This window comes from Dasypus novemcinctus, chromosome 12 (assembly GCF_030445035.2).
Source record: "Dasypus novemcinctus isolate mDasNov1 chromosome 12, mDasNov1.1.hap2, whole genome shotgun sequence".
In the NCBI taxonomy this organism is placed as follows: Eukaryota; Metazoa; Chordata; class Mammalia; order Cingulata; family Dasypodidae; genus Dasypus; species Dasypus novemcinctus.
Window position 1 is genome coordinate 68,023,805 of NC_080684.1, and position 72,089 is coordinate 68,095,893.

Here is a 72,089-nt window from a genome sequence, read left to right on the forward strand (position 1 = left end):
CTGTTGCAACTTATGAAAATCATGTTGGGAAACAAATTTTGAAAAACATTGCCTTAAAGATATCTGTTTAACCCAATATCCTGTCAACACTGACAAGAGCTTTTCAACACCAGATTGAATGCTTCTTTCTGATGCATTCTAGTTCTCTTCTTTTACAAAAGCCATAAACATTTTGAATTTATGAATGGTTTCCCACTTCCAAAATGTGTTTACTGTTCATATTCTATATAAACAAAAATAACTTAAAAATAGATCATTAAATTATGACTAGCTTCATAAAATTAAACTTTCAGTTCCTTGTGTTTCCTATAATTTTCACCATGAGTGATATTTGTCATTTTCCCAATATTTTTATGAGACTTACTCAGGAACAAAAGTACTTTACTAGCTGAAGTAAAGTTACACTCTTGTTTATCCAAAGATGACTTAAATTTTAAAAATTTAAAAATTTAAATAAATAAAAATTTTAAAAAACATGATTTTAATAGAAAAGTTGCTTCCCGACACTTAATATCTGTGGCTAGCCACTGGTGAGTGAATCAAGCAGAAAACATCAACACTGACTACCATTATATGGTAAAGTGGCACTGTATTTGATGATGTAATCACTTATTTAGATTAAAACTACAAAGATCTCCATTCTTTTCCAAAGCTATAAACTGATCAAAAAAAAAAAATCCAGTCCCACTTTCCCCTTTCTATATTTAGTATGATGATCAATTACACTAAAGAAAATCAAATGGATTTTCCAAGAGAGATATTTTTACAATAGTAAAAATATAGTATTGATGAAAAGATGCAGCAAAAAATGTTTCCATTTTTTTTTCCTTCTTAGAAGTAAAGATTATTTGGCAAAAATTTAATGCTACATTGAATTTTGTAATATTTGGTGTGGAAGTTTGATATTATTTATGAATTCCAAAAAGAAATATAGACTATGTTTGTAAACTGATCTGTTCCTCTGGCATGATATCCTTTGATTGGATTAGATTCAGCTGAGATGTCTGATTAAATTATGTTTTTAAAAAACCATGTTAATCACAGCTTTGATCGAAACATGTCATTAGAGTGTTACTCAACATCGAGTTCCAGCCTCCTTGGGCTGATCAAACAGACTCACACAGAAGTAGACACAGAGAAGCAGACATGCAGTAAGAGAAAGTGCTACCATAGACAATGGCCCTGGGAAGAGAGATGAGCCTAATAGACTACAGCTGACCTTGTGGAGAGACCAGAGTAGCTGACCCCAAAAGAAACAAGCCCTAGGGAGAGTGATGAGCCTTATCCAGCCTGCAGCTGAGATCAGAAGAAGCTGGAATCATGGAGAGTTAAGAAGAATGAGGAAGGCTGAAACTTCAGAGACATCACCTTCCATCTTGCATCAACACGTGGCAGCAGATTTTGGGTGAGAAAGTACCTCTTACAGTACCTTGAGTTGGACTCCTTAGGGTCTTGTAACTGTAAGTGTCTACCCCAAATAAATATCCTTTATAAAAGGCAACAGATTTGAGGTACTTTGCAGTAGCACCCCTGTGGTTGACTACTATACTTGGCATACAATAATAGTTATTAGATGATTTCTGTTGGAATTTACATGGTCCTCTGAAATGTTGACAACTTCATATGTGTGTCTGTGTGTCTGTGTGTGTGTTTGCATGTAAAGTTCATGAGAGAAGGGTTATGTCTTTTATTTCTTTTGTATCTCCACATGTGTAATTGAGTTCATAATATGTAGTAGAAAGTAAATAAATGATGAAGACACAAATTTCATTGTAAGTAATAAATTAATTAAGATCTATAATCACATATTCAAAATGATATTAATAAACTCTTTATGGCACAGTTCTATACCTAAATTATTTCATTTTCATTGTTTACTGACCCTTGTAATTCTTAACTACACCCCAGATGTGTAATAGAATTTTTTGATCTCCTATGCAGATTCCCTTTTCTAGTCCATCATAGAACCATCCTCTAGTTGCTGTGAGTCCTGCAGCTTATGTCTTACAACTGAGATGTTCTCAAAAGAGTTGTCCTTGGCTGAAGAAAACCTTCTTTTCAGGAAACACCTGAGAAGCTAACCCTGTTATCATCCTCATTTAATGATTAATATAGATACAAAATCTCATCACCCTAACCTCAAGGTATACAGCACTGTGATGTAATTTACTCTTCTGGAATATCCCCCTTCCTCTTTGTGTATCAGACCAAGGCTAGACTACATCCTTACTTTGCTCATCCCCCTTTCTACCCACATCTCTCAATCCTTTAGAGGATATTCATGAAGAATATTCACTTAATTAATAATGTATACCTGGATCTTACTCAGGCATTTCTTGTAGGGAACTGACCTAAGGATTGATCCCTAGGAAGTAAACTCAGTGGATGGTATTCTGGAGTTGAACATATGGTGGTAAACTGAAACAAGGATCACATCTCTAGGTGGGGAATTGATAGCCACTGGCATGCTCTAACACTGCAATTGTTTAGGCAATCTGAAGGCTAAACTATAGATGCAAAGTCATGCACTTGGCTGTATGATATCTCTGGCACTGAAAAAGCATGGTTGTTGTCATTATAAGAATTGAGAAATTGGAAAGGTATCTGAGCAGCATTTATACTTGGACAAGATGAAACATCCATCCAAATAATTCAAATAAAAATGGATTCAGAGATACCCTTAGCAACATATGAAATAAAAACATCACTTAATATCATTGGAGGACTGATCATGCTAAGAAACAGACACAGAACCAGATCCAAAAAATAACAATTTAGAAGGCCAATTTATCTTCTGGCAAATTCACATGAAATTTGGGGTCCAGTTATGAAAACCTTAAGGTTTGAGATGGAATGTCTTAGGTAGGTGAACTGGAGAACCTTGAGGCCCCAAATCCCCCTAAACTTTCTGATCCTGGAAAAGCAGCATATAGGCTCTTCTTAGAGGATAATATTCATTCCCTTACTTTAAGACAATGCAGAAGCCTCAAATGAGGCAGATGCTTTACAAGACAATGCTTGCCCTATTCAAGATCTACTCCACAACCCTTTCTGGTCAATGGATCAAAGCACAACATGACCCAACTAGGACAGTGCTAAGCCTAAGCCTGCTAATGGAAGGAAGATAGTACATGACAATAGAGCTGTCTTACCGACCTATCATATAGCAACAAGGACTGGGAGAGTATAACTGGGAATGGATACCCAAAGAGCTGTATCAAGAGGGGGCAGAATATCAAGGTGGAAAAAGAAGAGTTTTCAAAAATGGGGAATGTTCATGAGATTTCAGCCTTTTCTGTGGACCAAGAAGCCAATCATAAACTATGCTGGGATGGTTCTTGGACTCTTGAAAAACAGATTATTCATATTAAATAAAGAAAATTCCAGAAGTGCCATGGCAGATGTGGAGGAAGGTGGTCATGCCTGAAGCTGGGATGCTAGAATAAACCTACCAGAAAAGATTATAAACTCTGCCAGCTTTCTATATTCTTCAGGAGCCCAGTGACTCAATATTTACAAGTTAATAAAGAATGCACTGATGAAGGGGCACCACCATTGGTAAAATGCTCAATCATAACTCTCCTGTTTTAGGTTTGGGTTCATGTTAGGATCTGCCATTTATTACTGAAATTCTCCAGTAACAATAGGGATGATTAAGTCTGTGGATAGCAGAGATTAGGTAAAACAGGTCAAAATTGTAGCTTGCAGTGCATACCTCACAGGGATAGATGGAGATAGCTCAGAGAAGTAGTGTTTTAGGGACAAAGGTGATAGGTAACAGAGTTATTGCTACATAATATAACAAATAGAATATATTAGTATAAATTTTCACAAAGTAATATAATAATATTAATTAAAACCATATAAAAATAGAGATGCATAAGGATAGACATTTATGACCACTTTCCCAATTTCAGAAAATAAGGTAGTTTCCAGACCTAAAACCTATTAAAGGAGAGATCTGGACTCATGATAAATAACTCTGCAACACTATGGCAAATATATACTGTAGTGATCTTCTAATCCTTCCTCAGAGGGACCTATGGCCTTTTAATCAGGTATAATGAGGAAAAGGCAGTTCCCAGCTCTCCTAAGGGTTGTTGAATCAAGGTACATGTTTACATTGATACCTAGGAAAACAAAACAAAATGTCATTATCATCTCTGAGATAGAATAGAGGGAGTGAGGGGATTGGATAATGAATAAATTTCTAGCCCAGATCTCTCTCTAAGTCCACTAAATCCATTGACTTACCCCATAGTCATTTTCCTAGTTCCAGAACACTTATACTGATGGTGTGATCATTTGAATATGAGCTAATGTAGTAAAAAATAAATAAATGAAAAGCCAAGAGGATGCATCTGCCCACACTCCAAAAGCTAAGACAGCAAAATCAAAACCAATGTTACAGGGACAGGACTTCTGGAATGATGGAATGACAGAGTAAGCTCAGTGGGAGCTCTCTCCAACAAAACAATAATTTATTTAGTGAAAAATATAAAACAAATAAACAAAAAACATCAAAGTCTCAGGAAAGTGTTCTAAGGACATGTGGCAAATGGATAAGCATTCATTCAAGCCGATCTATTAAATTGTGGTAAACACAGTGAAAACCTGTGATATTTGAGCTGCTACCAATTCTATTACCCAGAAATGGTATGGGAGTGCTAACCCAGGTGTGCATAATCAAGAGGATGGAAAATACCCTCAGGCTATGGTTTCACCCCAAGAGGAGTAAATTGCTAGAGAAGTTCTATTCTAGACAGGTGTGATTGGCCAAGAAGACCAAGCCCCTACTTGAGTAGAATCTCTACACAGGGAGTGGCAACCCAAGAGTAGCAGGAGCCTGCAGTTGCCCCAAGTCTCTCCATGAAACAATATCAATTTCATCCAGGGAGGTTATAGGTTTCATGCTCAGAGGGCAAACTAAGAATAACAAGTTTGCCACCTCCCCTTGTAGAGTGGGTGTGTCATTATTGGAAAAATGAGTTCCTATCCCCACCTTCAGTGCAGTGGCATGGGGATTCAAATCATAAGGAAAGGAGGACATTGAGAACAAGAGCTCAGAAGCTCTGCTTCAAGGGATTGATTTTCTTTGAAACAAGAGAGTTCTTCACAAACGAGACTTTAGTGAAAAACAGTTAAGATGAGGTTGGTAGCTCTAATATACAGGCAAAATATAGAGCAACAAAGAGGAGCCCTCCTGGAATCATAGATAACCCAGGGGTTGGGAAACCTAAGCGTTTAACTAACTGCAGCCATTCAGATGTGGAGCAGACGTGAAAACACTTCCCAAACCACACATAGATCCATCAATACTGAACTGAAACCTCACTGGTCAAAGGTGCCTAAGCATACTCCCTGAACAAACAATGGCATCATGCATTGGTCATTTGGAAATTACTCTTTTGTTGAATTATGTATATCTACTGAATATTGACATATTTCAATATACAATAACAAAAATCATGTTTGCTAGTGTATTGATATCATCAAAAATGCCTTAAAGTATGGGGAAGCTGTCAAATTCATGGTGTCAGAAATATGATCTTTCTCATTTTCATTTGAAAGTTCTAAATTTATCACTGATAGCAAGTACTATCAGGTGTTTTCTTTGAAGCAGAAGACTCATTCATTTTAAAGTAAATATCAGCAAATACCCAAGTCTGTTTAATCATAGTTTGTCATTCATTCTTTCAAGCAAAAATGATGCGACGTGAAAAGACGAGCAGTTTTTACAATTGCACCAGTGATTTTTTCTCAAGAAAACAGCTATGTATTAGTTTGCAGCAGAGCACTCCATACATTCTTCACATTCTGTAACACAAAGTATTAAGAAGAAAGGTATGTATTCAAGGATAAAATTTAACAAAACTAGTAATTTTTACTTTTTTATCCAGTGTGTGACAGTGAAGAATACAAGGACTTAGCACAGTTTAGTGACATTTTCTTGATTTCTGCTAAGGAGTCAGCAGCTTTGCCCACTATTGCTTTTTTACCATCACCACAATGAACAAAGTCAATGAAGTGAACACAGTAAAAAAGGCAAAACACAACTTAGCATTTTTATGAAATTAGTTTTGAATTACTGAACCCTCAGAGTTTGTAGAGACCCCCAGAGCTTCAGCAGACAACACTCCAAGCAATGCTGATTGAGCCAAAGGTGTATGTCCCTAACATGAATTGTAAAATACTGTTGCCTTTATTGATTTTCAAATATCAACCATTCCTAGAGCCCTTTGTAGAGAAGGAAACATAGCTGGATTTTTATACATGAGGGGCTCTATACACTATCATGGGCTCTTTTGACTTTCATGATCACAGATCATTGGACCAAAAGGCAACCTGACTAAGGAGTAACAGTTCATAGATGCATCACCCAAATACAAGGTAAACTTATATGAGGGATGAACCAAAAGGTAAAAAGGTTAAAATAAAAAAAGGAAAAAAGATGAACCAAAGGTAATTAACTGGAAAAATCATATTCTCTCAAATAGGAATTTGAATTTGAGAAATCAGAAGCTAAGAAATAAACAGAGAGAAGGTTGGGGTTTGTTTTGTTTTGTTTTGGCTTTTTTTAAAAGTCAACTTTGCTCTTTAATTCAATTCACAGAACTGCTGAAAAAGTAGACACTTATTATCTAAAAGTAGGGGGGGAAATGTTGGTTTAGAAGGTATTTCTATTATACTAGTATATTACACACCTTGGGGGCAGTAACAGGTCCACAAAGCTCTTCTTGACCACAGATACTTTAAGCCTAACACAGAAGTGGTCTACCACATTGGATCTGGTTCTTGCTTGATCTGAGCGCTTCCATCAGTCTCCTTTATTTCTTCTTGCTGGAACTTCCAACTGGTTTGGCTCTGCTGATTCTTGTATCACTACTAGGCCTTCTGACCAGCCAATTTAGTAAGGTAGTAGAGCCACAAGTCAGCAGAAGCCATCAGCCATGAGCAAGCACAAGTCACAAGTTTTTAGGGAGCGAAGGGAATGATAGTCCATTGGCAGTATCAAGTGTAGGTGAGCAGAAGCACACGTGTGGAGTTGCCCTAACAAATAAAGTAGCTGGCTGTTAGGATCACAAAGACTGGTATATGCTGCAAGTTATAAATGCTATGAGAAGCCTTCTGGACCCTGAATTACCATCCAGGCTCCAAATGACTTTGTGAGATCATACTGACAATGTAGTTGATCTGTTTGTCTTTTTACCTCCATATATCTCATCCTACACACATCCATCATTACTTGAAGGAACCCAAGTATTTCTTTCCTCACAACCAAAAAAGTACATTAATAACAACTAAAATCTTGATCAAAAATAAAACAAAACAACAAAAACATTTCTGGACTCTCATCAAGAATACATATGAAAATTTAATTTTGTGATCTAACAAAGCATTGATTAACTAATGGATAGCACATTCAGAGATGACCTACAATTCCAGAGCTATGTACAGTGTGTCATCTCAGAGCAAACAAACATTGTAATAGACTCGTAATACTGCTGGAGCTAATGATTTAAGTCACTGACATTCCTAGTTCTAAAAATAGACTCTTATTTGCAAACATAGTGCTTCACATAATAGTTATAAAGAACAGGAAAAAGTAAATTTTCATCATATTATATGCTAATATCAGAACGTTCATTTTGCTGGATAAAATACTATAAAGGAAAGTATAGTAACAAAGTTATGCAGCTTAATATAAAATTTAACCATGCACCAAACTAGTTCAATTTCTTTTTTAGAAATTAATTTTAATAATAAATCATATTATGACAGAAAAGAAAATGAAAATCCTCTTTATTAATTCTAATATTTTACTGAGGTATAACATACATAGAGAAAAATGCACATATCATAAATGCATGTGTAGATATTTATTCACAGAGTGGTGACACTCATACTCATTAGTACCCAGGACATTATCAGGACCCATTCTCATTATCACCCAGAAATTGCTTCATGCTCTCGAAGTCATTACTTCCTCCAAAGGTGACAACTGCCTGCACTTTCAGCATCTTAGATTGGTTTTGCTTCTCTTTGAATCTTACAAATAGAATTATGCAATATGTTCTGCTCTGGGTTTGCCTTTTCTTTTATTTTAAAACAAATCAATTTTATTAATACATATTAAAAAGCATACAACTCATCTAAAGTGTACGATCAATGGTATTTGGTATAATCACATAGTTGTGTATTCATCACCTCAATTATTACAGATTTTCATTATTTCCACAATAATAATAAATAAATAAATTTTACTAAGACAAAATAAGGAAGGTTGAAATAAATAGTAAACAAATACAAACAAGAATAAATGTTAATTTATTAATCAGCTAAGATTTCAATTTAAGGATAATAAGAATAAGAAAATAAATCAAAAGAAATTTCAATAGTTTATTTAAAAATATACAACAGATAATATTTGTATGCACCAAATAACATAGAAACTAATAAATCCAGCAAAAAATTAAAATCACCAAGATCTTGATAATAATATGACTGAACTAAGAGCAGCAAAACATTTCTTCCTGAATTATACATATATAATACGGCCAAAAGTAAAAGAAATAAATCTGTAGAAGAATTGGATAGTGTGACAGTTTGATATTGTTTATGAATTCCAAAAATAGATATTGGATTATGTTTATAAACTGGTCTGTTCCTTGGGCATATTAGATTATATTGGATTCAGAGGTTTCACTTTTACTTGATTAAATAATGATTGAGGCTTTGATTGGGCCACATCAGTAGAACATTGCATCCCCACACCCTTACTCCATGGGAACTTACAGAGATACTGCACCACAGAGAACAGAGTTTGGAGTTTTTGAGCTGGAGCCTGGGAAGTAAACACAGAGAGAAGCAGATATGGTAGAAGCCCTGGGAAGAGAGATGAGCCATTTGCCTGATTATCTACAGCTGACCTTGTGGAGCAAGCAGAAGAGCAGGAAGCAAGCCCTAGGAAGAGAGGAACTCAGGAAGCCTGGACCCATGCAGGCATCAGCAACCATCTTACTCCAACACGTGGCAATAGACTTTGGTGAGGGAAGTGACTTGCACCTTATGGCCTGGTAACTGTAAGCTTGTACCCTAAATAAATACCCTTTATAAAAATCAACAGATTTCTGGTATTTTGCATTAGGAATCTTTTGGGTAACTAATATAGAACTTGGTACCAAGGAGTGGGGAAGTGCTTTTGCAATTACCAAAATGCTGGAATGGTTTTATAAATTGGTAAGGGGTATTTTTTGGAGGAATTGTGAGATGCTTGATAGAAAAGGCCTATATTGCTTTGCAGAGACTATTGATAGGAAAATGAATGCTAAAGAGACTTTTTATGATAACTTAGAAGTAAATGATGAAACTATTATTAGAAGCTGGAGGAAAGGCAATCCATGTTTTAAAGTTACAGAGAATTTAGCAAGATTGACTCCTGATATTATATGGAAGGCAAAATTTGAAAATGGTATGTCTGAACATTTAGCTGAAGAACTTTCCAAAGGAAATTCAAAGAATGCATCTTGGCTTCTCCTTGTAGCATGTAGCAAAATGCTAGATGAGAGAGATAAGCTGAAAACTGAACTGCTGGGCACAAAGAAAACAGAAACTGATTCCAGTGCTTCCAAGTCTCTGTAAATCAAGCATCCAGATGATAGTGCCCCATTTGAGGACTTACCTAAGATTGGAACTTGTAAATCAGGATTGAAAATGCAGTTATCTAGGAAAGACTTGTGGAAAATCTTACTGTCTGATGGCTTGGACCCCTGCTTCCTGCATGATAAACCAATAAACTTTTTGAGAGATTTGTATAAACAAAAACAGTGTCAGTTTGGACAAATAAGGACATCAGTGGGAGAGATGGAAGGGGAAACACCTTTAAGAGGAAAACCATAGAAGCTGGGATCTTGAATTAAGATGCCACCTTGTACCAAGAGAGGAAACCCACCCATGTGTACAGAGAGGGTGGGTTTGCCCTGGCAGTTGAAGAGGATGGATGTTCCCACTTTGTGTTCAGGGAGAATTTTGCTGCCCCAGGGTACAGAGAGGGTAGAACACATTCCTCAAGAGTTAGAGTTGTTAAGGTCAGCACCCCATAGGTCTGAGGGGGGCATGCCTGTCCCCCATGGATAGGGAAAGGCCAGGTTGCCAACTCATTGCTCTGGGAGGTTTGGAACTATATGCCAAAGGTTAGGGAGGATGTTTTCTTCACTTCAGTGTACAAGGGGAGTTAAGACCCTAACCCAAAGATTAGGAAAAGTGTGACAATCACCTCAATGCTCTTTGAGGATAGATCTGGATCTTGGTCACCACCCAGATGATTGATGAAGGTGGAACCAATAAAATGGCCATTAGGCAAGATTATGGAAAGGTTGATTCCCTATGTGACTGGAGGGAGAAGAAACCATCATCTTAAGAATGACTCCCAGACTTTTACATCTAATGAAGTATATCCTGAGGGTTTACTGAACTGTAGAGGACCCATGACTTATGTTTCCCTCTCAATTTCTCCTTATGATACTGAAGATATTTATCCTTTGTCTGTTCATTTGTGTATTGGAAGCAGATAAATAGATTTGTAAGTTTCAGATGGGAATTTGCCCCAGGACAAACTATATTTCTTTAAACTGGTTATGATATGATTTTGTACTTAATATTGTTACTGAAATTAGTTTTTTTGAAAATTGTAATGTCTTTTTGAAATTCAGAGGTGAAATGTGGCAGTTTGATATTGTTTATGAGTTCCAAAAATCAATATTGGTTTATGTTTGTAAACCAGTCTGTCCCTCCATGCATATTAGATTATATTGGATTCAGAGGTTTCACTTTTACTTGATTAAATAATAATTAGCACTTTGATTGGGCCACATCAGTAGCATGTTGTATCCCACCCCCTTTGGGGGTAGAGACTTACAGAAAAACCATACCACAGAGAAGAGAGTCTGGAGTTTTTGAGCTGGGGCCCTGGAAGTAAACACAAAGAGAAGCAAATACAGCAGAAGCCCCTGGAAGACAGATGAGTCATTCACCTGATAATCTACAGCTGGCCTTGTGAAAAAAGCAGAGCAGCTGAGCCCAGTGAGTAGCAAACCCCAGGAAAAGAGGAACCCAGAAGTCAGAACCCTTACAGGTATCAGCAGCCATCTTGATCTTACACGTGGCAATAGACTTTGATGATGGATAACTGCAAGCTTCTACCCCAAATAAATACCCTTTATGAAAACCAACCAGTTTCTGGTATTTTGCATCAGCACCCCTTTAGCTGGCTAATAGAGCAGGTATAATAAAAATTATAGGAACCATCTATCTTTCTATCTTCCTAGCAATTTGTGATTTCTTAAATAAAGATTTTTTTTTGTTAAGATTGGTAATATTCATTTGAGTTTAGATTTTTCACTGAAGTTAGATAGTCAAAGCAGCATTAACTCTCTCTTTTGCTGGTCTTGAAGAAGAAAGCTGCCATGAATTGTACAACTGCAAGGCAACAATACTGCCAACAATGTGAGGGAGCTTAGACATGGATAGCTACTTAGTCAAGCCTCCAGATGAGAGTACAGCCCAGCAAATACCTTGATTTCAACCTCATGAGACTCTGAGCAGAGAAGACAGCTAAGCCATGCCTGGACTTCTTACTTACAAAAATTATAAGTTAATAGATAGGTATTGTTTTGTTTCGTTGCTTTGTTTCTTGTTTTTGTTTTTTAATCAGTAAAAAGAATTGATTTGGAAAATGGGGAAAGCACAGAGCTTGCTAAGAAATGAGAGAGAAAGATGGAAATACACACCAATATTTGGCACTGGCTCCTCTAGGCAGAGAGAGTAATAGGTATTGTTTTAAGCCACTAAAATTGTGGTAAATCCTTTTGCAGCAACAGAAAATTAATGTACCAGCAAACAAAAAGATACTCTATGTTAATAGTGAGAAAAATGAAAACTAAAGAAACAAGTTATTTCTTTTGTGGTGGTTTGTTTGCAAACAAAACTGCAAATCTTTGAAACTGCCCCCAAGGTGGAGTCTTAGTGACTCACTGCTAATAAATACAGGGAGGCAGGTGTGATACTGAGTGACATTTGGGGCTTATTTAGAAAAGGCAGCGCAGCATCATCCTGGTTCTTTCTCTCCTGGAATACTTGCCTTTGAAATCCAGTCACCATATTACTAGGAAGCCAAACAGCCCTTGGAAAAGCCACACGTACATGTTCTGGCCCCTGCCCCAGCTGAAATCTCAGCCAATAACCACCATCAACTTGCCAGAATGTGGATGAGGGACAACTTTGAATCACTCCAATTGAAGCTGAATGAGGCAGAGATCAGCTATCCCCAGAGAGTCCCGAGCAAACATGGTCATTATTTTAAGCCACGTTCTTGAGCAAATGCTGTTGTTATTCTAAGCCAGTAAGTTTAGGGGTGGTTTGTTTCACAGAAAAGGCAAAAAGACATCTTTGTGTTCATTTGACTGGCAAAAAATTTCAAAGAACATCTATGATATATTAGTCAGCCAAAAGGGTGCTGATGCAAAATACCAGAAATTGGTTGGTTTTTATAAAGGGTATTTATTTGGGGTAGGAGCTTACAGATTCCAGGCCACAAAGTATAAGTTACCTCCCTCACCAAAGTCCACTTTCATGTGTTGGAGCAAGATGGCTGCTGACATCTGTGAGGGTTCAGACCTCCTCAGTTCCTCTGGGCTCAGGTCCTCTGCCTTCTCCACAAGGTCAGCTATAGACCATGAGGCTTTTGAGGCTTTGTCTCTCTCCATAGGGTCAGCTTTAGACTATCAGGTGAACGGCTCTGTCTCTCTCCCTGGGGCTCCAACCTCAGCATCAAAATTCCAATATTAAAAGCCCTCAACTCTGTCCTTTGCCATGCCTTTTATCTGTGAGTTTCCACCCTTTGCCCTACTGGCACAAGAGGTTTACATAATTACTTAATCGAGTAAGTCTATGAATCTAATATATTCTAATATGTCCAGAGGAAAAGATCAGTGTGCAAACATAATCCAATATTTCTTTTTGGAATTCATCAATAACATTAAACTGCTACATATAGCTAGCTGGGATGTTGGGAGAAAGCTAAAAATGGTTCTAGGTACGTACTCTGGTTAACCTGGACAATTGCGGCACACAAACCCTGCTTCACATGGCTAACTTCAAGTACCAGCAAATGATACTATCTCTTCAGATGGCCTCGAGGTATCCAGGTGCTGGGCAGCTTTCCCAAACAAGTGTAAGCATTTAACAATGAAAATTATACCCTGCCTGGTGCAAACTAGAATATTTATCTCTCCATTGATAAGGTTACATTACAATAGTTTGTTGGTTCCCTTTCCTGGATTTATAACACCTGTGAGTGTCCAGCAAACTGCCTGGCAGGTATCTATATAGATGATAATGAGTTTCAAAGATCTGGGCCTATTCTACTAGTAGCACTCTGGTTTAGAGTTGTCCTAAGTGTTCCTGTGTGATATTATAGAAATTTTCTTGATGTCTAGTGCATGACTTGAAGTGAGCACAAAGGGACATACCTTGCATGATACATAGTGACAAGAGTCTCACCTCACACAATATTTACTCAGTCAGTGCTAGTGACTGTTAATGAAGCATGTTCAGGAGTAGATGGAACAAAAAACACAAACAAAATGAAAAACAAGTATTTGTTAGTGTCCATTAATAGGGGAATAGTTGAATAAATTATTATACATCAATAATATGGAAACATTTAAAAGACTTTTTTGTTTTTTTTTCTGTTATTTTTTAAAATTAAAGTCAATAGATCACAAGGAACATTACATTAAAAAAAATAAAAAAACAAAAAACATAAGAGGTTCCCATGTAACCCACTCTCCACTCCCCCACCTCATCATTTTTGTAAATTGTATTTTTTTGGAGATATACACATCACCAAAAAATGTTACATTAAAAAATATAAGAGGTTCCAATATACCTCCTACTCCCCTGCCCCACTCCTCTCACACCATAAAACAAAGCCTTTTAAAAGAATTAGACTCATAGAAACTGGCTTGGTGAGAATTCTATTTGTTAAAAGCATTATGATTCCAAATGATCTTGAAAAGCAAAAATTTTAAAAACCATATATACATATATTTTATTTTTATGAAGTTGAAAAATATGAAAGGATTCAGATGAGATTATTCATATGGAGAGTGGAGGAGCAAAGAAAACAAAAGTTGATTACTTCTTTAAAATAAAAGTAAGAAGATGTGAGAACCAATGTATGCCAATCTAAGTAGGTATCAGGTATTTCAAAAGGTCAGAGTTTATAACCTCAAAAATATAAATCAAACAATGGGATACTTCAGCCTGTCCTTAAGTATTTCATTATTTAACAGATCATGATGGAAAGAATTCCACCTTATTATTTTTATTGATTTTTTTTTATTTCTGACACCTTACATTGTTTGTATACAAAACAACCCATAGACTGAAAGTCTGAGTAATATCATATTTACTTCAAAGTCCAGAAATCTTCATTACTCTATAGCTGTTGCAATATCAGAAGAGCAATGTCCTGTTCAAACAATTATCTGATTACTTTAGAGTTTCAAGCCCCATTAGAAGCTACTGGAGAAACAGAGGGATATATTTCATGTGAATCACTTGTATATTCCTTTGCATCCAAAAGTACTAGGAAATGACTAGAAAGAAAAAAGAACAAAAGGAGGAATAGCTGACATATTGAGAGGAGGGCTCTTGAGTTCAATTGCTGGACTCCAAAGTCTGCTCTCCCAGTAATAGCTGTGTGACCTTGGGCTAGTCTCTGTAAAATAGAGGTAATAATAGCACCTATTTCATAGTACCATGTTGAGGATTAAATATGGTCATATTTATAATGTTTTTAGAAATATATCTGGCATATTGTAAGAGTTCAATAAATGTCAGTTGATATTATTATTTTAGTTCTAAAAGGAGTAAATAACTAGTTCTTATAATTTCTGTGTGATTCCTTACTCCATCAATAATGACATGTAGCAAATACTACAGATGCTTTATCCATATTCCCTGGTACTTACCACTTCCAAGGACTCCAGCAAGATACTGGTGGCTTTTTCCATGGAATTAGCTCTTGGCCAATGACTGATGAGTTGAGGTTGAAATATCTTGGTTCCCTTGCAGTTCAGAGAGTTAATTTTGCAGTGTGTTTCACATATTTTTTTCCTTATTAGAAAAGGTGTGGGTTTAGAGAACAATCGTGCATAAAATACAGGATTCCCAGATACCACCTTATTGCTGAAATGTTACATTGATGCAAAACATTTGGTACAATTGATAGCACTTTTTAAAACAATAATTGTACTAGTAATTAGAGTCCAGTGTTTAATTTAGGTTTACTGTTTGTATAGTGTAGTTCCATAGATTTTTTAAAAAACTTTACTCTGTTACCATATAGACAATCTAACATTTCCCCTTTTAATACATTCAGATATGTATTTCAGTGCTGTTAATTAAGTTCACAATGTTGTGTTACTATCATTTTTAGTACTGTGGCAAACCCAGATGAGCTGAGCAGCATAGAAACCCAAACGGCACTCAGGGAGGTAGAGAAATAGTTTTATTACATGCAGGCCCAGAAGAGAACCAGTCTCCAAATTCTGAGCCCTGTCTTACAGTTTTTACAGGTTTATATAGGGTCTTATGTAGAATTAGCATGGTTCTCACTTATTGGCTAATGTGTTGCTAGGCTGGTGGACAAATTTTCTACTGTAATATGCAAGTGGGGCTACAGCAGCAGAAAGCAAGAGGGGTTTGTTAGGTAGTCTTTTGCAAGGTCATCCTCTTGCGGGCTGATTTACAGAAGCAGGAGCAGGAGTGGTTCGTTAGATAGTCTCCTGCAATGTCAGGCTCTCATGGGCTGATTTACAGAAGCTGGGGGTGGGAGTGGTTTGTTAGTCTCCTGCAAGGCAATACTTCCTTATTTCTCAACATTCCCCCCTTTGAAGCACTTAAAATTTTTATAGGGCATCATTCATGCTAAGTGACTTATATTCTCTTAGGGCCAGAATTATTGCTGTTGCTTTCTGGGTTACTGTTGTTTCCATGAACCTAATAAGGGCATTGACTATGCAGGGGCCAAATGTGACTAACATGAGTTAAGTGATCAGAGGACCTGCTAGGGGCAAGAGTCAAAAGGACCATTGTCCTAGATTCCAGCTCCATGACTCCTCTAGTTCCCTTTTTCTTTTCTGGATCCAGTCTCTCAGCTCTTTTACTTTGGTATAAACTATTACTGATTGGTTGACATAGTAACAGCATTCCTCCCTGAGTAAAATGCATGTTCCTCCTTTTTCTGCTGTCAATAGGTCTAGGGTAGTCCTGTTTTGCAGGACTACTGTGGCTAGTGAGTTGACTTGGCTCTGGAGGGACACTAGGGAGTCAGCAACTCATTCTATGGCCTAGTTTAGTTCTTGGGAGAGTTTGTAATAAGAGTCAAAGGAAGAACCCAATACTCCCAGTCCAATTCCTACTCCCATGACTATACCTGCTGCTATTAGGGCAGTGGTAAGCAGAGCTCGTGTGGCCTGCTCTTGGTACAGGTTTAGGGCTTGCTCTAGCTCATTCTCATTATATACTAATACTTCTGGTGTTAAGAACACCATGATGCAACTCCCTGTCCAATTGGCTTCTAAGCATCTATATATAGTGCCTCCACATAGGAAGAACAATCCTGGAAGGATACACCAGGTCAGGTTGTTTGCTATGGTTTTTTTGACAGTATATATGTTTGCAGGGATGGTCCTGACTCATTCCAATGTTAGATTGGAGTTTTTATCCAGATAGTAGTTTATATTGTTTTTATTGCCTTCTGAGAGAACTAGTCAGACATTGAGGGCCATGGGGCCAATAGGGATGATTTCATTTTTAATTTTAGTTAAGGTTTGGTTGGGAGTCCACCCTGGAGGAGACAGGGTGCCTATAAATGTTTTCCTCAAGAGAGGCAGGTACAACCAACATGTTGGCATCTGGGCAAGTGTTAAGGAAGAGGGTATAAGTGGTGTTGACTAGCTGCTCCACCTGCTCAATGGGGGCTATGAGCTGAGTAAGTTGGTGGAATTCTGAGAGGTTTACCCACTGACATTTGGGGCCTTTGGCTAGTCAGATGAGTTTGGTATGTACCTGTTCTAAGACTTTTTCCAGGGCTTGGTCCTGCAGTCCTCCCCCATTGGACATGCCTACTCATGGGAGACAGGTCCAGCATACAGTCTTTCAGGTTACCCTAGGTTTTGCAGTTGTTCCAATGTTTTATTGTGCCCACCCAGAATTTTTGCCCATTTTCTGAATATAGGGTAGCAGTTCAGTTATTATAACATTTTGCTGGCACATAGGTGTAATTGTTAAAGGCAGGGACAGGAGACCATTGTTCCTGGAGCTGCTTTAGTCTCTGTATAGCAGTGGATACAATGGCCTTGTAGCACCCAGTACAGTGGGGGTAGGGGCTGGCAGTGGCCCCAAGCCAAGTGAAGAAAAACAACTTAAGGTAACAAAGCATCGTACAAGACACAAGTACATTATTAAGATTAGTATCCTTTCAACTACACTCCAGTCTCTGGGATCTATAACTGCTAGTTCAGTCCCAAACAGTAAACTGAGCAGTCCAAAGAGGAGCAGGAACCACAGGGATCAGGAGTCCATCTAGTCAGGTGATGGCAATTCTTGGTGGCTCCAGGCAATTCAGATTTTCAGGGGATCATCAGGTACAGGGTGGGTTATCCAGTCATCTTGTTTTTCATTGGAGTGTGCCCTTTTAACTCTGGTATGGTGAATCCAAGGGGCTATACCTGAAACTTTGAGAGGAGTGGGGATTACAAAGATAACAGTATGTGGGCCCATCCAGGTAGACTGGAGATGTTCCTTCTTCCAACCTTTTACCCAAACTAGATCTCCAGGTAAGTGTGGGTGTACTGGGTGGCCTAATGAGATGGAATCCTGAAACAGGATACTTTTTTGTATTTGGGCTAGGATTTTTCCCAACTTCTGAGGGTGGAACTTTGGCTAATTTCTCCTAGGAGTCTGAGATTTCCCTTGTAGGTCCAAATAATTGAGGGTGGTCAACCAAACAAGATTTCAAAAGGTGAATAGCCCGAGGGTCCAGGGGTACATCTGACTCTAAGGAGGGCTAACGGGAGCAGATACATCCGCAGGAGGTCAGTTTCTTGTCAGAACTTAGCTAAGGTGGATTTGAGGGTTCGATTCATACATTCCACATTCCCTGAGCTCTGGGACCTATATGCTGTTTGGAGCTTCTACATTATTCCTAGCATTTTTGCTGGCTCTTGGACAATGGCTGCAATGAAACCCAGGCCATTGTTGCTGCCTATGGATAAGGATATCCTGTGCCAGGGAATTATTTCTTGGAGCAGAGCTTTAGTTACTTCTCTTGCTTTTTAGTATGGGTGGGAAAGGCTTCGACCCAGGCTGAGAAGGTGCACATTATTACTAGTAAGTACCTATAACCTCTACTTGGTTTTATTTTTATAAAGTCCATTGTTAAATTCTCAAAAGGGACAATTCCTGTGTGTTGGATGCCAACCAGGGCCTGGGGACTCTGGGATGAGTTGTTTTTAGCACAGGTCTTTCATTGACTACTAATGGTAGTGCAAAGTGAAGTCATCTGGGCAATGTAGTAATATTTCCTGAGCAGGGCTCCTAAAACAGTCTTTCCCAGGTGGGTGAGCTGGTGGTACTGTTGAACAAGGGTGTTGGCAGCCCTCTTTGGGGTGAAAATTCAGCCATCCAGGAATAACCAGTTTCCCTCTGGGGTCTGGTACTTGCCTTCTCTCTTTGCCCACTCCTATTCCTCCCAGGTATAATTTAGTTTTTCAATGTGTTGCCTTAAAAGGGACAGGTGAGGCAGCAGTGGCAGGGCCTACAGCTTGAGGGCTCTCTTGACTGCCTGTCAAGCTGCTTCACCAGCTAGTGTATTTCCTTTAGTAACTGCATCCATCCCCTTCTGATGTCCCCAACAGTGGAGGTGACCCTGCTTGGTTTCCAGGCTGCTTCCAGTAATTGAAGGATTTTCTCTTTATTTATTATTTATTTTCCCCCTGCAGTTAGGAGTCCCATCTCCTTATAAATTGCTCCATGGATATGTACAGTAGCAAATGCATATTTAGAATCAGTGTAAATGTTTATTGTTTACCAGACAGTCAGTTGTAGGGGTTGAATTAGCCCCCAGAGTTCTGCTCACTGTGCAGACCACCCTTTAGGAAGGGGAGCAGCTTCCACTACTTGTTCAGCCATGGTGACTGCATACCCAGCAAGCCTCTCTTCATCTCTGATAAAACTGCTGTTGTCTGCGAATAGAGTTTGATCTGGGCAAGGAAGTAGCCTGGCTTGGAGATTGGGGTAACTGGCATACACCTCTACTGTTACTTCTGCGCAGTCATGTTCAGGAGTTCCTCTTTCAGTCAGCAGGAAAGTGGCAGGATTCAGGGTGTGCACAGCTTCTACTGTTATAATGGGGTTTTCACAAAGCAGGCCTTGGTAATGAGTAAGCCTGGAATTGGATAGCCAATGGTGACCATGTGAGTTCATTAAAGTGGTGACAGCATGTGGTACCATGACATGAATAGCTTGCACAAAAGTGAGCTTGTCAGCTTTTTTGACAAGGGTTACTTTGCTGCTAAAGCCCTCAGGCAGGGAGGCTGCTCCACATTTACAGGATCTAAGGGTTTTGATAGATAAGCAATAGGTCTTTGCCAGGGGCCAACTGTTTGAATGAAGACTCCTAGTGCCACCTTGTTTTTCTCACACAAAAACAGGTTAAAGTCCCAAGATACATCCAGAAGTCCTAGGGCAACGGCCCACCTGAGATGTTTCATAATTTCTTCAAAGGCTTTCTGTTGGGTTATACTCCAGATGAGGGATTCTTTTCTAGGCCCATGAGGACTTTGTAAAGTGGTTTAGCCATAGCCTCAAAAGGGGGATCCAGATGTTACAGAATCCTGCCACCCGCAGAAATTCATGGAACTTTCTTTTAGTTGTAGGTGTTGGGATAGTGCAAATTACCTTCTTTCATTCCAGTCCAAGTGTTCAGTGTCCTTTTGAGATGATGAACCCTAGATACTTAATTTGTTGCTGGCAAACCTGAGCCTTTTTCCAAGACACTTAATAGCCAGTTTGCATTAGAGGTTGTAGAAGGGCCTGAGTTCCCTCCCAGCAATTTTCTTCTGTGCGGTCACCCCTCGGGCTGAAGTGTGGTTTGCTGGCCTGGCAGGGGAGCGGCCGCGGTAGGCCTAATTCCGCTGCCCCCATAATAGGGTGGTTGGTCGGGCCCACCGCCACCCCTGAAGGAAGCTCGGCATGGGCGCAGAGTGCCCTCGGGTCTCCCCTTCTCAGCAGCCATGCTTCCGCGGCCACCCCTCCTCCCAGATGGCGCCACCCGATGCCTTGTGGGGCGGCACCCTTCTTCTTCCTTCTCCCTGCGCAGGCGCAGGGCAGAAAATTCCAGTCTGCCCTTTTCCCCTCCCCCGACAGCAGCAACAGCCAGGTGTGGGCGGAAAAATCCAGCCCGCCCTTTTCCCCTCCCCCGACAGCAGCAACAGCCAGGTGTGGGCGGAAAAATCCAGCCCGCCCTTTTCCCTTCCCCCGACAGCAGCAACAGCCAGGCGTGGGCGGGAAACTCAAGTCTGCCCTCCACCCCAGCAACAGCAGCCACCAATCCCTAAACCCTGCCCCTTCCCCCAGCAACAGCGACAGCCAATCCCTAACCACCACCCCTCCCCCGTCCAGTACCGCCCACTGACCTTTCGCCGGCAACCAATCAGAACAGGGCATGGCTTCGACCAATCAGCCTTCCCCAGCCCCTATAAAACTGTTGCCTCTCCCTCAGTAAAGTGGACTTGCGTGTTTACCTTGTCTCCGCGGTAGTTCTTCTGCCGTGCGCCCTCCAGTCCTGAGAGCCCCCGACAAGGGCCTGGCCTCCCTTGTCCCCAGTTCGTCGCCTGCTTCTCCGGGCGACCCCTTCGTCGCCTGCTTCTCCGGGCGACCCCTTCGTCGCCGGCTTCGCCGGGCGACCCCTTCGTCACCGGCTTCGCCGGGCGACCCCGTCAGCCGAACCGCGCAACCCCTTGTGAGACCGATCCCTCGTCTGCTGCCGGACCGACCCCTCGTCCCAAGTGGGACCGACCCCTCGTCCCAAGCGGGACCGACCCCTCGTCCAGAACTGGACCGACCCCTCGTCCGCAGCCAGACCCCACCTCTACCGACCGAGCAAGCCGCCGCACTTCTGTCTTGCTAGCCAGCATGAGGTCATCTACATACTGAAGGAGAGTACATTTTAAGTTTTCCTGTGGGTAGGAAGCCAGGTCTACCACCAGGGCTTCTCCAAAAAGGGTGGGGGAGTTTTTGAAGCCCTATGGGAGCCAAGTCCAAGGTAATTGAGTCTTTTGTTGAGTCCTGGGATTCTTCCATTCAAAAGCAAATAGAGGCTGGCTCTGGGCAGCTGCCAACAGGCAGGAAAAAAGCATCCTTTAAGTCCAGGCAAGTAAACCAGGTGGCCCCAGGTGGTAATTGCCCCACTAAAGTGTATGGGTTTGAAATAACAGGGTGCAGGGCTATGGTGGCGTTGTTTATGGCCTACAAGTCTTGGATAGGTTGATATCCCATCCCTTCAGGTTTCTTTACTGGCAGCAGCACAGTGTTCCAGGGTGACTGGCATTCAACTAAGATCCCTTCTTTTCTTAGGCAGTTTACATGTTCAACTATACCCAATTGCACTTCAAGGGGCATCAAGTATTGCCTTTTTTGGATTGGGGTGGCCCCAGGCTTTGTGGGGTTTTTTTACTTTATTTTTTTAATATTACATTAAAAAAATATGAGGTCACCATATACCCCCCATCCCCCTCACCCCACTCCTCCCTTCATAACAACAATCTCCCCCATCATCCTGAGACATTCATTGCAATTGGTGAATACATCTCTGAGCACCACTGTACCTCATGGTCAATGGTCCACATCATAGCCCACACTCTCCCACAGTCCACCCAGTTGGCCATGGGAGGACTGTATGATGAGAGGGGCATGGCTCCAGGCCATTCCCTGTGAATTTCTTTCAGCCCATACCTCAGGGTACAGTTCTAATAGCCTCTCCAGATTTTGACTTTAAGTTTCTTCTTTGTGCAGTCCCCAGTCCTCTCTGGGGAATGGTGACAAGGAGGGTGAGACCAGTCTCAAGGTTTAAACTTGTTGACCCCTCAGGTCTAAAGGTGATCTGGGCTCCCGGTTTAGTTAGAAGGTCCTTGCCCAGCAGGGGAACTGGGCATTCAGGTAGATACAGAAATTCATGGGTTACTTCATGGACACCCAACCGTCAGGTTCTGGACTGGCAGAAAAGCCACTAGCTGGACTGGTTTCCAGTTGCCCCTATGATGCTGGCCTCTTTCCACTAAAGAGGGCAACTGGTGTGATTACTACTGAATATTCAGCTCTAGTATCTAACATGAAAGTCATTTGTAGGCCCCCAATGTTTACTTTGATCATGGGCTCATGGAGCCAAGTTCTAGTGAGCCCAGTCACCCCTATTCAGAGTCAAGTCCCATTAGCCCAATCAGGTGGTTGTGGGGTTTGGGCTGGTATTGTCCTGTGGGAGCATTTCCCTCATTAGTGAAACCTTTTTGTAGACATTTGTTCTTCCAGTGTCCAGTTTCTTTACAATAGGCACATTGATCTCTTGCCAGGGGTGCTTTCTTGTAGGTGTTCTCCCCTTGTCGGGGTGGCCCTCCTCAATTGGTCAGGTCTGGATTCCCTAAGGCTGCTGCTAACAGGGAGACTTGCTAGTTCATTCATTTTTTCCCTTCCTTTTCAGCAGTTTCATCCTAATTGATGAATACTTTGTGATTTCAAGGAGTTGGGAGATATTCACCCCTGCAAATCTGTCTAGCTTCTGAAGTTTCTGTCTGATGTCTGGAGTTGCCTGAGCAACAAAAGCTGTGTTGACCATCCTCCAGCTTTCTGGGGCCTCTGGGTCAAAGGGGGTGTAGATCCTGAAGGCCTCACAGAGTTGCTCATAGAAATCTCCCAGAGGTTCTTCAGGCTTTTGAGTGATGGAGGCCATTTTGGACATGTTTGTGGGCTGTCTCACCCTTTCCCATACCCCTCTGAGGAGGACTTCTTGATTCCTATCTGTGTTAAAGTCCCAGGCCAGTTGAGCTTCCAGTGTTGCCTCTTAGGCCCATTCCTCTGGCTGCAAGATACCTGTGGGGCCGATCCTCACAACCACTTTCTGGCTTCCATGAAGATCCAGTGACTCTCTTCTGTACTGAACAGGATTAGAAGGAATTGGCAGTGGTCATCCCAAGTGGGGCTGTGGTTTTGGAAAATGGACTTCATGAGGTCAATAAGAGCTTGAGGCTTTTCTGAATATGAAGGGATGTAGTGCTTCCTGTTTAAGAGATCTGTAGTCATGAAAGGCTGATAAAAAAGCATTGGCCTCCCGGGTTGGACCGTCCTGTCTTCACTGATCTGGACTGGACTGTTTGTTTCACAGAGGGGTATCTGAAGTGCAGGCTGCACAGACCAAAGTCTTCTCATCAAAGGGGTCTCAGGATCCTCCTCAGGGGGGCTGATGGGCTTGGGGAGACTGAAGGTGGAAGAGTGTCTGGGAGAGCTGATTGTGGAGGCACCAGGGCAGGGAGATGTCCTGGAATGGCTGGAACATATGGCGGGGGTAATGGGTCTTTCTCTGGACGTCCTTGTGGAATAATAGGTTTTCGAGGTCCAGCCATTTGAGTTACTAGGACCCTATTCTGACCCTCCCTTCTGACATAGAATCAAACTCAAGGGGGCAGGGTTTGGGCAATTTCTAACCAGAAATGGATGTAGGGAAACTGATCAGGGTGGCTGGGGGTGCCAGTGACTACATGCTAAACTGCACAAAACTTGGTCACATCTAGGGTCCCTTCTGAGGGCCAGTCAACACCAAATGTGGGCCACTCCAACTTGCACAAGGTCCAGAGAGTTCCGGGAGACATACAGATACCATAATCCCTGGAAAAGCATTTCTTGAAGTTTTTAACATACAATCTAAGACTGTGAGTTTGGATTGTGACGATCCCATCCCCGAACTGGTGTCACAGGACAAACAAAGGAGAGGTCCCTCTCACAAGGCCACTCAGATGCCTGCCTGTCCACATCTTTAGCAAGGACTTAGGCTCATCTTAGCTAAGGTGTCTGTGTAGAGTCCAGATTAGCCATTATGCCATGTGACATAGCACCATAGTGAAGGTTGGGGCCCATTCGGACTCTGTAGCACATGCTGTGGAGCCTCAAACTGGATGAGCAGAGGCAAGCCTCTGCTGTCACCATTCATTCAATCACTCAGAGGTTACACAGTCCCACCCAAGGGACTACCCTATCCTGGAATCTTGAATCTTAAGATTTTGGGAGATGATCAGACTCCCCTTCTGTCTTGAGATGGGCCTGACTGGGACTCAGAATCCCAGGATCTTACCTTTCTGGCATCTTTTTATGTTGTTCAATCCACCTCTCCACCAACTCAGGCCAGGCTGGAGGACACAGCCCACAGGGATCCTTTTCCTGAAGGAGGTCCCATCAAGGAGATAGGTGGCAGTGCCTCACTCATGTGGAGATCTCTGCCGGCCGTGCCCACACCAATCCCAAACTGGAGGCTCAAAGGCCCTGCTGGGTTGGGTTTCCCAGTCAGGGAACCAACTGTTGAGGCAAACCCAGATGATCTGAGTGGCAGAGAAACCCAAACAACACTCAGAGAGGCAGAGGAACAGTTTTATTATGTACGGGCCCATGGGAGAATCAATCTCCAAATTCTGAGCCCCATCTTACAGTTTTTACAGGTTTATATGGGGTCTTATGTAGAATTAGTATGGCTCTCACTTATTAGCTAATGCATTTCTGGGCTGGTGGGCAAATTTTCTACTGTAATATCCAAGTGGGGTTCCAGAAGCAGAAGGCAGGAGGGGTTCATTAGGTAGTCTTTTGCAAGGTCATACTCTCGCAGGCTGATTTACAGAAGCAGGGGGCAAGAATGGTTCATTAGATATTCTCCTGCAAGTTTATACTTTCTTATTTCTCAACACTAGCAGGCCTTTTCTGCGCTATTCAGGTACTGTTATGTATCCTTTATTGGCTGCTGTACTTTCTCTCTCATGTCCACACTTCCCTACAGAGAGTGAACTTAAATCCTTGTCTCAAAGCAGTTTCTGGGGAAACCTGAACTGAGACAAATGTCTAGTTCAGAAAGAAAGTAATACCCTGGGGTTTTGAGATATGGAAAAATATATTCATAAGTTCCTGAATTAACAAATAGCATGATCTTTATTTAAGAAGTGCTGTAAAATATTATGGAAAAATGAATTAAATGAATAATGGTTAAAAGCCCAGATTCCAGAACCAAATGGTCTCAGCCTCAACTTTATCTCTCACTCAACCTTGGTGAGTTGACTTAACCTCTGTGCCTCAATAGCATCATATGTAAAATGAATACCATATTCTCACCCTTACAGGGTTCCTATAAAGAGGACTGGGATAATATATAAAGAATGCAGAACAGTGCCTGGCCCATAGTAAGTAAATTTTATGTTGACTGTTATCAATAAAACTGAATTGATATGGAGAAGCTAGATTACCATTATTATAAAGCAAAGCAAAGTCCTAAACTCTCTTTCTCTCTCCCTTTCTCTTCTACTGCTTTTTCTGCTCCCAGCTCTCAGCCTTATGCTTCTAATGCCATCATGCTTCCTAGAGGACAGATTACTTCTCTGATCCCAAACCATTCCTGCCACTATGGCCTGCCCCAGCTACTCTCAACAAAAAGCAACTCAGCCCTACTCTTTAGATCCAGAATACCAGGAGAATGTTAGTGTGCAAACCCAACCCTAAAATGTGATTCAAAATTGAGCTTAGACAAAATTCCAAATTATTACCTATCAGAGATTTTATGTGCAAAGCTATAAACTCTAAAATTCCAAATACTGAATATCTATTTTATGTCTTCATGGACATTAAGTAAGTTTCTAACAAAATTATTCTTGCTTAAGTGGAATTTTCTTCTCATTTGAACTTGAGATGGCATCTGGTGTTCATAAAAACAGGATATATTAACTTAAAATTGGAGATAATTAGTAGGCCACAAATGCTTGTCCAAATACTGCTAATTTTTGCAGATGCACAAAACTGTGTGATGTTATGATACAGAAACTTGTGGAGGCTGGTAGCTTCTGGGAGCTAATCCTGATTATCTGCTTTGATCTGCATAGTCTTTGTACTTGCATTCAAGTGTTCACCCTACTCTCCTCATTATCAAAATCTATTTTCACCTTCCTTCCATCCTAGATGAGACATGCTGTTTCATCATCATGCATTTTTTTCAAATTTTTACTTCTGCTTCAGTTCTTACTATCCTCTTCTCAAGTTCAGACATTTTAAATTTAATTTCCTTTTCCTTGCCTTACTACAATAATGACCTAAACTTAAAGTAAAGCATACCAAATGCATAACTGCTGTCTAATTGGGGGAAAATGTCCTAGACCACAGGAATTGAGAGGGGTAGGAAATGGTGCACATAAAATTGAAGTTATATTCCATTAAAATTACTTAGAGATTGCTGGAAGATGGAATTGGACTAACAGATAGAGCTCAGTGCTTTTACAGAAACAGGGGAGAAATTGCCAAAAGGTGTCTAAGGGACCTACTTTGGGAGTCAGCAGACTAGGACAGTGCTACCCAACTCCCAGGAGGGTGAGGGACAGACAGACAAAGATGCCAAAAAACAAACAAACAAAAAAACAAATGTGAGTTACCAATTCCACATGGTGACTGGAAACAGCTCCCCTCCTCCAAACCCAAAATATTAAACTGGGGTAAATCTCTGGCTCACTGAAGTGGATTGACAGGTGAACAAACATCTTCCTCCCTGTCAGCTGTTTCAAGGGAAAAGGAAGGGGAGTCAGTGGGCTTTTTTTCAGTGAATTCAGCCAGCAGAGCCTGCTTTGAATCTCCACTCTGGAGATTTCCAAGAATACAGGAAAGTCAAGACTGAAACACCTCTGTTAGCCAGTCTAGAACTGTTCTCAGTTCTCTCTGTATCCTTACCTCTGGGAGAAAATCTGTGCCCCAATACTGAGTCCCTGGTGTGATTTTGATAACTTAAGCCTGTCAATTTTAAAGTCTTAGGATAAGTTGAACTAAATATCAAAGGAGAGCTGTAGAAAATAAAACAACAACAATAAGAAAGAGAGATAAGTTGACCATTAAAGTAAATTCAGATTCCTAGACAACATCAAAAATTTGCAAGCCTCACTAGCAAACAGGAAGACATGGTTAAGGCAAAGGAACTAACCCAAAATCCTGAAGAGATACAGAATGTAAAACAATTAATCAGTGATAAACACACAGCTCTCCTAAATCACTTCAAAGGATTTAAATAAAATATGACTAAAAAACTAAAGGATAATAAGAAGGCACTGGGGGAGCATAAAGAACAATTTGAAACTCTGCAAAGAAAAGTAACAGACCCTATGGGAATGAAAGACACAATGGATGAGATTAAAAATACATTAGAGGTATATAACAGCATATTTGAATAGCTCAAAGATAGAATTAGTGATTTCAAAGACAGAGCATCTGAATTGGAAAAGGCAGGAGAACAGAAGGATAAGAGAATAGATAAAATGGAAGAGAATCTGAGAGAATTAAATGACAATGAAAAACGCACAAACATTCACATTATTGGTGTACCAGAAGTAGAAGAGAATGGAAAAGGAGCAGAAAGAATATTTGAGGAACTAATGACTAAAAACTTCCCAACCGTTATGAAGGACAAAATATCAATATCCGAGAAGGGCAAACGGAATAATCTGAATAGACCTCACTCCAAGACAACTACTATTCAGAATGACAAATATCAGAGATAGAGGATTCTGAAAGCACCAAGAGAAAAGCAAAGCATCACATACAAGGGAAACTTGATAAGATTAAGTGCTGACCTCACATCAGAAACCATGGACGAGAGAAGAAAATGGTATGATGAATTTAAAGTACTGAAAAAGAAAAAAAAAATGCCAGCAAAGAATTCTATATCCTGTAAAACTGTCCTTCAAAAATGAGGGTGAGCTCAAAGTTTTCACATACAAACAAAAACTGTTAGACTATGTCAACAAAAGACCAGATTTGTAAGAGATACTAAAGGGAATGCTGCAGCCTGAAAGGAAAAAACAAAGGCGAGAGACTTGGAAAAAAATTTAGAAAATAATATTATAAGGAAAGGTATACTAAAGGGTAAGAAGACAGACAATAGGATGATATCACAACAGAGAGACAAAGCACAAAACGGATGAGATAAGTAATGCCTTTACAGTAAAACATTGAATGTTAATGGATTTAATTCCCCAATCAAAAGACATAGACTGATAAAATGGATTAAAAAAAAAAATAAGAGCCACCTACATGTTTCTACAAAAGACCCACCTCAGATATAAGGACAACTGAATAAAAGTGAAAGGTTGGAAAAAGGTATTCCATGTGAATAGCAATCAAAAAAGTATTGGAGTAGTGATATTAATATCAGACAAAATAGATTTCAAATGAAAAACTATTATAAGGGATGAAGAAGGTCACTAGATATTAATAAAAGTTGCAATTCACCAAGAAGAAATAACTATACTAAATATTCATACACCTAACCTGAGTGTCCCAAGATACATAAGGAATACACTGACAAAATCAAAGGGAGAAATAGATGTCTCTACACTAGTAATTGTAGATGTCAATACACCACTTTCCAATTGGATAGAACATCTGGACAGAGGGTAAATAAAGAAACAGAGAACTTAAATTATATGATAAATGAGTTAGATTTAATAGATATCTATAAAGCATTGCACCCCAAAACAGCAGAATATACTTTCTTTTCAAGTGCTCGTGGATCCTTCTCCAAGATAGACCATATGTTGGGTCACAAGACAAGTCTCAATAAATTTAGAAAGTTTTAAATTATTAAAAAAAACACTTTTTCTGAACATACTACAATGAAGATAGAAAACAATAATGCACAGAAAAAGGGAAATTTTCAAAAATACATGGAGAAATTGCAAGAGAATTGAACAAATATCTTGAGATAAATGAAAATGAGAATGCATCATATCAAAACCTATGGGACACTGCAAAGGCAGTGCTGAAAAAGAAACTTACAGCCCTCAATGCTTGTATTTAAAAAGAAGAAAGAACTAAAATTAAAGATCTAACTACACACCTGGAGGAACTAGAAAAAGAATGGCAAGCTAATCCCAAACCAAGCCAAAGTAAAGAAATAGTAAAGATCAAAGCAGAAATAAATGAAATCAAGAACAAAAAATCAATAGAATTAGCAAAATCAAAAGTTGGTTATTTGAGAAAATCAGCAAACCCTAAGTTTAACTGGCAAAGGAAAAAATAAAGAAGATGCAAATAAAATCAGAAACGAGAAGGAAGGGGTATATTACCACTGACCCTGCAGAAATAAGAGAGATCATAAGAGGATACTATGAACAACTGTATGCCAAAAAACTAGGCAATGTAGAGGAGATGGACAAATTCCTAGAAACACACAAACTACCTACACTGACCCTAGAAGAAATAGAAGACCTCAGTAAACCAATCACAAATGAAGAGATTGAAACCATCATCAAATAACTTCCAAAGGAGATAAGTGGCAGACTTGGCCCAGTGGTTAATGCACCTGTCTACCATATGGGAGGTCCGCGGTTCAAACCCTGGGCCTCCTTGACCCATGTGGAACTGGCCCATGCGCAGTGCTGATGTGCGCAAGGAGTGCCCTGCCACGCAGGGGTGTCCCCCACGTAGGGGAGCCCCATGTGCAAGGAGTGTGCCCCTAAGGAGAGCCGCCCAACACAAAACAAAGTGCAGCCTGCCCAGGAATGGTGCTGCACACACAGAGAGCTGACACATCAAGATGATGCAACAAAAATAAACACAGATTCCCGTGCTGCTGACAACAACAGAAGACGCAGCAAATAGACACAGAGAACAGACAACCGGAGTGGGGGGGGGGGAGGGGAGATACGGTCACCCCTCGGGCTGAAGTGTGGTTTGCTGACCTGGCGGGGGGCGGTGGCCACGGTAGGCCTATTCCAAACCACTGCCCCTATAATAGGGTGGTTGGTCAGGCCCACCGCCACCCCTGAAGGAAGCTCGGCATGGGCGCAGAGTGCCCTCGGGTCTCCCCTTCTCGGCAGCCATGATTCCGCGGCCGCCCCTCCTCCCAGATGGCGCCACACGATACCTTGTGGGGCAGCACCCTTCTTCTTCTTTCTCCCTGCACAGGCACAGGGTGGAAGATTCCAGTCTGCCTTTTCCCCTCCCCCCGACAGCAGCAACAGCCAGGCGTGGGCGGGAAATTCAAGTCTGCCCTCTACCCCAGCAACAGCAGCCACCAATCCCTAAACCCTGCCACTTCCCCCAGCAACAGCAACAGCCAATCCCTAATCACCACCCCTCCCCCATCCAGTACCTCCCACTGACCTTTCTCTGGCAACCAATCAGAGCAGGGCATGGCTTCGACCAATCAGCCTTCCCCAGCCCCTATAAAACTGTTGCCTCTCCCTCAATAAAGTAGGACTTGTGTGTTTACCTTGTCTCCGCGGTAGTTCTTCTGCCGTGTGCCCTCCAGTCCTGAGAGCCCCCGACAAGGGCCTGGCCTCCCTGGTCCCCAGTTCGTCGCCTGCTTCTCCGGGTGACCCCCTCGTCGCCGGCTTCACCAGGCGACCCTGTCAGCCGAACCGTGCAACCCCTGTGAGACCGACCCCTCATCTGCTGCCGGACCGACCCCTCGTCCCAAGTGGGACCGACCCCTCGTCCCAAGCGGGACCGACCCCTCGTCCCAAGCTGGACCGACCCCTCGTCCACAGCCAGACCCCACCTCTACCGACCGAGCAAACCGTAGCAGCTGGCGCCCAACGTGGGGCCGTGCAACCCCACCATAGCCTCACTCCATAACCTGGCAGCCCCCCCCCCTCTCTTCTCACCATGGGGCTTCTCTCGTGCAACATTGCTGTTACCTGAGCCTTGGCTACCTCATATGATCCACGGCGGTCTGGGAGAATCACTGGATGGCTTTCTCCTTCCATGTCGGGGGATTATACCGACCCACTATGATTAAGAGGAGCCTTGGATTTCTCGGGAGTGCATGATTGCACGTCTGAAGTAACCCTACCACAGCCCTACGCCCTCCTCTCTTCTCACCCCTATCTTTTTGCTCTGCATTGCTGCTCCTGAACCTTGGTGACCTCATACGATCCACGGCGGTCTGGGAGAATCGCTGGATGGCTTTCTCCTTCCATGTCGGGGGCTTATACCGACCCGCTATGATTAAGAGGCGCCAATAAAACTCTCAGGAGCGCGTGCCTGAGCACCTCCACCCCTGCCTTCACCTCTGCCTCCTCCCCTCTGCGCCAGCTCCCCTTTGCCTTGCTTCACTGCTCATCGCTCCACCTTCCCCTCATCGGGGCCTTCTTTTGGCCCGCGACCACCGTCGGAGTCCCATCGGCTCCGACCCCTCGTCTCACCGCGCACCTCGGCTCCCATCACCGCGCTCTCAAGGTAAGGGCCCCTTTTCTTATTGGCTCCAAAAGGCCATTAGCAATGGGTAACATCCTTTCTGCTAAGCAAGCCCCGCAAGTTCGGGCCCTCGCCGGTCTCCTAGACACTCACTGGTGTAAGATCTCTTTGAAACAGCTCCAAGTATATTGGGACCTTCTTCTCCCCTTTAATCCATGGCTTATCATGTGTCAGCTTTGGGACCTGGACACCTATACTCGCCTTATAGATAGGGTCACTTCTGCTATGGAGCAGGAGGGTAAAAGATTCCCTCCTGGCTTATTATCGGCACTTTTTACCATCCACTCCTGCCTTCAAGGCGCCCCTACCATCGACTCCTTCCAACCGCGCCACCGCCGCCGCCGTGATTGTCAGGACGGCAACTTCAACCGGGATCCTGATTGGGATCCTGATGCCGGCTCCGACTCCAACTCTGAGTCACTTGTCGAGCGCCTTAATAACGCGCTCAAAAATTGTCCCCCTAAACAGTGTAATCTTGCAGTGCCGAGCGTCGGTGAAGATGGCGAACTTCCGCCTTCTTCGCCATCCGAAAAGGGGAGGCACTCTCAAGATGGCGGACTTCCGCCTTCTTCCTCGCTCGAAAAGGGGAGGTCCCTTTACCCCTCCCTCCCCCCGACGACTTCCTGCCTAGGTGGGCCGGAAGCTCCCTCCCTGCCATCTTACCCCTCCGCGCAGGGCAGCCTGCGGCCATCTTGTGGCACCGTTTGGGCACCAGGAGCTTCCGCCCCGCCACCTTCTCAAAGCGGTCCATGGCCATCTTTTAGCCCACGGCCATTTTGTGGCCTGCCGCCATTTTGTAGTACCGCCGGGGACGGCCCGCAGCCATTTTGTAGCACCGCATGGGCAATGGCTCCTCTCGCACCCTCCGTGCCAGCGGCCTCCCCCGGCTCCGCCTCCCCCGGGCAGCCCCCTCCATCCGATCCGTGGCAAGCTGCCACACGCATGGCCCCCTCTGGCCTATTTTTGGACCCATATTCCTCCCCCGCCAGGGCACCTCCGCCTACCTCCCCGCCACCTCTGCAGCGGATGTCCCGCAGGGAACAGCGCCAAATGCGAGTGATCCAGCACCAACTGAGCCAGCTCACCCTCTACCCCAAGAGACAACCATCCAACCCTGAAGTCTGTTCACTGCTCGCACTCTACCATCAGTGCAGACGCCGCAACCCTCACCATGCTGGCGAGCCAATTAACATAGTCTTTCTCCTTAGCTATCAGTGACTCGCCACTGCCGAGGACACCCCCCCACTTCATCTTCTCAGCCTCCTCCTGCCCGACCTCTTCCTGCTCACTCTTCCCACAGGTGCCCCAAGTCTTCTGTAACCACGGCCCCCCATGCCACCATCACTCTCAAGCAGCTCCAGCCCCACTAAACGGCCCGCAACCCGCTTTCCCTGGCCCATGGCCTTCTTTTTAGCATCTAATAACTTTCTAGCATCCAATAACATTTCTGCTTTTGCCTCCCCATACTTCTGCGGAGCTTCCTCCTGTCTCGACCTCACTCCTCTTCTCAGCCATCCAAAGCGTCCTTTCTCGTCCCCCGCCCCCTTCCTTTTTTGCTTGAACCCCCATTGCGTTGCAGATTGGGCCGCCCCATGTCGGCCCTCCCCATTGACATCGGCCTCTCTCGTGCCCATGGAGACCTTGGCCTTCTTGTCCTCGCCTACGTCTCCACCACTCCCGACGCTGCCACCACCACCATTGCTGGTGCCCTGACGCGACTTGTCCTCACAGCTGTGATCCTCCAGACCATCACACAGTCTGCCTCTACCACTCTTCGCCGCCAAGAAGAGATCAACTACCTGTAACGCGCTGTCATCCTGGACTTTTAATAGCAGATGGACCTTATAGCCGCTGAGATCAATGAGAATTGGACATTGGCCACCCTTGCTTGCAACGGCAAGATACCACCTCCCAAATTGTACATTTATATCCCTGGCATACTCACCTCCCTCTTCAGCCCCGCTTCCCTCATTGCTTGCTGCCTCTTGGGCCTCGGCTATTTGCTACTGCTGCCATCCTGGCCCTTATTTGAAAAGAAGGGGGAAATGCAGTCACCCCTCGGGCTGAAGTGTGGTTTGCTGACCTGGCGGGGGGGCGGCGGCCGCGGTAGGCCTATTCCAAACCACTGCCCCCATAATAGGGTGGTTGGTTGGGCCCACCGCCACCCCTGAAGGAAGCTCGGCATGGGCGCAGAGTGCCCTCGGGTCTCCCCTTCTCGGCAGCCATGCTTCCGCGGCCGCCCCTCCTCCTGGATGGTGCCACACGATGCCTTGTGGGGCAGCACCCTTCTTCTTCTTTCTCCCTGTGCAGGCGCAGGGCAGAAGATTCCAGTCTACCTTTTCCCCTCCCCCCAACAGCAGCAACAGCCAGGCATGGGCGGGAAACTCAAGTCTGCCCTCTATCCCAGCAACAGCAGCCACCAATCCCTAAACCCTGCCACTTCCCCCAGCAACAGCAACAGCCAATCCCTAATCACCACCCCTCCCCCATCCAGTACCTCCCACTGACCTTTCTCCGGCAACCAATCAGAGCAGGGAGTGGCTTCGACCAATCAGCCTTCCCCAGCCCCTATAAAACTGTTGCCTCTCCCTCAATAAAGTAGGACTTGTGTGTTTACCTTGTCTCCGCGGTAGTTCTTCTGCCATGCGCCCTCCAGTCCTGAGAGCCCCCGACAAGGGCCTGGCCTCCCTTGTCCCCAGTTTGTCGCCTGCTTCTCCAGGTGACCCCCTCATCACCGGCTTCGCCGGGCGACCCCGTCAGCCGAACCGCGCAACCCCTGTGAGACCGACCCCTCGTCTGCTGCCGGACCGACCCCTCGTCCCAAGTGGGACCGACCCCTCATCCCAAGCAGGACCGACCCCTCGTCCCAAGCTGGACCAACCCCTCGTCCGCAGCCAGACCCCACCTCTACCGACCGAGCAAACCGTAGCAGGGAGAGAAATAAATAAATAAATAAATCTTTTTAAAAAAATGAAAGGAGATAAGTTGCTATGCGGGTCTGAAGATGGAATGCTAAGGGGATTGGAGTCTTTCTTTTTAGAGTAATGAAATTGTTCTAAAATTTTTGAGATGATGAATGTACAATATTGTGATTATTCTAAAAGCCATTGATTATACACTTTGGCTAGAATAGCCAAAAACAGAAGCTAGGTTTAAGGGGAAAGCATAGAGAAATTTAGAGGTGAGGAAATTTCTTGTTTGTTTTTTGTTTATTATTATGATTAAAATAATGAAAATGTTCAAATAATGATTGAAGTGATGAATGTACAAATATGTGATTATAACAAATGCCATTGATTATAATCCTTGGATAAATTGTAGGCTTTATTAATATGTATCAATAAAAATGATTTTAAAAAAGCAGCAACAAACGAAAAACCTCCCAAAGATGAAAAAGCCCAGGACTAAATGGCTTCACAGGTGAAATTTACCAATCATTTACAGATGATCTAATACCAATCTTGCTCAAGTTCTTCCAAATAATACCAAAACCAGATAAAGACACTATGAAAAAAGCAAGTTACAGACCAATATCTCTAATGAATATAGATGCAAAAATCCTCAACAGAACACTTGCAAACAGAATCCAAAAGCATATTAAAAGAATTATACACCGTGATCAAGTGGATTTTATCCCAAGTATGCAAGGGTGGGTCAAAACAAGAAAATTAATAAGTGTAAAAAACCACATTGATAAATTGAAGAAGAAAAATTATATGAGCCTCTCCATTGATGCAGAAAAAGCATTTGACAAAATATAGTAACTTTTCTTGATAAAAACATTCCAAAAGATAAGAATAGAAGGAAGCATTCACAATATGGTAACGTGCATATATGAAAACCTGGAGCTAGCATTGTACTCAATAGTGAAAGACTGGAAGCTTTCCCAATGACATCAAGAGCAAGACAAAGATGCCTACTGTCACCATTGTTATTCAATATTGTGTTTGAGGTTCTAACTAGAGCAAATAGGCAAGATAAAGAAGTAAAATGCAACCAAATAGGAAAGGAAAAAGTAAAACTTTCTCTATTTCACTGATGATATGATCCTCTGTCTAGAATTTCCTGAAAAATTCGCAATGAAGCTACTAGAACTAATAGGTGAGTTCAGCAAATTGGTGGGATACAAGATTAATATGCAAAAATCAATAGCATTTCTATATATTACTGATGTGCAGTCTGAGGAGGAAATCAGAAAAAAAATTCCATTTATAATAGCAACTAAAACATTCAAATATTTAGGAATAAACTTAACCAAGGAAAACTACAAAACATTGCTAAAAGAAACTGAGGAAGGAAAGTGGATGTGGCTCAAGCAGTTGGGCACCCACCTACCACATGTGAGGTCCTGGGTTCAGTTTCTGGTGCCTCTTAAAGAAGATGAGCAAGACAGCAAGCTGACACAAAGAGAAGACACAACAAGGAGACACAATATGAGACACAACAAGCAGGGAGCAGATGTGTCTCAAGCAATTGGGCACCTCCCTCCCATATGGAAGTTCACAGATTTGATTCCTGGTGCTTCCTATAAAGAAGAAAAAGAGACACAGAAAGCATGCAATGAAGATACACAGAAAGTGGACAGTGAGCAAAAATAAGGGGGGGGGGGGGGATAAATAAAATAGATCCTAAAAAGAAATGGAAGAAGACAAATGAATGGAAGGACATTCCATGTTCATGGATTAGAAGACTAAATATTGTTAAGATGTCTGTTCTACCCAAACCAATTTACAGATTCAATGCAATCCCAATAAAATTCCAAACAGCCTTTTTTTGCAGAAGTGGAAAAACCAACTGTCAAATTTATTTGGAAGGGTAAGGGGTTCCAAATAGCCAAAAAGCTCTTTAAAAAGAAGAGCGAAATTGGAGTATTCTCACTTCCTGACTTTAAAGCCCATTACTTAGCTACAGTCATTAAAAAAAAAACTGAATTTTACTGGCAGAAAGACATACACATTGACCAATGGAACCAAATTGAGAACTCAGAAATAGACCCTCAGATCAACAGTCAATTGAAGGAAATATGACCCATCCATATGCTGTCTACAAGAGACACATCTTAGACCCAGAGACGCATGGAGATTGAAAGTGAATGGCTGGAAAACAATCATACAAGCTAACAATAACCAAAAAAAGGCAGGAGTAGCTATATTAATATCAGACAAAATAGACTTTAAATGTGAAACAATTGTGAGAGACAAAGAAGGATACTACATTTTAGTGAAAGGGAAAATCTGTCAAGAAGATCGAACAATCATAAATATTTATGCCCCTAACAAGGGTGCCTCTAAATACGTGAGGCAAACGCTGGAAAAACTAAGTGAAACAATAGATACATCTACAATTATAGTGGGGGATTTTAATACACCACTATCAACTCTGGACAGAACATCTCAAAAGAGAATCACCAAAGAAACAAAACATCTGAACAGTATATTAGAGGAGCTGGATCTAATAGACATATATAGATCGCTACACCCAAACACAGCAGGATATACATTTTTCTCAAGTGCACATGGATCATTCTCCAAGATAGATCATATGCTAGGCCACAAAGAAAGGCTGAACGAATTCAGAAAGATTGAAATCATACAAAACAATATCTCTGACCACAGTGGAGTCAAGCTGAAAATTTGCAAGGGACAGAAGCTCAGATTTCACACCACAATTTGGAAATTAAACAGCACACTCTTAGAAAAACAGTGGGTCAAAGAGGAAATCTCAAAAGAAATCAACAACTACCTTGAATCAAATGATAATGATAACACAACATACCAAAATTTATGGGATGCAGCAAAAGCAGTACTGAGAGGAAAATTTATAGCCATAAATTCATATATCAGAAAAGAAGAAAGAGCAAAAATTGAAGAGCTAAAAGCACATAAAAGGAATTAGAAAAACAACAACAAAGTAACCCAACAGGAAGAAAAAGGAAGGAAATAACAAAGATAAGAGCAGAACTAAATGAAATAGAAAATAAGAAAGCACTTGAAAAGATAAACAAGACCAAGAGCTGGTTTTTTGAGAAGATCAACAAAATTGACAAACCTTTAGCGAGACTAACAAAGAAAAAAAAGAGAGAAGATGCAAATACACAAAATAAGAAATGAGAAAGGCAATATCACCACTGACCCCACAGAAATAAAGACTATCATAAGAGGATACTTTGAAAAACTATATTCCAACAAAAATGACAATCTAGAGGAAAAGGACAAATTCCTAGAAACACATAAGCAGCCCATATTGACAAAAGAAGAAATTGATGATCTTAACAAACCAATCACAAGCAGAGAGATAGAATCAGTTATTAAAAATCTCCCAACTAAGAAGAGCCCAGGGCCAGATGGCTTCACAGGTGAATTCTACAAAACATTCCGGAAAGAACTGACACCAATCCTGCTGAAACTATTCCAAAAAATCAAAACAGAAAGAACATTACCCAACGCCTTCTATGATGCCAACATTACCTTAGTACCAAAGCCAAACAAAGACATCACAAGAAAGGAAAATTACAGACCAATTTCTCTAATGAACCTAGACGCAAAAATACTTAACAAAATACTTGCTAATCATATTCAACAACACATTAAACGAATTATACACCACGACCAAGTGGGATTCATCCCAGGTATGCAAGGATGGTTCAACATAAGAAAATCAATCAACGTAATATACCATATAAACAGATTGAAGGAAAAAAATCACATGATTATATCTATAGATGCAGAAAAAGCATTTGACAAAATACAGCACCCTTTCTTGATAAAAACACTCCAAAAGATTGGAATACAAGGAAATTTTTTGAACATGATAAAGAGTATATATCAAAAAACCTAAAGCCAACATTGTTTACAATGGAGAAATCCTAGACTCCTTCCCTCTAAACTCAGGAACAAGACAAGGATGCCCACTGTCTCCACTCCTATTTAACATTGTCTTAGAAGTACTTGCTCGAGCACTGAGGCAAGAACCAGAAATAAAAGGCATTCAAATTGGAAAGGAAGAAGTCAAAATTTCATTATTTGCAGATGACATGATCCTATACATAGAAAACCCTGAGAGATCTACAACATAGCTTCTAGAACTCATAAATGAGTTTAGTAAAGTTGCAGGTTATAAGATCAATGCGCAAAAATCAGTAGCATTTCTGTACACCAATAATGAGCAAGATCAGGAGGAAATCAAGAAACAAATACCATTCACAATAGTAAATTAAAAAATCAAATACTTGGGAATAAATTTAACTAAAGAGATAAAGAACTTATACACCGAGAACTATACAAGATTGTTCAAGAAAATCAAAGAAGACCTAAATAAATGGAAGACTATTCCTTGTTCATGGATAGGAAGACTGAACATTATTAAGATGTCTATCCTACCAAAACTGATCTACACATTCAATGCAATCCCAATAAAAATCAACACAGCCTTCTTTAAGGAACTAGAAAAACTAATTATGAAATTTATTTGGAAAGGAAAGAGACCCCGAATAGCCAAAGACATACTGAAAAAGAAAAATGAAATTGGAGGAATCACACTACCTGACTTCAAAACATACTACAAAGCTATGGTGGTGAAAACAGCATGGTATTGGCATAAGGAGAGACACACAGACCAATGGAATCGAATTGAAAGCTCTGATATAGAACCTCACATATACGGCCACATAATATTCGATAAAGCCACCAAACCCTCTCAACTGGGAGAGAATGGCCTATTCAACAAATGGTGTCTGGAGAACTGGATAGCCATATGTAGAAGAATGAAAGAGGATTACCATTTCACACCTTATACAAAGATCAACTCAAGATGGATCAAAGACCTAAATATAAGAGCCAAGACCATAAAAACCTTAGAAAGCAGTGTAAGGAAACATCTACAGGACCTTGTAATAGGAAATGGATTTATGAATATCTCACCAAAAGCATGAGCAGCAAAAGAACAAATAGATAAATGGGACTTCCTCAAAATTAAAGCCTTCTGCACCTCAAAGGAGTTTGTCAAGAAAGTAAAAAAGGAGCCCACACAGTGGGAGAAAATATTTGGCAACCATATATCTGATAAGAGACTTATAACTTGCATATATAAAGAACTCCTATATCTTGAAAATAAAAAGATAAACAACCCATTTAAAAAATGGGAAAAAGACTTAAACAGACACTTCTCCAAAGAAGAAATACAAATGGCAAAAAAGCACATGAAAAAATGTTCCAAATCTCTAGCTATCAGGGAAATGCAAATCAAAACCACAATGAGATACCATCTTACACTCATAAGATTGGCAGCTATGAAAAAAACAGAAGAATACAAGTGCTGGAGAGGATGTGAAGAAAGGGGAACACACTCCACTGCTGGTGGGAATGCAGAAGGATCCAACCATTCTGGAGGACAGTATGGTGGTTTCTCAAAAAACTAGCCATAGATTTGCCATATGACCCAGCAATACCACTGCTGGGTATATACCCAGCAGAACTGAAAACAAGGACACAAACCGATATAAATACACCAATGTTCATAGCAGCATTGTTCACTATCGCCAAAAGTTGGAATCAACCCAAATGCCCATCAACAGATGAGTGGATCAATAAAATGTGGTATATACACACAATGGAATACTACTTGGCTGTAAGAACAAACACACTACAAACAGATGTGATAACATGGATGAATCTTGAGAACTTTATGTTGAGTGAAGCAACCCAGACATTGAAGGACAAATACTACATGACCTCAATGATATGAAATAATCAAGCTGCCCTAGATAGCAAGAGACTGAACGATAGGCTTACAAGAAATCAGAGGGTGGAGGAAGGATGTGAGCCAATGTCTGCAGGGGTGGAATTTAAGACGAGATGGTGGTAAGTATGAACACAAAGAAGAGATAAAAGGGGGGCAAGGGGTTGCCTCTGGTTGGGGCTTTGCGGGTTTGAGGGTGGCTGGGGAGGGGTGGATGGGTAACATTGCCCAAAAGTGGGGGGAGGGAGGGGTAGCATACGAACACAGGAGAGGGTCAGGTGTTGGTGGAGAGTAAAATGCCAAGAAAATCATATCAAAATATAATAAAGAGGGTTACCTGTTTAGAACGCTTGGAGGGGAGGGTCTGATGCAGGACGGGCTCCTGGGCAATGTCTAAATGCTCATTCTGCCAGAGTGGGTGACACCATGGGGTAGAAACCCAAGTAGTGAGAGTGGGGGTGGACCCACATCCTGGGGAGGACTAATGCCATCAAATAGAGGGAACTGTATCCCTCGAGAGAAAGGGTGGCTCCCAGGGCATTGGGGCAGTTGAGCAAGTTAGGCCCTGAACACTATTCCATCTATCTCTGGAAGTGGCTCCTTGGGAAACGGAGGTTGGCTGTCACTGTGGGCACCAAGGTGGAAGGGAAAATGGACTAAATGTGTGGAACCAAGGTAAATGGGGGGTAAGAGAGGAGTTTCGTGAGAGTACACAAGGATGGATATAAAACATGTAATATTACACCATAACATATAGGAGATGACAGACTGATAATGTAAACCATAATGTAAAACATAGGATAACTAAGAATGTAAAAAACTGTGTATCCTAAAGTATGCACCACAATGTAAGCACAGATGTCACCTTGTTAGAAAGCTATTGTCTTAGACGCTGTACATCACGTTAAGTAAATATGATGTGAATAGGTGTAAGGGTATCGCTGTGGAAGGGAAAAGGTTTTGTGGTGGATGTATGGGAGTGCTGTATATTATATATATGCATTGCTGTGGTCTAGGGCTCCTGTGAAGAGAAGCTCAATAATTAGGGGAAAAAAAAAAAAAAGAAAAAGATAGGATGTAGAATTTTTTCCAAGTCAACACGTATTCTTTATCTAACCTTTAAACCCATCGCTATATGCCATTCCCTAGTAAGGGACCCTGACATTATATTGGGCTTCAAATTTCAGGGAGTTCTGGATCACAGAGTGTTTCAACAATGGCAGTGGAAGGATACTGGTATAGGATACCATTGGCAGGTGATATATGGCTGACAGGGAGCTGTACAGAACATATGTCCAGGGTGCATGGTACTGTTTGGATATACTCATAGTGGCAACAATTAAAAACCACAGCAGGGGGGGTACTGGGTTCCTGGCCAGTGGTGCTCTGTCGTGGTACCTAGGGGAGCAGCAACAGTCTCCCAGGTGCAGCGGCGGGGACCAGGAGGGAGTGAGGGTTCAACAGTGAGCCCCTGACGCTAATGACTATGCTTGTGAGCTGATAAGCCTAAAATAAGAACAAGGCCTAGAGCAGCATTGTGCCTGGGAATTTCCTCCTGTCAGCCTTCATGTTACTCAAATGTGGCCAGTCTCGAAGCCAAACTCAGCATGTAAATGCAATGCCTTCCCCACAGCATGGGACATGACACCTGGGGATGAGCCTCCCTGGCACCGAGGGACCACTATCAACTACCAACTGATGATGCAACTGGAAAATGACCTTATACGGAAGGTTCAATGCGGATCAGCAGAATATCCCTGTCTACATAAAATAACATGACTTTAAAATGCTATTTGACCTAATGTAAGGGGGAAATGGAAAGGAGAAATGAGTTTATATGGCTACGAGTCTCTAAAAAAGAGTCTGGAGGCTGGCAGAAGGATTGCCCTTATGCACAACTGAACAGAGTCTGAGAGACAGATAAAGCAGATACAACCCCCAGATATTGGTTCCTTTGAGGGCTAAAGAGACTCATAGGAGTTATGGTCATGGCCGATGGGGTTAACTACCACGTCAGATGGCCCCTCTTTGGAAACGGTGTTTATGTGTGATGAATCTGGACTCAGATGGGATCTCTCTTCATAAGACTTTCATGCTAATGTGCTGGAGGTGCAGTTAGTGTTGGGGTTTTAGATATATTTAGGGGATTTGAATCTCTGGACTGACAATGTGATAGCCAGGTCCTGAGCCTCAACAGACTCCAGCACCTACAATCTGATTTATTGGACTTACCACACTCAGCTAAGATGGAGTTGAAGAAGGACAACCACTACACCATGGAGCCTAGAGTGATTACAACTGAAAGTGGGAGGATTGCATCCAGCATCCATGTGGAATCTGAGCCTCCTCTTGACAGAGAGGTGCAATGGACACAACCAATCCAATGTCCACATAGAAGAGGTGGCATTGGATTGGGAAAAGTGGACATGGTGGCTGATGGGTATGGGGAAATACAGGAAGAGATGAGAGGTGGAGGCGTCTTTGGGACATGGAGCTGCCCTGGATGGTGCTTCAGGGGCAATCACCAGACATTGTAAATCCTCACAGGGCCCACTGGATGGAATGGGGGGAGTATGGGCCATGATGTGAACCATTGACCATGAGGTGCAGAGGTGCCCAAAGTTGTACTTACCAAATGCAATGGATGTGTCATGATGATGGGAACAAGTGTTGCTGGCGGGGGGAGAGGTGGGGTGGGGGGGTGGGGTTGAATGGGACCTCATATATATATTTTTAATGTAATATTATTACAAAGTCAATAAAAAATATATATATATATAAATAAATAAATAAATAAAGCATCCGCAGGTGGCAAAAGCAAAGACAGCAGCAGCCCAGCCGTGGACCGTGGTGAAGCGGGGCTCCTTGAGCGGGTTGGGGTGACCGGGGAGGTGGGCGAGGAGGAGGGGTGCAGGCGGCGAGCGGGCAGCCGGGCGGCGGGAGTGCTGGTCTGTTCAAGCCGGCCTTAGAGCCTCTGCTTGACTTGCTGTACTTAGACCACTTATAGTTAATGCCATTACTGATAAGGTTGTTCAGCTTTACCATTTTATTATTTGATTTCCGGGTATCCCCTCTATTGCTTGTTCTTCTGTTTACTCTTTCCTACCTTCTTTTGGCTTTTCTGAATATTTTTTAGTATTCCATATTAGTTTATCTACTGATATTTTAACTATAACTCTTCATATGTCTTGTCATATGGCTATTTTAGATATAACAATTTCACATAAATAGAATCATATAATATGTGAAAAAAAACAATTGATTTTTTGATGGATTTATGCTTTATTAATATATATTAATAAAATTGATTTGTTAAAAAAAAATCTGTACAACTAATAAAAAGGTTATAATTGACCAGCCCTGTTCCAAAAGCAAGGAGTATCTTCAACTACTAGCAAAATAATTCTATTCCTCTGCTACATAATATCTCTGTCCCTTCTCAGTCTTAAATAGAGTGGAAATTGTCCCAAATTCCTCAAGACTGAGGAATGAACAAAAATAAAGCAGATTAAAGCACATTTCTTGTTATTGTAGCTATTATGTTGTTTTAGCTGAGTAACTTGAAACATTGATATAAAAATAAAATTTTAAATAAAAAATATGTTAAAACACCAAAATACATATGTCAAAAACTCATTTAATTCAGTTGTTGCACAGCCACTACTGTTAATGTAGGTCAGACCAACATGAGCTCTCACCAAGATGACTACTCTTAAGAGACCAAGTTCACAGTGGTTTTCAAGCAGGTGGAGACCCACATTCACTTTTTTAAATCTTTTTTTAAAGGCACATAAATCACACAAAATGTTACATTTAAAAAATAAGAGGTTCCCATGTACCCCACTTCCCACACCCTCTGCTCCTCCCACATCAACAACTTCTTTCATTAGTGTGGTATATTCATTGCATTTCATGAGTACATTTTGAAGCATTGCTACACAGCATGGATTATAGTTATGCTGTAGTTTACACTCTCTCCCAGTCCATTCAGTGGGTTATGGCAGGATATATAATGTGCTGCATCTGTCCCTGCTATATAATTAAGGAAAACTCCAAGTCCTGAAAATGCCCCTATATCACGCCTTTTTTTTTCCCTCTCCCTGCCTTCAGCAACTCCCATGAATACTGTCTCCACATCAATGACATAATTTCTTCCATTGCTAGAGTCACAATAATTCTATAGTAGAATACCAGTAAGTCCACTCTAACCAATGTTTTATTCCTCCATCCTGTGGACCCCGGGATGGTGATATTCATTCCACCTCTAAATCAAGAGGGGCATAGATCCCACATGGCTGATGGATGGAATTCTCCTGCTTGCAGCTGAGAATTCCCTGGTGTGGTGGTTGACCATCTTCACCTCTCTGTTAGCTGACCTGGGTAAGTCCGATGAACTGGAAAGTAGGTGTTGCAACTCTGCTAAGGCTCGGGGCCCAACTGGCACATGGCCAGTCCAGAGATTCAAGTCTCCTGAGTATACACCAACCTCAGCGCCAACCACAGGTTCAGTACAAGTGCAGTCAAGTGATTTTTGACAAGATGGTCAAGCCCTCCCAGATGGTCCAGAACAGTCTGTTCAAGAAACGGTGCTGGGAGAACTGCATAGCCATATCCAAAAGAAAGAAAGAAGGCCCCTATCTCAAGTCTTATTAAAAAAATTAACTCAAAATGAATCAAGGACCTAAACATAAATGTGACAACCACAAAACTCATAGAAGAAAATGTGGGAAAAAATCTTCAAGATCTTGTGGTAGGCAATAGTTTCTTAAACCTTACATCCAAAGCACCAGCAACAAAAGAGAAAATAGATAAATGAGACCTCCTCAAAATTAAACACTTTTGCACCTCAAAGGACTTTGTCAAAAGTGTGAAAAGTTAGCTTACTCAATGGGAGAAAATATTTGGAAATCATATATCCAATAAGGGTTTAATATCCATGATATACAAAGAGATTATACAACTCAACAATAAAAAGACAAACTACCTAACTAAAAAAATGGGCAAAAGATGATTGTCCAAAGAAGAAATACAAATGACAAAGAAACACATGAAAAAATGTTCAACATCACTAGTGATCAGGGAAATGCAAATCAAAACTACAATGAGATATCATTTCACACCTATTAGACTGGCCACTATTAAAAAGTCAGAAAACTGTAAAAGTTGGAGAAGATGTGGAGAAATAGGAATACTTATTCACTGTTGGTGTGAATGTAGAATGACACAGCCATTGTGAAGGACTGTTTGGCAGTTCCCAATATACATTTGCCATGGGACCCGGCAATACAATTTCTAGGTATATATCCAGAAGAACAGAGAGCAGAGACATGAACAGACATCTGCTCACTGATGTTTATAGTGGCATTATTCATGATTGCCAAAAATTGGAAACAACCCAGGTATCCGTTAACTGATGAATGAATAAACAAATTGTGGTGTATGCCTGCAATGGGATATTATGCAACAGTAAGAAGAAATGAAGTTATGACGCATATGGCACCATGGATGAACCTGGAGGACATTATGTTGAGTGAAGCAAGCCAGACACGAAAGAACAAATACTGCATGATTACACAATCATGAACTAAATATATTTGTAAACTCATGGAGTTAATAATTAGAATATAGGTAATGAGAAAATAGAAGAAGGGTAGAGAATGGAAAGCTGAGGATTAATCTGTGCAGTATTGGTGAAAAAGATTTTTTGGTAAACCTTGGAAATGAATAGAAATGGTGAAAGCATATCATGGTGTTTGTAACTGGCATTGCTGTTGTTTGGGTATGACAGTGGTTGAAAGGGAAAGTCTAAGGTCATATATATTACTAGAAGGAAAGCTAAAAAGTGTCACATGGGACTGTATAAGAGAGTAAAGCTTCATGTAAAACATGAATTTGGATGATATTGCATATATAAGATTGTTTTTACAAAAAATAAATAAAAATATCCTAGAGAGAAGAAGAAAGAATAACAGCTATGTATGGCAGGGGAAACACAGAGAGATTGAGAGGTGATGAGTTTTGTTTGCCTGTTTTTTGTTTATTATTATTATTATTACTGGAGTACTGAAAGTGCTCTAAGAATGATTGAAGTGATGAATGCACAAATATGTGATTATACCAAATATCATTGATTGTACACTTTGGATGGATTTATGCTTTATTAATATGTATCAACAAAATTATTTGTTAAAAAATATGTTTATGAGATGCTTGCTTCCTGACTACTTGATTAATAAGAATTAAGCTGGAATGAGTTCTTACAGAATGAAAATTGACAAACTCATTTTTTAAAAGTTAATAAAGACAAGGCAGTTTAAGTATAATAACAATGAAATAATAATTGTACACATGTCTCACCTAAAGATAATTGGAATCCATATATTTGAGGATACTTTTACACATGAAAAACATTAAAGTGAGTGAAAAGTTATTTAGGAGTTATGTATAAAATAGTTATATATATATAATAGTTATGAAATGCTCAAGGTCAAAAGCCATGTTGCAAACAATTTCGTATTTGTAAGATCTAGCATATTGACTGGCACATAATAGGAGCTCAATACCTGTTATCCCTCTTGTTGACTGAATAAATTCATGGGATGCCAAAATGAGAAGTCACAGAGAGTTCCATGTTACCTAAGTGGTATTTGAAATATAATCATGGGCCCAGGATGGGACATATAAAAATTTCCCGTTAGCTGGCAAGCACCACTAAAGAAAAAGAGCAGCTAATTGGACTGCAGTGGACCAGAGCTGCTTTACCCAAGGGAAAGATAATGACTCCTCTTATGCCAACACACACATACACACATAAGCAAAAGTCCCAGCATGAATAAACCTTGATTCGAAGAGAGAGAAAAATAATTTATTAGTTGAAATAGGTTATAGTAAGACAATTTGTTAAGGGCTTAATTATCTGCACCCCCAGAAGAATGTGTAATGTTATGGTAGAGGAAGAAATCATAAAACTTAGCAGCAGGGGTTCATCTTCTCAAGTATTAAATAGGTAATTAATCTTAACTGCAAAAGCCAATTAAGCTTCACTCAGTAGAGTGACGATTGTTAGGCTCATAGAGCAAAACTACAAGCCAAAGGAAAATTGGAAAATGCAGGAAAATGAAACAAGTGGCACTTACATGTACCTACCTGTGTTCCTTTGAAAAATACATTAACCTTCATAATTTTCTGCATTAACCCTGTATTGTTTTAGAGAAATCTATGTTTCATCCAAGATAATTTTTTTAAATTTAGAAACTACTCTAGATTTCCCATTATGTGGCTTTTTGTTTTTCAACAGTTACAATAGGCATGCTACATTCCTATAGGTGATAAAAAGTGTGCATTTGAGCATTCTATATGTTATAGAATGTAATGTCACAACAGATCTATAAATTCCAAGCTGTGGGAGGGCATAGTTAGTAAGACTGTTTACACTTATGTGAAAGGTACATGAGTTCTAAAATAAAGTTTTTGTGGGAAAAATAGTTTCAACCTTTTATCATACATAAAATATTAATAAGTCAAGTTTGAAAAGTATTTTAACTGATTTTTTAATTTGGTCTAAGAAAGGATAACATACGCACAGCCAAAAATCCATAAATCTTGGAAACAGACTTGTGTTAAAACTCCAGTTCCACTTTCTTGATTCATGTTTAACTATACTGAAGCTTGGGTTCCTTGAGTGTGTATGATTGGATAAAAGGAATTAATGTGAAACTGATCCCTGATTCCACCACCACTTCTGCCTTAAGAGAAACCTGTGCTTGACAGATTACAGCTCTCTTCTTACCAGAACACACATGCAGCAATGTCTGACAGCGGACAGGAATTATATATAGAACTGTCATATATATATATATTCTATATATAGAGAGAATACTATATATAGTATTATATTTGTATCAAGGAGTGATGTTTTTCAACTAGTATTTTAGAAAGACCAGTGGTTTCAATTAAAAAAAAGTAAGAGCAATAATTATAGTGAAATAATAATAGAAGTAAATAAAGTAATATATAGTAATATATTACTATAAGTAATACTTATAGTAGAAGCTGCTGTTTCAGTAAACAGACATTTATAGTAAACAGTTATAACAAAAGTAATTACTACTTAATGTAGCCTTACTATGTCCCAAACTCTGAAACATGCACATATATATATTATACAAATATACATTCTATATAGCACCATATTATAGATATTATATTATTTCCTATGTTTAATATTAATAGTCATAAGAGTAATAGCTATTATTATTATAGTTCTTATATTTTGCCAGACATCATGGTCTATGCTTTTCTCACATTAACTTGTTTAATTTTCACAACTCTATGAGGTAGGCACTATTACTATATTTTGCCTGACAAAACAAACTCTCCTGGGAGACTATGGGGGCAAGAGTTGGTAAGAGGTGGAAGAATCATCAAAGTAGGCTAAAAAGGAGCAACCAATGAGAGTGTGTTATCTTAGAAACCCAGAGAATGAAAACTTCAGAGAAAGTGGAAATAGTCAAATAACAGGTCAATTAATGAGGGCAAAGAAGAGACTTTTAAACTTGCAGCAATGAGATTGATGTCCTTAGGAAAGGCAATTTCATGGAATGTTAGGTACAGTAGTCCTATTTTACTGGGCTGAGAAGAGAACAGGGAGAGAAGAAACGCAGAGACTAGGACTATCTCGTTTTCTACTGCATCTCCATAACTTAATAAGTGCCTGTTGTGTGTAGACATTGGTAAAACTGGAATGATAATAACTTTCAGGAAAGGAGATTGTAAGACTCACAAGAGCATGTTGATCATTTTAGGTGCTCAGTATATTTGAACTCAGCAATGTTTTTACTTAAATTGAAGTCAACCATGACAGCTAAAAAAAAAAAGAGAATCACTGAGGCAACATGTATTTTGTTTCTTGCCATGTGAGATTATATTATTGTTTCTCATGAATGTGAGTTCTAACATCCAATCTAAAACTGGTGTGCCACTTCTGACTTTCTCTTTATGTATTAATTTTAGTATTTCTTCTAATTCTATTGATTGCATATGGGAAAGGAGTCCAGGATCAACAGCCACGAGTTTTCAAAGAGAAAGCTATACCTGATGATGCCTTGATTTGAACATTTTCATGGCCTCAGAACTATAAACTTTCAAGCAAATAAATCCCCAATGTAAAGGCCCATTTCTGGTATATTGCATGTTGGCATGTAACTGGATTTTTTGACTATGCTGCAGAAATGAATTTCAAGACCATATTGGGTAAGTTAAGCCATTAATTTATTAAGGTAGGGAGGGAAGAGAAATGATACAAAATAACAGATCATGGGTACCAGGTAGAGAGGAAGGGGCTGAAAACTGATACAGCAGGCTCATTTACAGACTACAATTTCCCATTATAGATTATAAATGTCCAGGTTTTATTTGCATGGCCATTGTAGCAGGGGAAAGATGGCATGAGCAGGGTGTAGGAGGCAAGAACAGGCACACAGACCAATTCCAGTACAGGCACCAGGACAGGGTGAAGGCAAGAGATTGCAAAAAAGAGTTCAGCCTTTGCGCTTGCTCTTTATACTATTAATTATTCTGCACCTTTGCTAATGACATTGGACTCCTCCCAGCTGTTTGCTGTTTTGATTGATCACCCCACCCATCAATCCCCCAGGAGGACCAAATAATAACACCCCTGGAGAATATCTACGGCTTCTCCTGGCTTCTGAGGAAATCTTGTTCTGATTGGATATCTTATGAGAGTCTTCCAGCAACCATCCTGAGGTTATTGACGTCCACATGGACTTCTTGCCAGGTTCCAGATCCTTCTATTGATTCCCCATCTTACTAGCCTGCTTCAGGCTGCCTGGTAAACTAAAATGTTTGTATAAACAATTGATTTCTTACTATTTTTTCTGATTTTGGGACTTGGCCAATGGAACATTTCTACCCAAATTTCCAGACTCCATGCTCCCTAAAATGAGACAAGAATTTCATACGTTGGTTCTCTGTTACAGTATATTGGCTAAAAATATATAATATATTGCATATAAAAATTATTTCAATAGCATGAAAAATAGAAGAAAGAAAAAATATTGGTTAATAAACAGTATGTTTTCAATTTGTCAAATCTAAATTGTCTTATGCTCTATTTAACATTGTCTTATACCCTATTTTAGTAAAAAAATTATCCCTTCAGTTACTACCAGGAGAAGAAATACCACTGCCTTCACATAACTATGCCTGAAATTTATGTAGTTAATATTTTTGTTTAGTTTGGTTTTAGGGTGTTTTTTAATAGACAGATTATAAATCTTCAAAGCAATTCATATCTTTGGAAACTCAGATTAGCATTAGCCTTTTGAGCAGAGAGATAAACTTACATGTCATCATTTATAAAGTAAGTATAGTATATCTATTGTTTGGCTATCAGATGATGTCCATCAATCACCAAATACATTGCTACACTTGGGTGGATAGTTCTATTTTCAGACTGTATTGTTTAAATAATATTTTTATTTTAGATTTAAAGTGTGAAATGTAGCCTCCAAGGATAGAATCCAACCATGCTAGGACAGTATTCTGTCAAGATTACTCAAGCTCATCTATCACATGAAGCACTGGAATTTCACTGAAATACTCAATGGGGACTCTTCAGTTAAAATATCAGAGTATACTTAGTCCTAGTATTCCCAAAATTTTATAAAGAGAATAAATATTGAACCCATACTGTAGAATGAGAAAAACATATAAGTTACTCTATTGTTAACTTAAGCATAAACATTAAAGAAATTCATAAGAAAAAATTCTATCTATCCCTTCACATTTATGATCTTCCTTATTGAGAAAAAGTGAAATTTACTGAAAAAAACAGAAAAAGGGAATTATTTTTCTTTCAGAGTAGCAGGTTTTATAGTAGAAAAAGAAAGGTTTGAGAGTCAAATGGGCTTTCTAAAAGTAAGTTGTTTAATATTGAAATAATAAGTTCACCATCCTAAGTCTGAATTTCTTCATCAATAAATATATAATAATGTAGCAGGTTGATATGGTTATGAATTCCAAAAATAAATATTGGGTTATGTTTGTAATCTGGTCTGTACCTGGGCATGATTAAGTTATGATTAGGGCTTTGAATGGGCCATGTCATTAGGGCACTGAGTCCCCACCCTTTGGTGAGTGGGGCTCACAGATAAAAGGCATGGCAAAGGACAGAGTTGAGGGTTTTTGATGTTGGAGTTTTCATGTTGGAGTTTGATGCTGAAATCATAAACTGGAACCCTGGGAAGTAAGCTCATAGATGAAAGAGAAGTGAGCCCCAGGAAGAGAGGAATGCTGAGTCCAGGAAGAAGCAAACCCTGGGAAGAAAGGAATCTTGAACCCAGAGAGAAGCAAGACCCAGGCAGAAAAGAACCTAGGAAGCCTGAACCCTTGCAACCATTGGCAGCCATCTTGATCCAACACATGAAAATAGACTTTGGTGAAGGAAGTGACTTATGTTTTATGACCTGGTATCTGTAAGCTCCTACCCCAAATAAATACCCTTTATAAAAACCAACCAATTTCTGGTAGTTTGCAGCAGCACCCCTTTGGCTGATTAATACAAATAATATTTTTAATTATTGAAAGTCTGATGTGAAAATTCAATGAATAAAATATCAATTGTTTAGCAAAGAACCCATCACAAAGTTGGCCATCAATACAATAGCTCTTTTCATTGTGAACCCTTCTGGCTGCCAATTTTTCTTTTATTCCTCAATTTAGGCAGATTCTCTTCTGTGTCTCATCCTATTTTTATCCATTGACAGACTGAGCTAGATTATCACTCTTTTTTGAATAGCTTTGATGCAAGGAATAATGACACACTCATATTCCTTACCTCAATTAAAAACATGTGTTGGTGTTATTGACTTTGTTTTGTTTTAAAAAGAAACACCTAAATAAGACAAGAGACTGGCACCTCACCCATATGCCAGGCCTCATTGGAATCAAGAAAAAACTGTCCTGCCAGATATTATGGAAGAAAAAGGAACAAGTATTATGAGGTCACAGGAAAATGGAATATAGTTCAAGATATAGAGGGTCACTCACAACCAACATGGTTCTAGAGATTGGGGTCTATTTTTGTCCCTTAGTAGCTGTTAGTAAATAATTTATGTACTAGCAATCTTGCCATTATGGCGACTTAGGTCCAATCAATACCTATTTCTACTTCCCCTATTGCTTCAAATAAACAATGTTCTCTCTATTTTAAAAGTCTTTTCAAAGTGGTTTGTCAGAACGTTAAATATGGAACTGTCATATAACTGGCAATTCTACCACCTCTATGTATTTACCCAAAATAATTGAAAACAGGGTCACAAACAGATATTTGCACACCAGTGTTCATGGCAGCATTATTCACAATAGCCAAAGGGTGGAGGCAACTCAAATGTCCCTCTACAGATGAAAGGATAAACAAAATTTGTTATATATGTATAATAGAATAATATTATTCAATCTTAAAAAGGAATAAAGTTCTGATAAATGCTACATGGATGAAATTTGAAGACATGTTGATCGAAATAAAATACAGAAAGATAAATATTGTATGATCTCACTTATATGGAATACCTAGAATAAGAAAGTACATAGAGACAGAAATAAGGTTGCAGGTTACCATGGGCTGGAAAAGAATGGAGAGTTCTTGGTTAATGGATACAGAGTTTCTGTTTGGGGTGATAAAAAAGGCTTAGTAGTGGATAGTAATGATTGTAGCATAATATTGTGAACATAATTAATAGATTGAATTGTATTCATGAAAGGGGTTAAAACGGAAAATTCTTTGATATATATGCATTACCACAATAAACATTTTTAAAAGGCACCCATTCAAACATTCTTCTTACTCATGGCTATTTCTGCTTCTTGGCATCTGCAGATTGGCATTGACCTTAATGTTTCTGCCCCAATTACTAACTAATGGACTCACTTTGTATCTCAAGTTCAAATTACTGAGTAAGGTCCATTAGTCACATTGGCCCCTACTGAAAAATCCTCTCATTCCAGAGTACTCCATGGGCCGATACCTAGTCTATAAATTGGGTGTTTTGAACTAAATATTCCCATTTTATCTAATCAGCCCTTGCCATGATTGTGGGTCAAGCAAGTCACAAAGAACATGACTGCATGTGCCAAAGCCTAGACCACTTCCTTCTGCAAGAGCTGTGGATGTAGCAGTTGCTCTCAGAAGGCTTTAGATATTCTTAGATTTAGCTTATTCATTTCAAATACAGAAAAATTTCAGTTTCTACACTTATTTTTCCTCAAAGTTAAGTTTAACTTCTTTATTATCAACATCACAAGTAGTCAGCTTACTAATAATTATTTAGTATAAAGGCATAGCATATTTCTACTGATACAGCCTCACATTTCATTTCATACTGCATCTGGGGTAAAATTTATAATATAATGTTGAAAGTATTTGTTTCTGTATCTCATGAGGCTGTAAGAACTTCAAGGAAAGGACCATTCCTTAATCATCCATAGTTCCCTAAGAACATTCAATAAATGTTTGGGGTCTATTATATTTCTCTTAGTATGTGCTTTTAATTGCAATGTAGGGTAAGATTTAAATTCTATTCTTCTCTCGGGAAGTGTAACTTCTAGATGAGTTCAAGCTTTATTGTTTGTCGCCTTCAGAACACAAATACCACAGTGGTGAGACCTCCAATTTTTTAATGCTCTATTCTCAGTGCTTAGAACAAGGACTGGCACCTATTAGGCCTTCAATAAATACTTTTGGAATGAAGGGAGAGACAAAAAAATAAAAAACCACATAGGCACTCTTTTAAAAGTAGTAAGCATCTTCTCGGTCTCCATTTGCTCACAGAGTTAATTTCCAGTCATTTCATGTCTATCGCCATAAAAGTTTACCTTGTATATCATATCACAATACATTGATGAAGCCAGGTAAGAAAGTGCTTATAAATTTGATCACCTTTATTATAGTTTTATTTTAAGTAGTAAGTATTCATTATCCCAATGAGTCTTATCTATGATAATGAGTACCATTTCCCCTGAAAGTCATTGGATTAATATATTTTGGTTAAATGAAATATAATCTATTGCCAATTGATAAATATAAGTGTAATATATGCATTCTTAATGGTAAAGTACTATGAACCTTGCTCTTTCAGAAGGTAATGTATATAATTTAGAAATTCCTATTACATTTTTTCATGATGATGTATTCTATAATATCTAAAAATAAGAATAATACCTAGTGCTATTCTTGGAGAAGATAATGAAAGTCTGCACTATTTAACCCTAAATATATCAGAAATAATCTTCAGGAAGAAAAAATACACCCAGGAGGATATATACCAATATCCAAAAGAAACAGGGAACAGAAATATATTTAAGAGAGAAAAATGAGAGAAAACTTTGACTATCACACATAAAAGACCACCACTCAATGATAATAATTCCTTGCAACTTTATACCAATCACATGTTTTTTTATCAACAGGAGCAGCAAAACTTTCCAATTGGTTACCCTTCTGTATGATGAGAGTATCATAAAATGAGAGTTCATTCTGGGGACAAAAGGCCTTTGTTACTGGCCCAGGTCAGAATTGTAAGATCTGTGTGATCAAACTTCCTGATCTCCAAAATGAACCCATCTCTCACTGCACATCGTGTTTCAGAGAAGTAATTGAAGTCAAAAAGTAAAAACTGGCGGCAGACTTGGCCCAGTGGTTAGGGCATCCGTCTACCACATGGGAGGTCCACGTTCCAAACCCCGGGCCTCCTTAACCCGTGCGCAGCTGGCCCATGCCCAGTGCTGATGCGTGCAAGGAGTGCCCTGCCACGCAGAGGCGTCCCCCGTGTAGGGGAGCCCCACGCGCAAGGAGTGCGACCCGTAAGGAGAGCCACCCAGCAGGAAAGAAAGTGCAGCCTGCCCAGGAATGGTACAGCACACACGGAGAGCTGACACAACAAGATGACGCAACAAAGAGAAACACAGATTCCCGTGCCGCTGACGACAACAGAAGGGGACAAAGAAGACGCAGCAAATAGACACAGAGAACAGACAGCCGGGGCGGGGGCGGGGGGGGGGGGGGAGGGAAGGGAGAGAAATAAATAAATAAATAAATCTTAAAAAAAAAAAAGTAAAAACTGTCCATTGAAGTTCTCTGTTTGGGTGTACTATAGGCAATCATCATTTTCTCTGTCAAATCTTTTCACATCCTACATGTGCAACAATACTGAACAAATGCATTTCCAAGAAAATGTGATTTAGGGGAATTCCAGGCCAAATATTAGGTAGGCACCTTTTTTCCTTCCAGGCTCTTAATTAATTGTCTTGTTTGCTCTTATTTTTATTCTAAGAATGAGAACTTCAAAACAACAAGAAACAAACATGATTCAGGTGATTATTAGATACTACTTATGAATATTATTTTTTTAAGTAATCAGTGAGGCCACCTACTATCTTATGAGGGTAGGCAGGAAAATGCTTGTCCAGAGAAAGTTCAATAGTCATAACGTTGTCATCATGTTTCTTCTCTTTCTACCCAAGATGATTTAGAGTGAGAAAATTCAATTATATTAGTCTATGCTCTTATGTAAGTATGAAAACAAGTCAGCATATAATATCTTTGATTATATACAGAAGAAGATATAAATACTGTAACACATATCATGTCCTCCTTCCTTCCACCTGTTGGAAATTCTATGACTTATCTCTTGAGAGTGGAACAGCCCAATCCATATGGTATCATCCTCTCCTAGTTGAAATGTATTAAGTCCATGTGTTATGGTAGTAAGAAAGCACTGTTACAGTGTTTGGGCAAGACCGTTGGCAGGTTCTCTGTCATGTGTCGTTGTGACTTGGAACAGGCTACTCTCTCTGCCTAGAATAACTTGCCCCTTCCTGCTCCTTTTCTTTCTCCATCTGGTTACCTCCTAGTTAAGGGAAATGCTCTTCTTAATTTTTATTTGACTATTTTTAGATCTCTAAATAATCTCATTAGATCTCTACAGGATGTCTATAGGGGGTTTGCAGTTACACATGCCAGAAAAACATGTCCTTAAACTTAACCCATTCTTGTGGGTGTGGAGTCATGCAAATAGGGCTTTTTGATGAGGATACTCCCATTAAAGCATGACCCAAATAAATCTGGATGGGTTTGAATCCTAATATTGAATGTCTTATAATAAAGTCCATGGAAATAGAGAGCCACAGGGAGGAGCCAGAAGTCAATGAAAACCAGCGAAGCTAGAAGAGGGCAATATGTGCATTGCCATGAGGCAGAAAAGTCAAGGACCCACGATTAGCAGCAGCCAGCCCCAGAATGCCAGTCTTCTGGAAAAAAGCATCACCCCTATTAGGACTTTTTTTCTAAATTTTTATTATTTTTGAAGTTACATAGCTCACAAAAAATTTTACATTTAAAAATGTAAGAGGTTCCCATATACCCCACATCCCACCTCCCCACTCCTCCCACATCAACATCTTTTTTCATCATTGTGGCACATTCATTGCATTTGGTGAATACATTTTGGAGCACTGCTGTACTGCATGGATTATAGTTGACATTGTAGTATACACTCTCCCCCAGAACTTTCAGTAGGTTATGGCAGGATATATAATGTCCAGCATTTGTCCCTGCAATATCATTTAGGACAACTCCAAGTCCCAAAAATGCTCCCTCATCACATCTCTTCCCTCTCCCTGCCCTCAGCAACTACCGTGACCACTTTCTCCACATCAATGCTACAGTTTCTTCCATTACTAGTCACAATAGTTCTATAGTAGAATACCAGTAAGTTCACTCTAATCCACATTTTATTCCTCCATCCTGGGATGTCCATTCCAACTCTATATCAAGAGGGGGCTTAGATCCCACATGGTTGATGGGTGTGATTCTCCTGCTGGGAGTTGTAGGCACTCTCCGTTCCCTGGTGTGGTGGTTGACAATCTTCACATCCCTGTTAGCTGATCTTGAGCAAGCATTCCTTTTGTAGCACTCTCTCCAGATCAATGTCCAGATACCACCTGCTTTGTATGTTCCTAAAACTGCTCACTCGGGTAGGATTCTGTCCCCACTCAGCCAGTTTTTTGCAGGAGACCTTATTAGGCCTTGATTTTGGACTTCTAGTTTCAAAACCATGAGCCAATAGATTCCCATTACTTAATCCAACCCAATATATGGTATTTGTTTTAGAAGCCAGTAAACTAAAGCAATGTCTTTCTTGATATTTAACATACTGTATTGCACTTGTATGAGCTCCTTGAAAAAAGGGCTTGTCATATGGTAGGTACTCAAATTGACAGAATGAATAAATTGATGCTATTTTACTTTACCATTTGGCAGGCACATTGCAGAATATAATGTGATCAATGTTGGGGAGATAAGATTGAAATAATAATAGCATTTTGTAGACAATGGTTTCTATTGAAAGAATTTTGTGTAAGTAATTTATCACTTACATGAAAATAAGCAAGAGTCTTCCCTTCTTTTAGCATCCATGGAGACTTAAATTTCACTGGAGTAAACAATATCCTGTGTTGAAGGGAAAAGGATAAAATAAAGAAGTTTCTCTTTCCTCTGGTTCACAGAGCCCATTATATTAGATTGTTAAACTATGCTGCAGCAGATTCCTTTATATCCCTTAAAATAAGTTCATTCTTTCCACAAAGTGAAATGCATCAGGGACATGATCTGTTAGGATTATAATGAAGGTTTATTCCAGAGTTGTCCTTGAAGTCCTCTTTTTTATGAACAGGTATCTTCTAAAAGGAGATCATAAAAAATAAGTTGAAAACAAATGTACTCAAATAAAATCCCACTTCTTAGAATCTTTTATGATAGCCTCCATCCCTTTCAATTGAACCAACCAAATTGAAGAGAAAAACTTATTCTTCTTGATTTTCTGCATGGTGTTGCAGCTGAAAATATTAATGGCTGAAGGATGATTGATTTGCCTTTTTTCTAAAGGCAAAACAAACTATTATAAATAAACAATATTTGAAATCTTAATACATTTTCAAGCACAGTAGAGATACAGTTAAATTAATCTATTAGTATAGCTTCATCTCTTTAGTGGCCCAAAAGCAAATGTGTAAATTTCTGTGCCTTGAAGACTTTTACTATGAATAGAATTTATCATTATAATAAACACAAATAAAAGTTCATATCAGCCATTAATGTTTGGAAGATATTCTCCTTGATTTTGGTTTTTCTTACCATGATATCATGTTCTGTAACTTTCAAGTGATGTTGGCTCAAACACCATCCAGATGCATTGTCTGTGTAGTTTTTTCTCAAGTTTTACTTAATTTTTCATTAGTCTCTTCTGTCCCATGCTGTGCTTCTGCAAAAATATTCAGTTATGGATCATGTTACGATCCCTCACTTTTGGTCTCTATTGTGCAGGGACAGAGCATAGTACACTTGCTTTACTCTCCCTTGTAAAATATCACTCTCTGACATTAAATTCACTAAATATCACTAAGTTCACTTATGTGTAAGAAAAATTGAAGTGTTGCATTTGCAGTTCTTAAAAGTTTTCTAAGTTTCTCTGTACAAAAATAGCCCAGCCATTTTTATGAACAATTTATATTATATTCTATGATTCTATATTTATGGATAAATTATGGAAGTAGAATATGAATATTTTGTAACCTCTAATTATTGATAAATACTGGATGTAGAAAATGAATGTATTAATGCCTGGTAATATAAAAGAAAGAGAGTCAACAGCACAATACTTTCCTCTTGATAGAAGAATTACATCATTTAGGAGCCAAAAATGCCAACAATATCAAAACTTTAAATTATAAAGCCTCTATATTAAACCACCAATGGATAGGAAATGGGGTATTCAGGAGAGCATATTAGACAATACCACAGAGATACAATCAACAAAAGGCAGAATGTGGGAACTCCAAGGAAAAACACTCTTCTTTCTTAAAAAATAGAATAAGATAAAAGAGAAAGAAATGGATTCAGGAAAGCATGTAAATGAAAACTTCAGACATATGAACTAGTTTTAAATTATTTTTAAAAAAGGGAAAAATGAGACAGGAAATTTGCAACATCAAAATATTCAATAATTTTGAGGATGATTGATTTTCATTTGGTGGACATAATGATATTACTGTGGTGACTTCTATAAATAGACATTATCTTTTAGAACCAACTAAAATATTTGTGGAATAAATTATATGATGACTGGGATTTGATTCAAAATGTTCCAGGAAAAGTATGCAAGGAAAATCAAGTCAGGATGTATAGGAAACAAAATTGATTACCAATCAATGAGTTATAATGGGTATAAGGGAAATCATTTTCCAATACTGTTGTTTGATGTTACTTACAAATTTCAAAAAAAAAAATACTGATTATGTTTGTAAACTGGTCTGTTTTGGGGGACATAATACCCTTTGATTGATTTAAATTCAAAGGTTTTACATTTACTTGATTAAATCAAGATTAGGGCTTTGATTCAACTATGTCATTATGGCATGCAAGGTTGAGTCTCTGCCCCCTTGATGGGCTATACAAATGGACATTCAGTCAAGAACACAGGAGTAGATACATAGGAATAGAGAGAGCTCCATAGATGCCAGAGGAGGGGACTTTGTCAGCTTTGATCCTACATCCCCAGAAAGAGAAATGAGGCACTCACCTGATAGTTTGCAGCTGAAGAGAACAGAACAGCTGAGCCCTATGCCAGCTGAGATACACAGAAGAAATTGAGCCCACAGAGACTTAAGAAGAAAGAAGATAACTGAACCCTCACAGACATCACCCACCATCTTGCTTCAACACATGGCAACAGACTATGGGTGAGAAAGTACCTCTTACGGTACCTTGAATTGGACTCTTTAGGGCCTTATAACTGTTAAGTATCTACCCCAAATACATACCCTTTATAAAAACCAACAGATTTCTGGTGCTTTGCATCAGCACCCCTTTCGCTGACTAATACATATGCTACTAATTTTGTATATGCTGACTATTTCACATTCAATAATAGAGTGTTCTTGCTAGCTTCCTGAGTTATTCGAAGCTGCATATACCCCAGAAAAAGCATGTTCTTAAATCTAATCCATTTCTATGGGTGTGGACCCATCATAAGTAGGATCTTTTGATGAGTTAAGGTTGTGAACCATCTCATTCAGGATGGGTCTTGATCTGCTTTCTGGAGTCCTTTATAAATGGAATGGATACAGAGGGGGATATAGAAAACCATGGATGCATGACACTGAAAGCCACAAAACCCATAAGAGAAGGGAGAGACCAACGGATGCTACCTTGTACCTCGCCATGTGGCAGAGGAGCCAAGGCTCACCAGCAGCTGGTCTTTGTGAAGAAAGCAATGCCTTTATCATGCCTTTATTTGGTTAATTTAGTGGCCTCAAACTATAAGCTAATAAGTTCCCACTGCTTAAAGCCAACTTGTTTCATGGTATTTTGCTTTAAGCAGTTTAGGAAATTAAAACAGATTTTGGTACCAGGAGAGTAGAGTGCTGCTATTGCAAGTACCAAAAATGAGGGAAGAGCTTTGGAATTGCATAATGGGTAGAGGCTGGAGGAATTGTGAGCTGTTTTAAAGGAAAGGCTTAGACTCCTTTGAAGATACTGTTGGTGGAAATATGGATGCTAAATGTACTTCCAATGAGGCCTTAGACAGAAATGATGAATGTGACACTGGAACCTGGAAGAAAGATGATCTTTGTTTTAAAGTGGCAGAGAACTTGACAAAATTGAGTTCCAATGTCAGATGGAAGGCAGAATTTAAGAGTGACAAAGTTGGTTATTTAGCTGAAGAGATTTTGAAGCTAAATATGGGAAGTGCAGCCTGGTTTCTCATTACAGTTTATAGTAATGTGCAAGAGGAAAGGGATAAGCTGAGAACTGAACTCCTGGGCACAAAGAAATCAGAAACTGAAGTTTTAGAAAATTCTGAATTTCCAGAAAGCAAGTCCCCAGAGACTAGTTCTCCATGTGAGCATATAACTGAACATGGAAACAGTCAGCCTTTTCAGTGCAAGTGTGGATTGGATTTGTGGAAAGTTCTTTTGCCTGAAGGTTTGGACCCCTGTGTATTACATGTAAAACCAACAAGGTTTTTTCTGAAAGATTTGTGTGAATGGAACCACTGCCAATCTGTATTTAAAGGGACAGAAAAGGGACAGATTGAAGGAAAACTCAATTCAAGGACAGAACAATGGAAGCCGAAGTCTGGACCACAGGCATGTTCTCAGGACAAGAGAGCAGATCCACTCATATTTTTGGAAAAGGTAAGTGTGTCCCAGAACTTGGAGAGAGTGGGCCTTCATGAAAATTGCTGCCACAAAGTCTTCAGAGATGGTAGAGAATATTCCCCAGGGATTGTGGAGAATGTGGTCATCACCCCACTGAACTGAAAGTGTTCAGCCTGTGCCCCAGGGATTATGGAGAGTCTGATTGTCACTCCTGTGTTCTCAGAAGGTGGAGGAGCCTTCACTCCTGTGTTCCGGGCAAGAGTGGCTGCTGTGCAAGCATTTGGAAAGTGTGCAACCATCGTTCCATCAGGCTGAAGGACAAAACACCATTTCATACGTGACTCACAGACCTTGAAATCTAATGGAGTATGCACCGCAGGGTTTCAGAATTGTTTGGGACCCATGACCCCTAATTTCCTCCTAAATTCTGCCTACTGCTATGGAAATGTTTACCGTATGCTTATTCCTCCATCATATATTAGAAGCAGATAACTTGTTCTCTAAGTTTCACAGGTCCACAGAATGAGCAGAATTTTGCCCCAGGACAGACCACAGCTCCCACCTATTGTGATGAGACTTCTTACTAAGTATCGTTATTGGAGTTATTGGAATGACTTAACGCTTTTGAGATATTGTGCTGGAATGAATGTATTTTGAATATAGAAAAAAAACAACACTTTGGGGTTCATAGGGTAGAGCATATTGGTTTGGAGCTATATGTACCCTAGAAAACATATTTTTAAAGTTAATCCATTCTCGTGGGTGTGAACCAACTTTAGGTAGGACATTTTGATGAGGCTCCTTCAGTTAAGGAGTAACACACCTCATTCAGGTTTGGTCTTAATCTATTACTAAGTCCTTTATAAACAGAATTGATACAGAGGGAAAGAGAGAAAGTCATGGAAACAAGAAGCTGAAATCAACAAAAACCAGAAAAAAAAAGAGAGAAAGACCAACAGGAAAAAAGAGAAAGACCATTTGCCTGACCATGTAGTAGAAGAACTAAGGCTTGCCAGCTACCAGTCTACAGGAAGAAAGCATCACCCTAATGATGCCTTGATTTGGAAATTCTCATAGCCTCAAAATGTAAGCAAATAAGTTACCATTGTTTAAAGCCAACCAACTTCATGGTATTTTGTTTTAAGCAGCTTAGGAAAATAAAACAACCCCCTCCTGCATGATGGGCTCCCACCTCTTGTCTTACTGCTCAGCACTCTTTCCTCTCTACTATATGCCTTTCCTTCTTCTGGGTGTGTCATGCCAGCAAGACTGCTATATGTGCAAACACTTCATTTTCTTGTTTATTTAGAAAATTGTAGCTGTCCTTCTCATATAGTCAAATGCAGCTCCTCCTTTGCAACCCAGTCTCGCTAATATGTTCTACTAAACAATGGGCCACTTATGATAGGCACCAACCCAAGAAATGGCAAGAGTATTAAAAATGGCAAGCCTTCAATCTTCTTACAACAGCCAGGCTGTATGAAAGGAAAGGGACGGTAAACATATTTGTATTTCCTCCACTAACTTGAATTACACAACCACGACCTCCTTCATCTCTCTAGAAGGCAGAAATGGCTAAGATCAGGTTCAGTTTTAAATGACTGTTTTTTGGTCATTTTGTATGACCATTATTTTTTTATAGGAGACATTTATATTGCTTGAAGGACATAACATTTTGGCTTAGAATTGGACGAAAAGATTCTTTCAGGATTCAGATTGAGATAAAGTCCCATATAAAGTGAATGCTTTGAATATTTCAGTGACTTTTCTAATGAGGTAATTTTGCATTTTTATTATGTATTGTATATCTTAATTTAGAAGGAGTAGTAGGTGTATCATCCATGAAAAAAAGTCCCTTGGAGCCATTAATGGAAATTTTCTCTAAATTAGAATCCCATATTTTATTACCAATTATATTATTCCTGATGAAAGATCATATACCATCTACTCAAATAGCCTTGATGGAAGATCATTCCCCCTTTTCTTCATCCAAATCGCAAACCATTCAAATTTTATGGGTTAAGTGTAGAAATGAGCACAGAAAGTAGAGGATTAAAAGGGACAAAGGTTAGTAAGTTTCTTTGATTGGAGTTTCTCTTAAAATAGGATCAAGACAATTTCATGTAGAGGACAATCTTCAAGGAAACAATATAATTTGGTCTTAATCTATTGTAGTTAGTTGAGTTAAGATGTGATAAACTTTTGCGTTCCATCATCCTAGTTTATTTTCACCAAAACTCCATCCCATCATTTACATCAACTTTCTCACATTTAATGGTGAGAGGCTGGAAAGCTGAACTATTCCAAGGTGTAACTGGCAGAGCTAGAAGTAAAAGCTAGCTTCCCATGTGGAGCCCTATTTCTGTCAAGTCCAAAAGTTTACTTTAGAATTGATCACTCCAGCAACACAAAGTAGATACAGCATGAAAGGGCACCCCCACCACAAAGCCCATCTTTGTGTATTATCCAAACCTAAAAGCACTTTCTGAATATTTCTAGTCAAAAAGCAATTAGTTCATTCTATATAGTTGGCATTTATCTTCAGCTTTTCCAAACATATTACCATTATAACATTGCTTTATCCTGCCTATAATTATTTCTCCCATGTTCAACAAAGAAAAGTGAAACTCTGTTAGTATGCTGATCAATAGCCTTGGTTTTAGCATCAGTTATATTTTAGGTTAAGTCACAGTCATGAAATTTATTTACTAACACTGTAGTCTTGAACAGGTTACTTACCCTCAATAAGACTTCATTTTCTCTTCTGCAAAAATGGACATAATAACAATAAATTTCTTATAATGTTATTTAAGTGAGATGAATTTTACAGAATATGAAGCACAGTGCCTGATACTTTGTAAGCACTCAATTTTTGGCAGGTAATTCTTTTCAAGAGAGACTAAATAGCTTGCCTAAGTCTGACAAAGGGACAGAACTGAGATTTAAACTTAGACATGTTCATCCTAGCTGCACACAGAAGATTTTACATTAAAAAGCAATCCATGGGGAACCAGCAAGATGGTGGTGGAGTAAGGAGCTTCTAGAGTCAGCTCCTGCTACAGGGCAGTTAGTAAACAGCCAGAGCTCTCTGGAGTTAGCTGAAGCACCTGTTTGGGGGATCCAGGAGGCCAGAAGAGCATCCTGCAACATCATTGAAGGAATGGAAGGAGGAAAATGTCCACCTGCAGAAAAGACTAGAGCAGTCCATGCCACAGAGGCCAGTGCCCATCCTCCACCAGGGACACAAACCACCTTGGGATCTGTTCTGTGGCTGGAATTGAAAGCTTCACTTCCCCAAAACAGGGGAAGAAGAGGTGCTTGGGTGCCAATTTCAGCTACTGATGAGTAAATTCAGCAGACTAAAGCATAATCCTGAGAACAACTAAAGTTTGAGCATGCCCATGTCAGTAAGAGGCCGGGAGCTGCCATCTTAACTCTGTGCCTGGCATGAGAGGAAGCAGGGCTGACTGAAAATCACAGTGCTGGTGGGGACTGGTTTATTTCCATCCAGGACAGATTGCAGCTCCAACCTAGGCCCAAGTGCCATTGTCAGCAGGGAGGAAGTTGCAGGGACCTGCAACAGCTTCTCCAGGAAATTACCAGCCAAACCATGGAGGCTGGTGATTATCCTACTCTGGAGGCACTAGCCACCCCAGGAGCTATTCTGTGGCTGGAACTGGAAGCTCCATTTCCCAAAAACAGGGGAGGAAGAGATGGATGGTTGCCAATTTTGGCTACTGATTACTAGACTTGGCTGGCTAAAATATAACACTGGGAACAGGTGTAATGTGAATTAGCCCAAATAAGAAAGAGGCCAGTGGCCACCATTTTGACTCCACCTCCAGCCTGAGGGGAAGGCCAGCTGACCAAAACTCACCGTGATGGTAGGAACAAGTTTCTTTCACCCAGATCTGCCTGCAGCTCTAGCCTAGGCTTCAGCCCCAATTCTGGCAAGTTGGAAGCTGGTGGGCCCTGCACCAGCCTATCCAGGTAACTGCAGGTAACTTCGGCTGGCACAGATTGAAAATTAGAAGTCTACAAGGGAAACAGTGGTCATCTTGGACCTGCACTACCCAGATTGCTGCCCACATCTACAACTCCATCCCCCCCCCCCCCCAGGCAGGGGGGAGAGAGGCATGAAGCTTCATCAATCTCTCTGGGCAACTACAGTCTAGACCTGCATGACTTGGATTATTCCACACAGCTGTGACTCTGTCCCTACCCATGGCAAAGGAGAAAGTTGGAAGAAGCTTCATTGGTCCCTGGTGCAATGAGGGCAGCTTGAGCCTCCACAACTTATAGCACCAACTACATGCTTGGATCTTCCTGCAAAACCAGCAAGGGAGAAAGGGCAAGAAGCCCTAAAATAAAGAGAAAAACTGCACCAGAATAAATACTCTAGTAAGCCAGACGCAAAGACACCAGCAAAAAATTACAATCCAATCCACACTGAGAAACAGGAGGTGATGGCCAAGTTAAAGGAATAAGATAAGCCTCCAGATGACATAAAGGAGTTGAGACAACTAATCAAGGATGTTCAAATAAATCTCCTTAATAAATTCAGTGAGTTGCCTAAAGAGTTTAAGGATATTGAGAAGACACTGGATGAGAACAAAGAAAAATCTGGAAGTATACATAGAAAAATAGCAGATCTTATGGGAATGAAAGGTGCAATAAATGAAATTTTAAAAACACTGGAATCATATAATAACAGATTTGAGAAGGCAGAAGAAAGGTTTGGTGAACTTGAAGAAATGGCCTCTGAAAGTGAATGTACAAAAGAACAGATGAAGAAAAGAATGGAAAAAAATTGAACATGGTCTCAGGGACATAAATGACAGCAAAAGGCATGCAAACACACATGTCATGGATGTCCCAGAAGGAGAAGAGAAGGGAAAAGGGGCAGTAGGAATATCTGAAGAAATAATGATAGAAAATTACCAACGCTATTGACGGCCATAGATATCCATGTCCAAAAAGCACAACATACTCCCATCAGAAAAAAATCTGAATAGACCAACTCTGAGAATTCTGAGAATAGCAAGAGAAAAGCAATGCATAACATATAAGGGATATCCAATAAGATTAAGTGCTGATTTCTCACCAGAAACCATGGAGGCAAGAAGACAGTGGTCTGATATATTTAAGATACTACAAGAGAAAAAATTCCAGCCAAATATATCCAGCAAGACTGTCTTTCAAAAATGAAGGTGAGATGAGAATATTCACAGATAAACAGAAACTGAGAGAATTTCTAAGCAAGAGACCAGATTTTCAGGAAATAATAAAGGATGTGCTAGAGTCTGAAAAGAAAAGACAGGAGAGAGAGGCCTGGAAGAGATTCTAGAAATGAAGATTATATCAATAAAAGTAACTAAAAGTCTCAAAAGTGGTGAAAATAAAACATGACAGATCAAATTCAAATAGTCAGGAATAAACTTAACCAAAGATATAAAGCACTTGTATTCAGAAAACTACAATTCAATGTTAAAAGAAAATTTTTAAAAGGCTTAAATAACTGAAAGAAGATTCCATGCTCATGGATTGGAAGACTAAATATCATTAAGATGCTTATTCTACTCAAATTGATATAAAGATTCAAAGTAATCCAGATAAAAATTCCACCAGCATTAAATAAAAAAAATTAAAAACACGATCATCAAATCTATTTGGAAGGGTAAGGGGTCCTGAATAGCCAGAAACATCATAAAAAGGAACAGCAAACCCTCATCTCCAGACTTGACTTTAAATCTTATTACCTAGCCATAGCAGTAAAAACAGCTTGGTTCTACCCTAAAGACAGACACAATAGGCCAATGGAACCAAATTTATGGTCAGAAACAGACCCTCACATGTACGGTCAAGTGATTTTTTGACTAGCCTTTCAAACTCACACAGCTCGGGCAGAACAATGCATTCAACAAATGGTGCTGAAAGAATTGGATATCCATAGCCCAAAGAAGGAAAGAGGACTGCTATCTCACACCTTATCCAAAAAATTAACTCAAAATGGATCAAAAATCTAAAAATAAAAACAAGAACCATAAAACTGGTAGAAGAAATTATAGGAAAATGTCTTCAAGACCTGGTGGTAGGTGGTGGATTCTTAAAGGAGGTAAGAGGAGCACTGAGTGGGCTACTGATGTTTAATGTATGTAGAAGTTTTAATCAGCTTTACTGTAAAAGTGTGGAAATAGATAGAGTGGATGGTAACACACAGTGATTAACAGCTAGTTTATAAATGGGGATGTGACTGAAAATGGTAGTCTAGCTATGCAAATGCCAGTTGACAGAATGCTAGAGAATAATCTAGAAGTTGAAAAGCACAGTAAACCAAGAGATGGATAATTGTGGTTAATGGTAGAGAGGCAAGAGTGCTTTTGTGAGCTGGAGCAAATGTTTATCACTACTGCAGGGTGTTGGGAATGTGGAGAAGCAAGGGAAAAATACCGCTGGAGTGACCTGTGGACTGTGATTAGTAGTAATAATATAATATTCTTGCATCTATATGAAAGATGTACTGTGTTGCTAATGAGGCAGTATGGAAAATGTGAACCAAATGTACACAATGGACATGTTAACAAACAGATGATATTATCTTATCTGTAACAAATGTTCCACCACAGTGTGCTGTGTTGATGGAAGGGTGTTGTTTGGGAATTCCGCATATGTGAATGACTTTAAAACTTCTGTCATAAAGAATATAGTTAAAAAATAATAATAGGGTGGGTTGGGGGAAAAAAACACACCAAATGTAAGATAATGACTCTGATTAGTAGTAAGATTTTGACAATATTCTTTTATAGTTTCTAACAAATGTCTCACAAAGCAAGGTGTTGGTGGAGGGTTGATGTATGGGACCCCTGTATATCATGCGTGTTTGCTTTGTAAGTTCACTTTTACTATACACTTAATTGTTTATGTGTGTTTATATATAAATGATATAAAGATAATAATAGGGTTGGTTGAGGGAAAAATACTTTGGTTAGTAGTAATATTTTGACAATGCTCTTTAATCATTAGTTTAAAAGGTTTAGAGAAACGGACTTTGGCCCAGTGGTTAGGGCGTCCGTCTACCACATGGGAGGCCTGCGGTTCAAGCCCCGGGCCTCCTTGACCTGTGTGGAGCTGGCCCATGTGCAGTGCTGATGCGTGCAGGGAGTGCCATGCCACGCAGGGGTGTCCCTGCATAGGGGAGCCCCACGCGCAAGGAGTGCACCCATAAGGAGAGCCGCCCAGCGCGAAGGAGGGAGCAGCCTGCCGAGGAATGGCACCACCCACACTTCCCGTGCCGCTGACGACAACAGAAGCGGACAAAGAAACAAGACGCAGCAAAAAGATACAGAAAACAGAAAACCGGGGGAGGGGAGGGGAATTAAATAAAAATAAATAAATAAATAAATCTTTAAAAAATAAAAAATAAAAAAAATTAAAAAAAATAAAAGGTTTAACAGCAATACAAGTTATTGGTTGTAGGATGAGTTATGAGAGTCTTGTATGATGTTATATATGTAAGTTTTGTAAGTTCACAACTATTATTATACACTTGTTTATGTATGTTTATATATGAGTGATATACTTAAATAAATTAATTTTTAAAAGGAAAAGTAGCCCATGGGGTGCCAGCTGGGCCCTGAAATTCAATGGAGTTGCAACACTTACTCTCCATTTCATTGGACTCACCAAGGACAACTAACAAAGAGATGATAATGGACAAGCACCATACCAACGAACTGAGAGAGTTTACAACTGCAAGCAAGAGAGTCCTATCTGTTGGCCATATGGGACTGAAGCCCCCTCTCAATTAGAGATGGAGTGGGTATCACCATCCCAGAATCCTCAGGATTGGGGGATGAACTATGGACTACAGTAGACTTACTGATATTCTACTATATACTTACTGTGATTCTAGCAATGGAAGAACTTATATCACTGAGGTGGAGGTAGTGGCCACTGGAGGTTCTGAGGTCAGGGAGAGGGAAAACAGGTGTAATATGGGGACATTTTTGGGACTTGAGAATTGTCCTGAATGATATTGCAGTGACAGATACAGGCCATTATGTATCTTGCCAAAACCTACAGAATAGTGTGGGAGAAAGTATAAACTGTAATGTAAACTGTAATCTGTGCTTAGTGGCAATATTCCAAAATGTGTTCATTAATTGCAATAAACATACTACACTAATAAAGGATGTCGTTAATGTGGGTAAATGTAGACAGTGTGGGGAGCAGGGAGTATGGGAATCCCCTATGTTTTTTATGTAACATTTATGTAACCTAAATATCTTTTTTTTTAAATGAAATTTTTTAAAAAAGCAGTCCATGGGATCTAAGGCCCCACTACATCAGAAACAGACCAGATATCATCATCCCAAAATCCTCAAGATTGAGGAACAAACAAACATAAGGGGGAAAGGCAACTATCAATTAAAGTAGACATTATTATTCCTGCAATGGAAGAACTTTTATCGTTGATATAAAGGCAGTGGTCACTAGAGGTTTTGAGGGGAGGGAAAGGGAAGAATAGATGTAACATGAGGCATTTTTAGGACATTGAAATTGTTCTGCATGACATTGCAATGATGGATACAGGCCATTATTCATTTGTCAAAACCTATAAAATTGTGCCAGGCAAAGTGTAAACTGTAATGTAAACTATAGTCTATAGTTAGTAGCAATGCCTCAGTATGTGTTCATCAATTATAACAAATGCACCACACTAATGAAAGATGTTGTTAATGTGGGAAAGTGTGTGAGGGGGACGGGATGGGGCATATGGGAATCCCCTGTATGTTTGATGCAACATTATATAATCTAAAGCTTCTTTAAAAATAAAAAATGTTAAAAAAATTGGGGGAGTTCAATTAATCTCTGCTAGTAGACTAACTGCCAATCTACACCTTACAGCAGTTTAGTCTTCCCACATATTCATAGTCACCAAGCCATTTCTTGGTGTCTAAAAATATTTAAATCCAGGATCTCAGGCACCAAAAGCATTATGCCATCTCTTTCTTGGACAAATAAATAGATTTTACTAAAAATTTCTCATGGAAAGTCTTAAAAATATTAAGTGCTGAGATCTATACAATAAAATAGAATATTAAAAGTAACAGTAATAACAACTGACGCTTCCTCCACGGTTAAGGGGAAATACTTATCTCCCTCTGCTTCTCTGCTAATCCATGTAGTAATTTTTTCAAAAGTGGCTCTGCCTTTTCAATGAAGGGAACTATGATTTGGAGAGATGTTCATACAGTGGCACGTATTAGGGCATATGATTAAGGTTCTAGGTCAAACCATTCTCTCCAATCAAATCATTTTTGTCTTATTTCTCAAATGTTTCCAAAATCAATTTCTAGTGATATTTTCTGACTTCTACAAATGCTAGAACACAAGTAGTGTTGTTGAAGCAGAGAGATTCAATGATCACATATGGAAAGCCAGGACTCAGTAATATTTTTGGGAAGGAAAATTTATTAATGACTGGATGGGCTTGGGGACTCCTGTTCAAAAACCCAAGCCCCACTCCCTTCTTGCAGGTTGCTTTTATACACAGAGCATGGGGAGATGGAGTTAGGAAGCATTTGTCATGAACAGACTGGAATGGCTGGCATGGTTACAAGAGGCGGGGGGGGGGCTGCAGTTCTTATTGTTTGCATGTACACATGGCTTATACTGGAATCTCAAGTTTAGCAAGTATACACACACAGCCCAGGTTGTTCATGAAGAAACATACAGCCCACACACACAGCCCATATCATTCCCCCCTTTGATGCCAGCTTAACTTGTTAAGATTTGGCATCAGTATTGTTTTAGTTATGAGGTGGGTGACTGTTTGTGTTTTTACCACATTACTTATTAAAGTATGTATTCTAGTTATTATTAGGGGAAGGAAGCCGGGAAGTATGATGAGAGCATAGGAGGAGTTTTGGCTGTTTGCTGTTTTGATTGATTATTCTACCAATTTTATTGGTAGATATTCTATCAGATTTATATCTATCTGTCATTGGACAGCCTGGAATGTGTCTTCAAGAAACAAAGCTAAGTAGTGTCAATGTCAAAATCAACTGCTTCCTTTAACTCTAACCGAAATGCCTATTGCTAGGAAAAAGACAAACAAGACTTCCCTTTAAAAACCTTGCCTCTTTTCATCTCCTTTGGCTTAACTGAAAAAGAAATGCTTCTTCTCATTTCTCTCCTCTATAATAAAAACTGATATTAACAATTTATGCTTAATCCCATTATCTATTGCAATTTTTCTCTGGGGTTAACCAACAGCATAAAATAACTTAAAAAAAAAAATATATATATATATATATATATATATATACTGTTCCCCACCAACTTTGGGAAGGTGCCACCTTTGCAGGCACCTAACCTTTACTACTTCTATAGTTCAGTGTCCTCTTAGAGGAACCATGTATTCTCAAAATTCTAATTAAATTTGTTTCTTCCAGAATAAGCATCTTGTTGGCCATGTGAAAACTTCATCCAGCTTCATAAGAATG